Source organism: Vigna unguiculata, chromosome 11 (genome assembly GCF_004118075.2).
Source record: "Vigna unguiculata cultivar IT97K-499-35 chromosome 11, ASM411807v1, whole genome shotgun sequence".
NCBI classification, from domain to species: domain Eukaryota; kingdom Viridiplantae; phylum Streptophyta; class Magnoliopsida; order Fabales; family Fabaceae; genus Vigna; species Vigna unguiculata.
In genome coordinates, this window is record NC_040289.1 from 12,497,578 (window position 1) to 12,569,666 (window position 72,089).

Below are 72,089 nucleotides of genomic sequence, written 5' to 3' on the forward strand. Positions count from 1 at the left end.
TGGAGCTGTGCCGGAGCCGTTGCCCGAGCATTTGCTGGAGTTGTCACCCAAGTGTTTAATCACCACTTGACTCCTAGGAACCAAGATAAGACTGATGCTTCTTCACACACAACTGTGCTGAAAATTTGCTCTCAAATTTCAATGTATCAAAAGTGGTTTTACAAGAGCTAGGCATGGTTTTTTGTAGGATAAACCATCTTTAAATTCCTATTCTAATTACAAAAGAATGAAATGTTAATTCTAAGATAGTATGTGTTGGCTACAACTTAAAAAGGAAAAAGAAGGGAAACTTTCAAAATTTAAATGTGTCCCAAGAAAAATAATGAACTTATCCTACAATTTAATGGTTCCCAAGCATACAAAAATAAAGAAACTAATGAACCATTTATGGGAGTAAAAACATCTTCTCGTCTTGTTCCTAGTTATCATCATTGGAATAACATGTTCTTGCTCATTTTTTGTCTTTATTCCTGCACTCTTCATAGTACAATATCTATATGATACATAAGTTTAGCACAAATTTTTAGATTTTAAATTTTCTACTAAGTGGCATGTTTGGACATCCTTTTTAATTTCAAATTTATTCCCATCCCTTATTTTGATGAATATTAGATTTTTGGGCTTTAAGTGCAACGACAATGTGTTGTCTTGATTTGATTGTAAAGATGATTCATTTATTGGTGTTGAAGCATGTGTTAGAAATTGAAATTTTCTGGATTATTCTTGTTTGCCTTTGATTAAGTTTATATTAAGAGGAATAGATTATACCTTTCTCAGTTTCTTTTGTACCTGTTCTTCAAAAGTTATTAATTCCTTGTTTTCTTTCAAATGTGCTATAAAAGCATTCTTTTCTATTACTCCATGTAACAAATGACATTGATGAATTTGTTTATTTGAATCTAAGTAACAACATTATTTCTTGTTTTAAGGGAAAGGAATTTATTAGTGTTCGCATCTTATTGGTGTTAATATTGAATACTAATGATGCTTTTATTATAGGAATCAACCAAAATACTGTCTGATGAAAATGGTTATGTTCATATGAGAAAATTGCAAAAAATGCTGCGGAGGAGGCAACAGCATATGACATCTCAAATTTCACTGCTCTATCCTGTGAAGATCTTGGTTGGACCAGCACAAAAGCAAGAGCTCGAGGCATATCCTTCGAGTAACCTAGCAGGTAAGGGTTCTCAATACTTTTGTTTTTTTTGGCATATACATACTGCTTATGGGGTGAAAAAACTGGCTAAGGTCATAAAGAGCAAGAAACTTGCAATTATAACTATTGAAACTCAAGGTATTGGATGGTGCAATCGCTAATCCTTATTTTCTTATTGGTTGGATAGAGTTCTTCCATAAGTTAGGTTATTGTGTTGAAAGGGTGTCTTTCATTCTATACTTCACTTAGATGATGTGTCTTTAGAAAGTGGATTTAGGTTTAACTCAAGCCTAAAATGTTGGCTTGCATGGCAAGATTTACACCCATTTATATACTCTTATTTGGTCATTTTATAGTTGATGTGAGATTTTCAACACAATCCTTCACGTCAATGACTAGACATCTCAAGCATGTGAATAAATGTTTATATGCGTGATTTGTTAGCGAGTTTAATTAGGCCTAACAAACTTTGTTAGGATAGACTCTAATATCATCCAAAAAAGTGCATTTTAAATGTAATTCAACCTCACAAAATCGACCTCAAATGTGATGTTCACATTCCTTTATATACTATTGTTGGAAGTCTCTCATCGACTAGAGATAAGGCAATTTCATAGTATATAAGTGAGGTGCAAACCTCACCTTATAAGCCGATTTTGTAGGGTTGAGTCATGCTTAAAATACACTTCTAACATGGTATCAAAGCCATTGTTTAAAAAAAAGTCTATCCTAGCGAGATTTCTTGGACATTCTGTTCTACCCGCTATTGGTCCACTAACGGGCCACCCATTAATTTCTTATCCCACGCACGAGATGAATATACCTCGGTGTGAGGGGGTGTGTTGGAAGTAGCACATCAACTAGAGATAAGGCCAGTTCATAATATATAAGTGAGGTGCAAACCTCACCTTACAAGACGGTTTTGTGAGGTGGAGTTAGGCTTAAAGCCCACTTCTAACATGGTATCAGAGCCATTGTTTAAAAAAAAAAGCTTAAACTAGTGAGATTTCTTGGACATTCTATTCCACCCGCTATCGGGCCGCCAACGGACCACCCATTAATTTCTAGTCCCACGCACGAGATGTATATACCTCGGCGTGAGGGGATGTGTTGGAAGTCTCTCATCGATTAGAGATAAGACAATTTCATAGTATATAAGTGAGGTGCAAACCTCACCTTACAAGCCGGTTTTGTAAGGTTGAGTCCTGCTTAAAATACATTTCTAACATGGTATCAAAGCCATTGTTTAAAAAAAGTCTATCCTAGCGAGATTTCTTGGATATTCTATTCTACCCGCTATCGGTCCACTAACGGACCACCATTAATTTCTTGTCTCACGCACGAGATGAATATACCTCGGTGTGAGGGGGTGTGTTGGAAGTCCCACATCAACTAGAGATAAGGCCAATTCATAATATATAAGTGAGGTGCAAACCTCACCTTACAAGACGATTTTGTGTGGTGGAGTTAGGCTTAAAGCCCACTTCTAACATGGTATCAGAGCCATTGTTTAAAAAAAAAGCTTATCCTAGTGAGATTTCTTGGACATTCTATTCCACCCGCTATCGGGCCGCCAACGGACCACCCATTAATTTCTAGTCCCACGCACGAGATGTATATACCTCGGTGTGAGGGGATGTGTTGGAAGTCCCACATCGACTAGAGATAAGACAATTTTATAGTATATAAGTGCGGTGCAAACCTCACCTTATAAGTCGGTTTTGTGAGGTTGAATTAGGCTTAAAATCCACTTCTAACATGGTATCAGAGCTATGCTTGGTAGGATTATTTCTTAGTATGCTTTATGGTTGCATGGTAGGATTTTTCTTAGTATGCTCTATGGTTGCAGTGTAGTCTGATCTTCCATATCAGAAAAGATTAATTCCTTGTTGTCGGGATTTTTTCTTAGTATGCTCTGTGGTTACAGTGTAGTCTGATCTTCCACATCAGAAAAGATTAATTTCTTGTTGTTAGAGAATCATCCTTGGTTGTTGAAGTTGCAACGAGAAATTTTATGGAAGGATCATTGTCGGTGTTGTGTTGATGCGGTGAATCTGCAGCTGGGTATGTGGTGGTGCAAGGACTGTGAGTCGTGCTGGATCTGCAGTGGAGTTCGTGTGTGACAAGATGCTGCTGGATCTGCGGAGGACATTGCAATTGGTGCTCGCATGGCCCGATGAGTGATGTACGATGGAGATCTGATTTGAGTCACAGTTTGCAGCATTTGCGTGGAAGAAGTGCTATACGGTTTACAGATCTGCTTTGACAAGAGTCAATGGAGCTGTTACGCCAGTAGGTGTTGCATCATCGGCAAGGGAGTCAAATGACATGGTTGCTGCGAAGTGCAAATGTTGGACTTGTGGCTTTTCGCAATGTTCTGTGGTTTTGTGTCATTGATTGTAACATGGTTCTGCCAGACAAAAGGTGTATGGTGTTTATGCGCGAGCATTGGCTAATATTGATGCGAGGTGTGTCGTGATTATACACGGGCATTGGTTAGGATTGATGCAGGGTGCATGGAAATTCTTGGGATGACTATTCGGAGTGAAAATTCTTAGGATGGTTTGATTCCAAGTAGAAATTCTTGGGATGGTTTGATTCCAAGTGAAAATTCTTCGAATGGTTTAATTCCAAGTGGAAGTTCTTGGGATGGTTTGATTTCGAGTGGAAATTTTTGGAATGGTTTGATTCCAAGTGGAAATTATTGGGATGGTTTGATTCCAAGTGGAAATTCTTGGGATGGTTTGATTCAAAGTGAAAATTCTTGGGATAGTTTGATTCCAAGTGAAAATTCTTGGGACAACTTGATTCCACGTGATACCCCTTATGGTGGAGTATGATTGCTGGTATAGACAGTGAAGATGTGTTTATTTTAATCAGGGTGGAAAATGTTGGAATGATGAAAATAACATGTCTTGAAAAGTCCCAAATCACCTAGGACAACCAATGAAGTGGGTGTTAGTGATTATATAATGGGTTCTAAGTCCATGATGTTTCTTGCCCCGAGTCAAAGACACTTCAAGCTTATATTTGACTTTTCTTATTTGTTAATACTCTTGTAATAAAATCGTTGTGAGGTTTGGGTTAAATTATTACTTTGGAGAGTGTGGGTGTACTCGGGGCCAAAGGGCATTTGTGTGTTGCTTATGTGTTTCCTTGTGTTTATTTTATTTCTCTATTAATAAAGTGATTCTCGGGGGGTTTCCCAACAGTGGTATAATTTGGTTATATCTCTAGTCGATATGGAATGTCTAACATTAGTTTGTTTCGAATCAAAATGAAGCAATTGACAAGGAAATATGTAGCAAATGCCAACCAATAAGTCTATTGTTAGGATAAGCATTAAATATAGTTAGGAAGTAGTTGTATTGGGAAAGTTCAACGACATTTTAATCCTTTGGGCTAAGACGCAATGAAGCAGACCACTCTGTTTTCTACTAACATACCACTCTTGGATAATGTGTGTACTTAATAGTATAGGTTGATGATATAGTTATCATAGGAAATGATGTCAAAATCTCTCGGTTAAAGGATCATCTATTCAATCATTTCCTGTGACAACAAAAGAGCAAGAAGGATTTTAGGAAAACAAATGACTATATAATATTGGTGATCTTCTTTTTGATGATGAATGGACTGTGGAGGAAAATGAAGCAAATCCAACTTTTGGATGCTTTTGATGAAGATGTCTTAGTAGAAGTTGAAGAAGATGAAGTTGCTAGTGGTGGTGTTGTTGCACATATGGATGATTTGGATGTTCCTTTTATTGTTGATAATGATGAAGGTAATGGAGGAGATGACATTAATGAAAATGAAGATCATGTGGAAGAGGATGACTATTATGCTTTCAATATGGATGATTTCCTTAGATAATTTGTTGGTATTAAACATTTGTGAATTTATTATGGTGAAAAGCATTGAAAAGGATGCATACATCAGAAATTAATGAAAGTAAGGAGGACTTCACTTCAAAATCTCACTAGAAACACCACAAATGAAGGAATTGTTAAGGGAAAATTTGGGAAAGGAAGATGAAGTGGCCAGGTACAACAATATAAGGCTATGGAAGGGGAAGATAGGATGCTAAGGAGCATAGGAGGAAAATCCTGACTCCAAAAGGAAAAGAGACTGAAAAAAGAATTATACTGGATAAATATTGTTTTTTGGAGAAATAAATTTCTGTTGGAAGGATATTTACATCTTTGACCAATACATTTTCTTTCTTTCTACTTTTCTCTCCTAACAAACAATGGAACAAGAGGAAGGAAAATATGCTATTTTTCCCCTTTTCTCTTGAACCAAACAATAAGAAAGAAAACATTTTTCTCTTCATTTTCTATCTTCTGATTTTTTTCTTCCCTTACAAACAAAGTTTCATCCTGTTTTGGTTGAACCAGTTAGTATTCTTTTATCATGATATATGTGATATAACTTGTGAACCACTTCATTGTTGTTCTATATGGTGGTCTAATGTGCAAGGTTTTAGGTCTGTTTAGCTGTCATGTGTTTTTATTTTTCTTTGAAGTTTCACATTCAGTTTGTAACCATTAAATTGACAGATCACTGGCGGAAATACAAACCTTTTGAGCATCCGTCAAGTTAATTATTTTTTGTTTTCATATTACTTTTCTTCATACTGTTAGGTACTTTCATGCTTTATTTTATAATGTGACATGGATGCACTAGAATACCCTAGCTATTCATTGGATATTTACTCTAGATTATCTTAAGTAAATTATCACAATTGTTTTGCTAATATTAACTGCAATTGTAAGTGATACCTTTTCTTATTTTATTGTTAATATTTTCATATATTTCATTATTCAGGGACTTCTGCTGGACTTAAACCAGTTAATGAAGCATCCTTAACGATTCGTGGCCTGCATTTGAATGTGCCATCATTTAGGAAAATGAGCTTTTTCGCTGATAAAAAGGAAATTCAGGTGTCTGCTACTGCCCTAGGATATGTTGCACATGTAAGTATTAGAACCTACTGGGCCTTTTTTTGTCTCAACTTAATGTGCTATTCTATCGTATGCTTTTTGTCATGACATGGTCTACATTTACAAAATTTGTCATGTACAGTTTCTAAATTCTCTTACATATTCTGTTTTTTCATTGCATAAAGTGTTTCCTGTTATAGCATTTCATATGCTAGCTCAAGTCAATAATGATTGTTGACCTAATAGTTATTGAAATGTCTCCTCTCTTTGAATAATTTCTGTTATTGAAATGTACTTTACTAGACTGATTTTCTCGCAGGCTGTTTCACTTATAGCCTCTTACTTGCAAGTTCCTTTGCGATATCCTTTACGGTTGTGTGCTTCTCATTCATATATCATTGATAATGCACCTTCAACAGAGCTAACATCTGAATCTTCACCAAATGCAAACACAAATGCCAAGCATGTGGAATTCCCCCTCTTTTTAGAAGGTCAAGACACAACAAGAGCAGCTTATGCTGTATTCTTACTAAATAAGGTATATATTTCTATTTCTATTTCTATTTGCTTGTAGTAACTCTTAATCTGATTTATTTGTTTTGGTCTTTGACTTTTCTTATTCGTTGATGACTTTATTTCTAGTCTGTAGCATCCGTGTTTTGCATGGTTAGCAATGGAGTTCCATCTGTTTCACTGCAATAGCTTTCTAGCCAGGATTGCGTTGCTTTTTTGGGACTTTTCTTCAACTTGTACATGCTGGTTGATTAAGAAATTATTTGGACTATGAGAGTTAAGCCTACTGTATGCTAAACACATGTTTTGTTCTTCCAAAGTGAGCTTCTTATTTTATAGAGAAATATTGCAATCTCAGTAATAGATAAGAATATCTACTATCAATGTTACGTACACTTTCATTACCAATCATGAATGTGTTGGAACATTAGCCCATTGTTTTTTTCAGTGACTGAAATTACTTTATTCATATTCACTTTAGAAGAGTCATCAAAATGCTATGCTCATTTCACGGCATGAAAGATTAAGAGTTTTGTTTTTGAGTTATTCTTTTACTCAAGACACTTTAGTTCTAACATTTATTTCTGAAGTAACAAGTTTTTCCTCTAACTTCCCCGAACCAAAACCAAACAGATGCTTTACATGCCCTGAAAAATAGCATAAAATGTACCTTAGGACATTCTACATTTAGTTTTTAACTGCAGGACCCTGCGTGTTGGCAGGTAGGTTTGCATCTGTATTATATCTTAAATATGTTGAATATATATAGTCTCGCTTACTTAGTTACTGCCTTTTTTTCTCTTGTTAAATTTCTCTTGAAGTGTGGTTGTCTGACCGAGACTCAATGTAGTACAGACATATACTTCAAAATTAACCTTGACTTACAGCTCCCTTTCCTCGAGCTTTTTTGATTGCAGGATTTAGAACAGCTTTTGAATTTCATTGGTGCAAAGAGTTTGGGACCGCGCCATGTACTTGCTAATTTAAGGGAGCTCTATAGGATTATCCAGGCTTCAGCTTTTATAGACAACTTGATATAGTAGTTTTGTCTCTACTGTAATTTCCTTGTAAATCGATTTTTTTTAATCCTTGCCAGGGTGCAATTTTTTTGGCGCACCTTCCAATGTAAGCGTTGTTATCAAAATGATGGAGCCGAACTTTCGATAATGGATTTGGTATTCTTTAAAAGAGTATACAGTACTGCCAAAAAATTATTGGTATTTAGCATATTATAAATGCCACATACATTCCTGCAGAGATATATTGTATAAGAACTAGTGGAGAATTGCATGCATTTTTCGATTCTTTTAATCCTTTTTTTTAAAAAAACATGAAACAGGTACGATGAAATTCTCTCTTCGGATAAGAAAAGGAGATGCAGTGATTTTTCAAATTTTGATGATTTTATTTGATTTATTCTTTTAGCAGTTGTCGATTGTGTTATTTTAAAAGTAAGGCTTTCCTCGAATGCGTTGCACGTAGAAATAGATTTCACGAACCTGCGCCCTTAAGCTGCATTTCTCAGCATGGCTATACTAAACGATTGGAAAAAAGTATGTATTTTTGTTCATAATGGTAAAATTAGATCCCCATCGTGTTTTGTGAACGTAAGTATTGACAGAAAACTCTATTTTTTCATTTAGTATTGAGTGTCAGATTGATCGTATCGAGAGAAAAGATAATCATTTTAGTTGAAATGCAATGAGATTGTTTCTCTCTTGTTTTTTTCATAGTTCTTCTAAGCATTAAAAGTAATGTCTTAAACATTTTATCTCCCTCTACATTTCTTGTTGGCCTACACCTGGGTCTAAAAGAGAAGTGGGCAAACATGCCTTTGCTTTATCTTCATGTATCCCACTTAGGCAATTGCTTCCTGCATTCCATCAATTTCGAAAAATGACCATTTTATTAAAGGGACTTATGAATTATAAAGCAACTTGAGGCTATCTCTAATGTCTTAAGTAATTTGTTTAAGAAATTTCACTAATTAACAAACATTGATAAGTAATGAGTATCACTTTTTCTGGATTACAAGGGTTTCAACCACTCCAAGTACATGAGTATAAATTTCTTCACACTACATCATGTATCAACCTCTCAAGTATCCTTCTGAATCTTCTCCTACGATCAAGAACTCTCAATTACAATAATAAGCAAATGACACTCTCTCAGTTGGAGTTTAAAACACAACTCACACATTACAACTTTACTTAGTGAAGGATATTACAATATTTCAGCTCTCAACCCAAGTTCTCTAAGACACTATTGATATGACAAATTTACAACACTTTGTTCTTTCTATTTTTATTTTTTCATATCTTTCTCGTATGGCTTAAGCTTCATTATATAGATGTTGCTTTAGCTAGTCGTTGAGATTTTGAATTGTAATTCTTCATTTTAATCTTCTTAATATGGAATTTTTTATCATTTCATTCTTTAGTTTGAATCTTCAACGTAATTCTTTATACTGTCTTGTTAAGGAGAATTTAAGCAACTTAATTTTGTATTTGAATCATTTGAACAATAATATCTTTCATTAAATCAAATAGATCCTTCATTAGATATTTCTTAATATTAATTTAATTGAACGTTTGATTCAAAAACTTTATTTTTTTTCATAATGATAATATTCGTTATAATTCATATGATTGAATCTTTGTTTCAATGCCTTGTATGAATGTGTTAATTCACATGATTAATCAGATATCAAAACCTATTTCAGACCATTAAAGGTCGCCTAACACTTAGGTCATCTAATGACCAGTTGTCTTAGGTCGTCTAGCCCTTTGGGTCATCTAATACCTTGGTCTTCTAATGACTTGAATTGCCTACCTTTGGTTTTCTAATGCTTTAGTCATCTAATACCTTAGTCGTCTAAAATAGTAACTTTGATTGTCCAGAGACTTGAGTCGTCTAATGCATTCACCTAATGATTTTTAATGTTAGATTTGTCTAACACCTTGACTTGTCTAACCTTAGACTCGTCTAATGCTAAAATTTGGCCTTTGCTTTAACTAGACTTATTACTTTCATTGACACATACAATGTACAAATGTTAATCATTTAGCACATGCAGGTAATAATATACATCATATATTTTGACCTTAGAACAACATTGATAAATTTCTCATTCTCCCTATTTCCATTAGAGGCTCTCTCTTAGTCGTTTAATCACAACTTTACTTATAACCAAAGATCTACTCATCAGGTAGAGTGTTTTGTTATCATAGAAACCTTATTGATTAGTGGGGTTCATCTACTTTAACACTTATGCCAACATTCAAATGTTGTGTGACCAATTTTGTTGCATATTTGACACTTAGGGTAGGTTGTATTCAAATAATTTTGATTGTTGTTTAATAAACCTTATTTTTGCCTAAGATTTATGGAAAATTGATTTTCTCATTAATATAGCATAATGCAAAACCAAAGTATCAATCCCAGGAGAGACGAGAAATTTGATTAAATGTAAATGTGCTAATTTGATCTAAATACAGGAAATCTAATATAGTGAATCTAAACTAACTAAAAATATACTAAGAATGTGTAACACCCAATTTTGGGATGTCACAGAAAGTTAGAAAATTATTGTGTTTAGCGGAAAAGGATTATCATTGAAAATGTACTAATAAAAAAACTTTTAATTTGATTTAAATTACATAATTCAAAATGTCAATTTGTCTAGAAAAATATAAATAGCAACTTCAAACAAAAGGAAATTACATAGTCTTCAGTATCTGATTTAAAACAACTAATAAATTATAAGAACTCCCGAATTCATCCCAGCCTCTCGTCAATTTACTCAATGCCAAAATTATCTGCAATATCATCTGCTCCCGTATAACACGCACGTTATACAATCATCGCACATACAAAAAACACACAAACAAACAAATAGGGGTAAGCTAACCATAAACAATGATATATAAAATTATTTCGTAAATAAAACATGACAAATAATACTCAACATCTCATTCAAGTAACACTGAAGCATTATGATTACAATATATCTTTGGTTTGAACACACCACCCCCGAAATTCAAACAATCATACCAAACCAAACATAGCATCACATTCATCTAAAATCTTCAAACATAGTGATCATAATCAAGCTTTGGTTTTCCGCGACCTTTTACCCCACAACAACATCTAGTTTCCTAGAAATAGATGGTTCGACGTGTCCCACTATCGCAGTCAGACTATCTCCCTTATTCCTCAAGGAATTATGAGTAAAAACGTCGATGCACCGCACATCGGGCATTATACTCGCAACAAGTCGAAATAAGGTGAAATATCTTTCCCCTCCCCACTGCTTCACACAGGCGAGAGGGTACAACACTCAAACCAATCCTCTACCACAACTTCACACAGGCGAAGAAGATCCCTTTCCACTGCTTCACACAGGCGAAAGATTCATAACTGGTCTTTAGGTACACAAAACCTCACACAACATTTAATTCCACCAAGAGTCTTTAAGCAAAGCCAAATACTTCCAACATGCAATACATGAGAATTACATATTGCCAAAAACACACCACCACACTATGCATAACAATAGTTCCATAACACATACACACCACCACATCAATGCATGAAATATAGCCAAGAAACCATGCACACCCTGAATTCACATAACCCATGCATTCACGTGAAAGAAAAATAGAAAAGGAAGGACGAGAATATAAAAGATGAAGAAAGAGAAAAGCTATCACTTGTTATTGCATTTAAACGTAAGGAACAAAACGCTGCACTCACGCACACATGCACCAACCAAATATTCCAACAACATCACCTATGCACTGCACCGTGATCCACGAATAATGCCAAAATAAACTTACAATAGTTATATGCTTGAAGGAAAGAGAAACTAGGAAAAAGGAAGTGTATTTACATATGGACCCCACCCATGCATCATCCACACATGCTACACTTGGTAAACAAAACAATGGTTAAACTTGCACTGCATCCATCTTGACATGAAAGACCTAAGAAAAAGGATGAAAGAGAAAAGCTAATCCATGAAAGAAAACTATTGTAGCAACGTGAATGAGAAGAAAAAGAAGCCCATGCCTTTATGTGAAAGATTATAGAAAAGGAAGAAAAAGAAAAGTAATGTGGTTAATTAAAAAAGCAAGCCTTAAGTAACCCATGGGTCCCGTCAATGTGTTGCACTAAAAGATATTGGCTTTTAGAGAAAAAGAAATAAACAACAAACCTGCACCCAAAACGTGGTCAATGAAACAAAGCTAAAGAATGGAATAATAAATGCAAACTTCAAGGAAAACAAGAGAGATTTCATATAAAATGTAGTTGCCCCACAACTGTATGCTAATATGTTTTTGTGAAAAGAAGGAAAAAAATGAAACATTTAATGCAAGGACTGAGAGAAAGAAAATAATTATACATGTGGGCTCCACTAACATGTGAAGTAAAACAATAAAAAAGCAAATACTAACCCTACACCAGCCAAGGCTACAACAACGTAAATTCTGGGAAGATTTCTCACCTACACTACCATCATGAAACTTTGGCAGCACCTATGCTCACTATCAATGACCCTTAGTTCTTTCCATTATTCATGCATGCACCGAACACACCCCTCTACACAACTTTACAAGAGTTTTGAAAGGAGAACAAATACCGTGCACCAATAGAAACAGAGTCACACCTATGAAGTTGCAGACCCGCATGTATGCGAACCCATGCAGCCAAAAGGAACTCACAAAACTCACGCATCTCACACAACAACCCAAACCCCACACTCATGAAATTACCCAAACATAACGCTGCACTGAAGGAATATCTATTTGGAAACATGCACTCATCAAGCAGTATACATGGTGGTAACAAAAACAACACATGAATCATGACTAAACCTTCGTCACTTTGAGGGTATACAAAAAGAATTAAAACAAATGCTGCAGCACCCGCATATTAAAAATATTGAAGCGAAACCTTTGCAACTTTTACAAAAGCAACACAAAAGAATCTTCTTGAATAACATGCATGAAGTAGTGAAGTAACGACACCATAGGAACTTTCTATGTAGATTCTGGGATTCTACCAAATAATCCACATACAAGTGATATACAACCCATTAGAAACCATCATCATTGCATCACATTCGAAACACAAAAACTATGGAAACCATGGACTCTTACAGCACCCACACTCATAGCAATCAAGCATCATTAGTAAAAACATGAATCAACAACAAACGACACAACCACACTCATCACATGCAAGCATCAAACTTCATTCATCAATCAACCAAACAATAATGAAAAGGAGATCAAGGTCTAAATAAAGACAAAAAGGTTGGCTTCCCCTACCTCGTGTAAAAGTTCCTCCAAAATTTACGTCTCTCCCGCAGCCTCACCTTCATGGTTCCTTACTCACCTTTAAACAAACCCTATTAGCCTATATAGGATACTTAACTGCTGTCTTCCTTTAATTATATAACCCTAGTCTCAACTATTATTTACTCCCTAAATCAGTTGAGATTCTCTTCACAAAATAAAATCATATTTATCTTTTGAAAACTATATGGCAGCAACGTTTTAATAGATAAAAAAAAGAAAGAGCTACGTGACTTTAGCAAGCAACCATCGTGAATGAGGAGAGAGAACTATTTGAAATTTAGCGGGCCCCACAACTTAAATGAGAAAGAAAAAGAAACACAATTTAACCATTTTAATGCTACCTAGAATTGAACCCTTGTACATGTTCCCAACAAGCCAATTGCTTTCTCATAACATATTGTGCACGAACAAAATATAAACACATATTGTGCATCCACCATAATTGAATAATAATTAAAATAAACAAAACACAATTCTAATTAATCAATTATCTATTTCATATGTCATAATTTAATAACCTAATTAAATTAAATAAATCAACAATATTAATCAAGCCAATAATTTTTTCCATGTGTTTCCTTTTAGTCTAATTATTTCCCAGGTCTTACAAAATGTAGTGGAGATGATCAATGAATCTATTGTAAAACTTGTATGCAAACCTAGTCTAGAACAATGTAAAGTACATGATTTAACATCCTAAAATGATTTACAATGCATGGAAATGGAATATGAATGCATGAAACATGATAATATATGGTAGGAAACCTATTATAAGCTTTGGAATGCAACAATATAGTGCAAAAATATGAAACATAAAATGCACACAAGGTGTATGACAAATGCTCTAATGAACTACACATGATGAATATGCATTGCAAAGGTGATGGTCTAATCTAAAAATGCAATAGGAACCGAATTATAACAAGAGCAACTCAAAATCACAAGTGAAAATCAAAGTAAATGCAAAAAAATAACTCTAACAACATATATGTAATGATGTGAACCATTTTTATGAAACTTACTATTTATACCCTATGACAATCCTAGTAGAACTCGTGAAACACTAAAATTAAATATGTACATGGATTAAAAATAAGAAACACCAAAATACAAAAACTAAAATAATTTACATGCATGAGAAATTAAATTATCTAGCCAAGTCAAACTAAAAAAACAAGTTTAAAACCTTTGAATCTTATCTTGGTCCAAGGCTCATTGTGTAGACACTTGGAATGATATGGTTACTGTGCACTCTCTGATTTAAGCATGTTTCAATACTTAAAAGCAATGCTAATTGCAAGAACAAAACTCAATTACTTAAATCTCAATATAATGAGCTTAACTTAGTCTAATACAATGAAAGTTGAAAATTGAATCGGTGAAATCACATGGAACAACATCAAGTGTATATGGGTCCAAGCGTAAGGTAATAAAAGTGATGAAGGGGTCATAATCCTCTGAATGACCATCCATAATAGGATATAAGTGTTCTTCAGTCGGGAGCAGAGCACCAACTGTTGTTAAAGAATCTACAATCTTCTTGATTTCAAGAAAATAAACTATTACTGATCGATCTTTCTTGGACTACTCGAGTTGAAGCTTTAGCTTTTTCACTTGAGCTTTTGCGTGGGAGACATATTAGGTGTGAAGAGTCTACCACATTCGAAAGGAGTAGTTATAACGTTGTCGTTGACATGATCAAATTAATACTATTAAACTATAACAACTTCAGTATTGCTAAGGTAGTAGTCAAGAAAATAGAAAGGGTAAAGTAACCCTAAGTCGTCTCCCAACAAACATGAAATTGATTTCTAACAAATTAATTCTTATAAAAACTATACAAAATGGTTAATCAAATAAAATAAGGGATAAAGAAATAAAATTTTAAAAAGATAAAGAAAAACAATGATAAAGAAAAATAGATTGATTCCACTGCATTTTCAAAATAGATTCATCACCGGTTATCTAAAGATTATTTCTCAATTAATTATTGTTGTAGATTTGCAAATTAATCAATGTAAATTCTCAATTAATTTGTTGGCGTTCTCACTATTAACCAAAGTAAATTCTCAATCAAAAGCAAGAACTTTGTAGATTAATCATAGTAAATTTAACCAAAGTACATTGTCAATTAAATATTACTATCCTTAATCATATCCATTCTTTTACCTCTAAAATCAACCAAAAAGCTAATTAACCAAAGTACATTCTTGATTAACTCTAGTTAAGTTTCCACCTCTAATCAAAGTACATTCTCAATCATTGGCAAAAACCCATTCAATCATATGAAAAGTTTCTAAATTTAATCAAAATAAATTCTCAATTAAAATTAAAAACCTTTGAACTCATATGATTGATATGTATATAGATTAAAACATCTCACTAATTAGCTATGATGTGAAAACCATTACTTTTCACGTGATTCAAAGATAAAAGACATAGATGAATGAAAACCTCAACAATAATAAAAAGAACAAAGAAATTATTTCATTCTAACCTCTGAATCCAATTAAGAAATTACAATGAAATCAACCCAAGAAGTTTAGCACTCCATGAAATACAAAATAAAATAAAAATTGAAGAAGAAAGGAGAGAGAAATAAATTTGGCCCCTTTAAGGGTTCCTAAATTTCGAAGTGTCGAGCTTGTCTTTTTTCTACTCCTTTTTGGTCTCTTTATATAGGACTTGGACTACGATTTTCGTTTCTAAAACCTCTCAAATATCTTTTAAAAAAAGATAAATATTTATTATCTTTATAGTAATTTTAAAAATATTTGGAGAGATAGTTAGTTTTAAAAATATTTGACAAATATAGTTGGTTAATAATTTATGATATAATTAAATAAGTTAATTATTTAAAGATATGTAATAAATTATCACCAAATAATATTTGTATTAATTAAACTTTCTTTTTGCCAATTTTTCTTTTGGCATGAATATGAAAGGACAAAGAAACCCTAGCAGCAAGAAGCGCAGCTTAGGGGGCTGGGAAGGCAGTAAATAATGGTCCTTGAATAGCCATTAACACCTAATTCAAAGCCATTTTCCTTTTCCTATTATTAACAAACATTAAGGCTTAGTTAATGGTGTGAGTTTTTGGAGAGGAAAGAGAGAAAACGTGAAGGAGCAAAGGGCAAACGAAATTGGCATTGAGAAAGAGAGTTCTGAAGTAGGTTTTTGAGTGAAAGTTCAGGACACCAAGTGCATTTGAGAGGAGGCACGAATTGGATTGGTGGTGGTGCAAGAAGGGTTCCAATTATTCAAACTGAGCGAGGATTTCCAGGTTAGGGGAATTCCTTTTCGTGTATGCTTGTATTGTGATTTTTTTCGTATTGAAATGTGTAAATATGATGCCCCTACTTAATCACAAATCTGGAAAATCTCCACAAACTGCCTGACAGCTTTGAATATACCGCCAGGCGACGCATGAGAGTTAACCCAATTCTGGGCTTTTATGATGAACCGCCTGGCGGCAAGGGTGACTCCGCCAGGCGACGCGAACACTGCGCAAAAACGATATTTTTCGTACTTTTCGCGCAGCAAGAACCGCCAGGTGTAGGTTTTATACCACTAGGCGCCAAGCTCTTCATTTTTGGGCACTAGGCGCCACAAACTGTTTTGGTTTGCGCAGTTTTCGTAAAACTGCGTTTCCCGATTCGTTAACCGACGATTTAGGTGAAATTTGGACAGATGATTCACAACATGTTGTTATTCACTTTGAACGGTGGAGATTTGCATTCGACAGATTATTATTGTTATCATATTATTATTATTACTTTTACTATTATTATTATTATTAATTTTATTATTATTTTTATAATTATTATTTATTATTATAATTATAATTATTACTATTATTATTATTATAATTATTTTTACTATTATTATTATTTATATATTGTTATTACTAGTTATTATTATTTTTATTATTATTATTATTATTTATATATTATTATTACTAGTTATTATTATTATTATTATTTTTATTTTTATTACTATTATTACTATTATTTCATTTACTATTATTATTATTATTTTTACTATTATTATTATTATGATAATAATAATAATAATTATTTTTATTTTTATTATTATTTATATATTATTATTAGTTATTATTCTTTTCTATTTTTATTATTTTTACTACTATTATTATTATTATTTTATTTACTGTTATTATTAACATTTTGTTATTATTTTATTTTATTACTATTATTATTTATATTATTATTTTTACTATCATTAATATAATGATTATTTATATTATTATTATTATTATTTATATTATTATTATTTATATATTATTATTAGTTATTACTATTATTATTTTTATTATTATTTTATTTTATTTTACAATTATTACTATTATTAATATTTTATTTCATTATTATTATTATTATTCCTATTATTATTATTATTATTATTTTATTTTACTATTATTTTACTATTATTGTTATTATTATATTTTTATTTTATTTATGATTTTATTATCATTATTACTGTTTTATTATTATTGTTTTATTTTGTTATTATTATTATTACTTTGCTACTATTGTTTTAACTTATTAGTATTATTGTTTTATTATTATTGTTTCATTTTATTTTATTTTATTATTGTTTTCATTATTATTATTATTAATGTTGTTTTGTTTTATTGTTATTTTTATTTTTATTATTGTTGTTGTTATTATTAGTTTTATTATTATCATTTATTTTTTTGTTGCCCATGTGATATTTTGGGGCAATAGTTATATATTCTTCCTGCTTTTGTATATTGTTTGGTTGTTCAACATTATGTTGGACTATGATCTAGTCATGTGATTATAACTGGATAAACATATTTCATGTTATGGATTGTATGTATAGTGTTTGAGGTTCTTTGGAACTTGCTTCAAAGTGCCAAAAACCAGTAGTAGTGACGCTATTGGTGTGGCGCCTGGCTTGGGGTGTGCTGCATGGCGGCTTGGGGTGCGCTGCCAGGTGATAAAGGAAAACCAGAGAAGCTTGAAACGCATGGCGCCTGGCAGAAAATGTGATCTCGCCAATCGAAAAAGATCTGGTAGAGGCTTTGGAAAGCACGTGGCGCTTGGCGGTGAGGAGTGTCCTACCAGGCGATAACTACAGGAATGGGCCTTAGAGGCGCGCTTGCGTCTGGCGGTACGTGTCCCCCCGCCAAGCGGTCTGGAAGTGGGCAGCGCTTGGCGGTACGTGTCCCCCGCCAGGTGATTTTGCTGTTGCAACTTTGGGTTGCTGGTTCTGCAGGCGTGATCTACAAGGCTTTTAGTGATGCTTCAAAGGTGGGTTTGTTGGTGTTCCTTGAGTTGAGCTTGGAACGTATCCCTTAAGTTGAGCTCGGGATAGGGGTTAAGCACGTGGCATTCCTCGAGTTGAGCTCGGAATGGCATCCCTCGAGTTGAGCTCGGGATGGCGGATGAACACGAGGAACCCTTGAGTTGAGCTCGGGTTGACGAGTGTTGTCGGTGTGAGTGTGTTGGTTGTGGCCAGTACGGATGGGTCTAGATAGATTGCCCTCCTTAGTAGTTGACTGACGAGTTTGGTAGTCTTGGGACGTTGCGAACTATGTTCGTATTTAGGAACTCCACCTGGTGTTACGGTGTATGATCCGTAACATGGTTTCCCGCACGTGCTCTATCGGTTGTGGCCGATAGGTATGACAACAATTAAACTTGAAGTAATCACTAGAAGATATAGAACCCGATTCACATGGTTGTGGCCATGTGGTATGGCATTAATGAAAGGAACTTTCCTTGGTGTGAATGATGTGTTATATATGTATATGAGTGTCTTATATATATATATATGTGAATACATAAATATGTGGTTTATTCTGTTAGCTCACCCTATCTGCTTGTATTTGGCGATGATCGTGTACGCGGTACACGGGAGCATATGATGTTGTAGGTGGATTCGGTGAGGCTTGGCGACGGAGCGGGGATAGCTTGGGAGTTATTATGAATTATGGCTTTGAAATAAATTGTAAACACTATGGATGTTTTATATTATTTTGAGTTTTATAAATTATGGAATTTTAGACTATTCATAGATTTAATAAAGTTTTAAATTTCTCGCGTTTTTGGGAAACAATGCTTTAATAAATGAAGTTAACGTAATATTTCTTTACTTTTTATTTAAAATTCGTAATATCCTGACGGGATGTTACAAGCGTCACGAACTGCCTGGCAGACAATGAATTTCCGCCAGGCAACGCAAAGCTGTTCTATTTTTTTTTTTTTTGTAGTTTGGCGCATGAGTCATCGTGATTTCTGGAAACTTGTTTATGTACGTTGTGTGTGATGATTTATGCTTTAATCTGAATGGGATTGAGTGTATAATGAAACTTTGGACCAAGGGTGCATGGGTGATCATGGGATTATGAGAAAGGTTGAATGAGGAATATTAGGAAATTGATTCCAGCGTCCAAGAGTTATTTAAGTTTGGCATTATTCATGCATGTGTATTTCTAGGAATGCGTATGAATTCTGATTAGTGTATGAAGAGACGAGATGACGGAGGAGCGAAGGGGACTCACGCAAGGAAGAAAAGGGGAATTCTCCCAAAATTTGATACGTCGTCTGGCGGTGCATGATCTGCCACCATGATATACCTAGAATTTCCAACTTGGCAGTGGGCAGCACTAGATATCGTGGTTTTGGGGTCTGGTCCTGAAGTGAAAGTTGGAGGGATGAGAGTTTTGTGTAGAAATTGATAGTGTATGAAGAATGTTCATATGAGGCATTGGATTTGATGGTGATTTACATATAATTGATTGAGCATTATACAATGAAGGAACACTTGGTGAGTTAAAGTCATTAAATCGAGGAATTTGCAATTGGAATTTTAAGTACTTGAATTATAAGAGGGTGAGAGCTTGCCAAGGGTTCGACACTAGGGAACGAGAGTGTGATAATACCTTGGGAGGTATTTTGGAAAGTGCAAGATTGTCTTCTTTGGGTTCTAACACCAGTGGAGTTTCGCTACTGGTATAGCGCCTGGCGACACTGGAGTGGCCGCTAGGCGGTAGGATGTCAGAGGTGCTTTCTGCAACAGGCTGCGCCTAGCGGCAAGGTGTGCTCCGCCAGGCAATAGACCCTGCAATAGTGGGTTTGTGAGAGGCCTAGAACTTGGCGGTGAGGGTGTCCCGTCAGGCTGTATGCACGTTCATTTTGCTTGGTGGTGCTTATGTTGCGCCAAGCGATAGTGTTTCAGTGTTGGCTCGCGTGTGTTGTTCGTACGCATTGATGCGGATTTGGATTAGGAGATGTTGTGCCATGAGCGGGTAGGTTCATGGATGGTGGTGAACACGTGATGATATGAGCAGGGAGGTTCATATCCAGTTACTCTTGTGTAGGGATACGAGCGGGTAGGTTCGTATGTTCTGTGCTCAGACTTGAGAGATGTTGCGTACAGGGAGGTACGTAGCGGGTGGATCACGGGTGTTGGACTACGGGCGGGCAGGTCCGTAGAGCAGGACTACGAGCGGGGAGGTTCGTAGAGCAGGACTACGAGCGGGGATGTTCGTAGAGGCAAGACCACGAGCGGGCAGGTTCGTGTGAGCATCATAAATTTTGAATCCAAGGCTAACTATTTGTGTTATTTGAAGGTTGAAAAGCCTTGAGGCATTAAGGTCTTGGCAAAGAACTAACTAGACTAAATTAGTTGGGTAATTGATATTTTTAAGGTATGTGTTATTTAATTATGAGTTCACCCTTTCTGTTTGTGTTTGGCGATGATCGTGTGATTCGTTACACAGGAGCAGATGATATTACAAGTGATGTTGGCGATGCATAGAGACAGAGAGAGGGCTAGCTTGGGGACTTGAGCTAGGAAATAAATTATGTTTTCTTCTATTTTGTCGGATTTTGGAAATTGTAATAAGATTATTACTTTAGCTTTAATCGAATTTTGGTGCATTGAATAATGAATTAAATTTTCCCACGTTTGAAAATAATAAATTTTGTCGTTTGATCTTCATTTCTTATGTATTTATTTTAATTAAGTAATTTCCAGTAGGGACGTTACAGTGTAGATGCGTGAAGCTTGGTTCACGTTTTCCATATCTGATTTGGACTACATAGATTGTTGCAGCATGATTTCCCTATGTCAATCTCGTTTTCGCGTGCTGGTCTAGGTGCTCCTGCAGGTTTTGCGTTTTCTACTCCGACGAAGGTGTGCGTGTCGCGATGGTGGAGTAGAGAGCAGTGTTGCTGGCTATTGCAAATCCGATGGTGGCCGGCTCACGAACTACTGCGTTTTTTTCAGATGCAATTTCGTGAGTTGTGGTTGCTGTTGAAGGTTCATCAATGGAGGTCGACGACAATTATCATGGTGGTTGTTCCTGAAACTGGATCTGCGTTTTTAAGTGTTGCACTGGTGTTTCATGAAACTGCATCCATGGTTGTTGCGATGGAAAAGATAATGCATTCGCTGCTGCAATGGCTGCTCTGGCAACGTGGTGTGTCGTGAACGCGAAGGGAAGTTCAAAATGCATATGCGTAGAGGCATTGTTGGTCACGGTGGTGGATGTCAGTGTGGTTGAAGGTGGCTCCATGGTGCAAAAGGAGAAATTAGGGTTTCTCATAGGAAAGATGAAGATCATGACGTGGCACCATTTGGTTGGCTGAATTTTGAGTTGCTGGATCATGACACGTGTCAACATGTGGTTGGATAGATTTGGAAGGTGAGGATTGCCACATGGCATGATCTGGTTGAATGGAGTTTAAGTGGTAGGGGGTGCAGAACATGTTTTTAGGTGATCCACTTGAAAAAGGGAAGTGTATAATGTATGAGGTGCAAAAGTGATTTTTCCAGAACTTGATGATTTTCAGCTGCATCAACAAACGTTAAAATATCCAAAAATAATTTATGCAGCTAAAAATCACTTTTTAAGACATTTTTATCACACAAGTTCAAATAGCCTAATTATCAGAATTATCATTTAAATCACTCTTTAAGCACACAAATTTAATTAAATATCCAGAATTAAACATTAAATGAGGGCAAAAATACACACTAATCATAACCACACACTTATCCTTTTGCACTCTTGGGCAAAATTGAGCAATTTCAAAGCTTGTTCTTGGGTATTTTATTTCACATCAACACTGGTTCAAAGGAATGAACCTTACTTGAGACAAATCAATATTCTAGAAATTAGTTACCATGTATAAACAAATGGAAAGATTCTATTTTTTACACATGAGGTAATCTTTTGAATTCACAAGACAATAAATTATGAAAGAAATCACTCTAGTTAAATGTGTATTTTCTCACCAAAAATTGCTCAAGTGTTTTGGCTTGTGTTTTCACTCAAAATACTCATGCAAGTAAGCACCCATAATATTTAACAAGACTCTAGTATTCACAAACTTTCAGAAAATATGCATTCAAAGATCATGAGTGCTTTTCACAGGTTATAATAGGGCCTATAACATCCCTAATGAATATTACTTAATTAAATAATTAAGAATAGAAAAGTGAATCTCAAAAGTCGCAATAATTTTATTCCCAAACGTGGGAAAATTTAAAATGTGTAAACACGCGCCAAAATTTATAAAATATAAATAACAAAAGTATTACAACATCCAAAATTCTTATTCATAAATGAAAATATAACAAAATCTCTAGCTCTAATCCCAGCTAGCCCTCACTTCGTCGTCTGGTCATCCTCAGCATCACCTATTTCAACATCTGCTCCCGTGCAATGAATCACACGATCATCGCCATACACAAACAGAAAAGGGTGAGCTGATAAAAATAAAAAATAACATATATAATAACACAAGATAAGTAATACACCCATCTTATCCAATCTAAGTAGTTCTTGGCTAAGAGCTTAAAACCCAAGGATTTTCAACATTTAATAATCACACAAATAGTTAGCCTTGGACTCGGGAATATGATGCTCACACGAACCTGCCCACTCGCCTCTACGAATGTAACATCCCTAAGGAATATTACTAATTTTTTAATTAAATAAAATAGGAAATAAAAATAAATACCTCACTTAACATAATGTCATTTCCCAAAAAAACACGAGAAATTTAAAACTTTAATACCCATATAATAAAAATAGGAGTCCATAATTTATAAACGGAAATAATAGTCAAATGGCTCCAAAAGGGTTACATAATTATCTCAAAACCTAAATAATAAAAGATATACAAAAATCCCATGCTATCCCTCGCTACGAGTCTAAGCATCTCCTGGCCCACCTGTCAAATCATCTGCTCCCAGATAACGAGTTATCTGATCATCGCCACACACACACAGAAAGGGTGAGTTATGCACAATATATAAAAAGATACATGAAATAAATATGCCACCCATCCCAAAAATAACAAAACTAAATATTTTATTGTTTTCAAATTACCCAACCATGATCTCATAGTCCCTCATGAGTCATATACATGAACTAGGTCTTGGGACTTCACTGTGCTCCCACGAAACTAACCCATTCGTGGTCCAACCCTATGAGCCCATCCTGCTCATAGTCCTGCCCTACAGACTCCTCGTTTGTAGTAAAACATCCAAGTCTTCTCAACTTGGACTCTGGCACGCACGCAATCACCATACTATGGACTCCTCACCCAACAGTAGCCGACGAGAACATAATAGTTTCTTGCCTATTGTGCGCCCAATGCATGTAATCACCATACTAAGGACTCCTCGCCCATTAGTAGCCGACGGGAACTCAACCAGTTCCATGCCCATCATGCGTCCAACCATCAAGCACATCCCAGACCCCTATTGGACTTAGTCGTTCAAGCCCAAACACCACACCACATGCATATACTTCCTATACTTAGGAAAAAGTAGCCAAACCAACACACGCAAGCACACACAAACATGGCAATTCGCATAAACTCGCTTAAGCCAGGGACTCTCGCCCAAGCTAAGCTCTTAGCCTTGCTTAGGCTAGTTCACCTCACCTGAGCAAGCTTAAAACAGTGGCATCATCACGTTATCTCGCCTGGGCGAGCCATACCATCGCTCAAAATAACACACGCCTCGCCTAAACGAGGATTCAATCAAACAAACATCAAATTCTCATTGCAACCTCACTTAGGCGAGCCATTCTCGCCTAAGCGAGCATGCCTGTCGCTCAGAACCCCAAAACCTCTTGCCTGGGCGAGAAATCGCACTCAGAAAATCCAGGATTCCTCGCGACCTCGCCTAGGTGAGCCATTCTCGCCTAAGCGAGACTAGGTGTCGCTCAACCCTGAACCAGGTCGCCTTAGCGAGCAGCGCGAACCAAACCAGAAACGAGTTTCTACAACTCTCGCTTAGACGAGATAGACTCGCTTGGGTGAGACCTGCAGAGTCCCTCTCTGTCACACACACAATTTACCCAAAACAATGCCAAACCAAACCCAAAAATATACCACAATAACATTCAATCGGTACCAACGCAATGTAATGGCAAGCAGAACTCAGAATCATGCTTTCTAAACATATGGACAACCAAAATTCGAGTATACAATCATCAATTAATCTGCAATATCAAAACCCTCATCCCAAAACATATAATGTATAACATAATTGTGCACTCAACCTCAAACCACTCTAATTCTTAATCGCTGCACATAATACACGAATTACATGCCCACAGAAACCAATTGAAATAGCATTGGTCCAAAACCATAACACAACTCAGTCAATTTAAACATACAAGGACAACTCCCCTAACCTGAATGCTTGATTGAAATTGGGAAGAAAATGGGATTCCTTGGTTCACCAATGATTTGCCTCGGACTCTCTCTCAATTCAACCCCTTGCACACCCAAAAACCTCACTCTCACCCTCAATTTCGTGCTCCTCTCTATAGGTGAACTAACCAAACTGCAGAAACCCTATTCCCCCTTATAAGTGCCTTAAAGTGGGTTAATGAAAAAAAAAAAATGAAATTGGCTTTAGTGTGGCTTAATTGCTATTCAAGTCCCTTAGTTGGTGATTTTTCAACACCTAATGGTTACCCTTCTGCTAGGTTTTCTTTGCGTCTTCACATTCAAACCACAACTAATATTTAATTGCAAAAATAAGGCTTACTTTATGTCCATCAAAGTTTGAACCCGTGACCTTCCACTCAAAAGAATAAAGCATAACCACTATGCCAAATCACATTTTGTGATAACCATTAAAATCTTATGATTATACTATCACTCACCATTCACAATTACATTACCAAAACAAAATAATAATAAACCAAACAACACATAATTGGCATACATAGGACTCGAACCCAAGTCCTCTCACATAATCAAAGTACTCTCAACCATTTGAGCTAGTACTTTTCCACGTCACATCAAACAATAATTAATGTCAGAAAGGCTCTTTCTACTCGCATTTATTAATTAATTAATTATTTAATTAATTAATTTTCACGGGTCTTACATTACCCTCACCTTTAAAAGTTTTCGTCCTCGAAAATAAGACTTACCAACAAATAGGTGAGGATAAGACTTCCTCGTGAGATCCTCCATCTCCCAAGTCATCTCTTGGGTTGCCTCATCCCAGAGAACCTTCACTGTCCGAATCTCCTTCTCTCTGAGTTGTTTAACTTGAGAATCTATAATTCTCACCGGTCCAACTCCTAATGTCAGATTCTCACACACCTGAATATCATCCTGCTCCAGCACATGAGTAGGATCCGCCACATACTTCCTCAGCTGTGATACGTGGAAGACATTGTGTAGGTTTGTCAAGTGAGGTGACAATGCAATGTCGTACGCCACCGGTCCAATTCGCCTCAATCTGATACGGCCCGATGAATCAAGGAGTCAACTTCCTTGACTTCAATGCTCTCCCAATACTTACTGTAGGTGTAACCCTGAAGCACACATGGTCACCACCATGTATTACTCTTACTTTCTCAGTAGTCTGTTGTAAGAATTCTAGACCAAGTACCACAGACTCTCCATCTTGCTGCCAACACAAAGGTGTCCTACACCTTCTGCCATACAAGGCCTCGTAAGGGGCCATTCCAATACTGGAATAGTAGCTGTTATTATAAGTGAACTCCACCAGCGGTAGCACATCACTCCACGTCCCGAGGTGATCTAGGACACACATTCTCAATAAGTCCTCCAGAGACTGTATGGTCCTCTTAGACTGGCCATCAATTTGAGGATGATATGCCTAGCTCATTCTCAATTGAGTGCCCAAGGTGTTCTGCAGCGACTACCAGAATCTCGATGTGAACCTCAGATCTCTATCTGAGATAATACTAGTAGGCACACCATGTAACCTGACTATCTCTCGTACATACAACTCTGCCAGTTTATCTAGAGACATCTTCTGATTGATTGGTAGAAAGTGGGTGCACTTTGTCAATCTATCCACTATTACCCAAATAGAATCATACCCCCTCACCGACCTCAACAGGTGTGTAACAAAGCCCATGGAAATGTTGTCCCATTTCCACTGAGGAATCTCAAGAGGCTCCAACGTACCACCTGGCCTCTAATGCTCGATCTTTGCTTTTTGGCACACTAAGCAAGATGTTACATAATCGGCCACATCAGTCTTCATGCCAGTCCACCAGAAAGTCGCCTTCAAGTCCTTGTACATCTTAGTCATACTTGGATGTATGCTAAGACGACTCTTATGCCCTTCATCTAAGAGCATTTTCCTCAAAACCCTACTGCGGGGTACACACACCCTTTCTCTGAAACGCATAATACCATCTCTGATCAGCTCTAACTCCTTAATCATCATGGCCGACACATGAGCTCTCTTCCTACTTAGAGCGTCTGCTACGACATTAGCCTTACCAGGATGGTATAACAGCTCAAAGTCGTAATCCTTCAGGTATTCCATCCAGCGCCTCTGCCTCATATTCAACTCCTTCTGATCAAACAAGTATTTTAAACTCTTGTGATCAATAAATACCTGAAACTGTGCCCCATACAAATAGTGTCTCCATGTTTTGAGAGCAAAAACTATCGCAGCCAATTCCAGGTCATGTGTAGGATAGTTCTTCTCGTGTACCTTCAGTTGGCGAGATGCATAAGCAATAGGTCGTTTCTCCTGCATCCACACATAACCTAAACACTGGTATGAAGCATCACAGTACACTTCAAACGTCTTGTTTGTGTCAGGAATAGCTAGTATAGGTGCAGTGGTCAATCTCCTCTTCATGTCCTCAAGCCAGACTTCACACTTGTCTGTCCAAGAAAAAGGCTGGTCCTTCCTAGTGAGTTGAGTCAATGGACTCACCATCTTAGAGAACCCTTCCACGAAATGCTTGTAATAACCTTTCAGACCCAAGAAACTTCTCACCTCGGTTACTGTGTGCGGTCTCTCCCACTTCACCACTGTCTCAATCTTCGTTGGGTCCACCGCTATTCCTTGGGCTGAGATTACATGGCCCAAGAACTGTACCTCATCCAGCCAAAACTCACACTTTGACAGCTTCCCATACAGTTTATGCTCTCTGAGAATTCCCAGCACTACTCTCAAATGCTTTGCGTGTTCATCCCGACTCTCAGAGTATATCAATATGTCATCAATAAACACGACAACAAACTAATCCAGGTACGGTCGAAATATTCTGTTCATGTAGTCCATGAAAATAGTATGAGCATTTGTCACCCCGAACGACATCACTACATACTCGTAATGCCCGTAGCGTGACCTAAACGCCGTCTTTTGCACATCCTCCGGTTTGACTATGATCTGATGATATCCAGACCTCAAGTCAATCTTAGAGAACACTGCGGCTCCCCTCAGCTGATCCAATAGATCGTCTATCCTCGACAGTGGATACTTATTCTTTATGGTCAGCTTATTCAATTGGCGGTAATCGACACATAACCTCGAACTACCGTCCTTTTTCTTTACTAAGAGTACCGGTGCTCCCCAAGGTGATGCGCTCAGCTAGATGAACTTCTTCTCAAGTAAGTCTTCTATTTGCTTCTTCAACTCAGCCAACTCCGCTGGTGCCATTCTGTAGGGCGCCATGGATACTAGGCCAACTCCAGGGATAAGATCAATTGTGAAATCTACATCCCTGCTCGGTGGTAACTCTGGTATTTCATCTGGAAACACATCCGCATACTCTTCCACTACTGGAATCACACTAATATTCTCAACAGTGCTATTCTTCTCTATATGAGCCGAGATTAGCTCTGGCTTCCACTTCATTTATCGCTTTCTGAGTCGAGATTAGCTCCAATCCCTCACATTTTGGGAATACCAAATTGCGCCGTCCATAATCAATTATAATGTGATTGTTAGACAACCAGTCCATCCCCAAGATTACATCCAGACCCTCAAAAGTCAAGCACACCAAGTTCACCTTGAATCTACGACCTGCCACTTCCATTGAACACCCAACACAGACTGAACTGGTAGCCACTTGACCTGAGGAGGGAGTTGAAACAAGAAACTCACACCCCAAATTGCGTTTCACCAAATTCAATCTCCCCACACACGCATTAGCAATGAAAGAATGTGTTGCTTCAGAATCGAACAACACCAAGACTAACTGACCTAACAATAAACATGGCTCGAGGATGAGATTACCTGATTGAGTAGCCTCTGTGGAGGTCAAGCAAAGACCCTGCCAGTCGCTCTAGCTCTCTCTGCTAGCAATGCTGCGGGCTTCTTCACACCCAAATTTTTCTTTTCTGGGCAATTATTGGCGAAGTGTCCCAGTTTGTCGCATATAAAGCACTTGCGACGGTTGCCTAACCCTCCTATTCCACCTGCCAGCTGAGGACAATTCCTCTTCAGATGAGGTTCGCCACATTGGTAGCAAGAGGGGCCCTGGGATGCCTGTGGACGGCTATAAAGCTTTTTCATCTACCTAGCTTCAGCGACATTTTTCTGATGTCTACTCACAACGGGACCAGGGCCCTTCTCTAGGTGCTCCGCACTCTTGGCCTGTTCCACCAAGATTGGAAATCTTTTCTCTCTCAAAGGTGTTACCACCCTCTTCAGCTCATGTCTGAGTCCTCACTCAAACTTTAAACATCCCCAATCCTCAGTGATGTCCTGTGAGTAATACCTGGCCAGGTGCTCAAATTTATTGACATACTCTTGCATTGTCATGTCCCCTTGCTGCAATGCAAGGAATTTAGCCTCTTTGTCCTGTCTAGTTGTATCGGGGAAGTATTTCTCCAGGAAGCAAAGTGTATAAGTAATGAATGGGGTGCAAAAGTGATTTTTCCAGAACTTGATGATTTTAGCCTTATTTAAAGGTGGTTTGTAACTTCAATCAATTTATTTTTCCACCTTAAATGAGATTAATCTTAACTTTAGCTGCATCAACATACGTTAAAATATCCAAAAATAATTTATGCAGCCAAAAATCACATTTTAAGACATTTTTATCACACAAGTTCAAATAGCCTAATTATCAGAGTTATCATTTAAATCACTCTTTAAGCACACAAATTTAATTAAATACCCAGAATTGAACATTAAATGAGGGCAAAAGTACGCACTCATCAAGGAGTCTAACCCTATCATTTTGGTGAGAAGTAGTGTGGTCATATAGGTAATGTGCTTAGAAAAAATATGAGGAAATTGCTATCTTTATAAAAAAAAACAAATGAAAATTCATTAGATTTACTTATAAGAAATTCTAGAAAGTCATTTGATAAAACTTGAATTGGATTTAAAGGAACGAATACTAATAAAACAAATACACATGACTTCAAAGCATCTAGTAGTGATCATAATAGTCAAAACAAGAAGAAAGTATTTTATACTAAACCTAACCACAAGACCTAATGAAATCTAGGTACCAAAGTCTAAAATAGTGTTTTGTTGTAGATACCTTAAATCCTATAAAGAACACTCTAGTCATGACTCTTGGAAAGTGGATGCTTAAAAGTCACAATAACCAAAAAGTTTACATACCTAGCTAGACCTTCATAACAAGAAAAAAAAGGATATATGTGGAAGAAATCATATTGTAAGAATGACTTCTCATGGACGGGTAAGTTCGAAACCTCAATCAATTGTTAAATCAAAGGTTAAATATGTTTTTGGTCCCTCAACTATAACAAAAAATTGCAATTGGTCCCTCCTCAAAACTTTGATTTTTTTGTTCCTTTATTTTCTAAAGCAATGGATTTAGTCCCTCTTATCCAATGGCGTTAAATTTTGTCTCATGTGGCAAACGAAATTCACGTAGGCATCTACACGGCATACACATGTAATAACATGTGTCTTCCCTTGTACATATTAAACATAGGACATGGCCTTTACAACAATTGTCCAAAACTCACACCATAAATATCTTACTTGTTTTATATAAAGAATATGCCTTACCCACCACCTTTTGTCTACCCTAAACATATCTATCTTGTTTCACCTTCTCAACCTCTCTCACGTCACAAGTGTAGATATTGAACCAAAAATTGGTAGCCCACTAAAACTTAAAGAGTTTGAGAAGGTGGTAGGTAAGTGATAACAACAAGTGCAATATTAGACACAAACTCATAGGATGATGACTTGACTGTATAAAGGGTAGTAGCTAACACAAAAGGAGTAGTACTATAATTACGTGTTATAAAAGTAAATGATAAAGGATTTCAAAAAGCTTGGATTGGTGTAAGAGTGGGACTTTAGTTAAAATACCAACTAATATTTTTGACATAATTGGGTGTGTTAGGAAAAATACCAACACAAGAAAATTTGAGTTCATTAAAGAGAATATCCTTAGAAATACATATTTTTTCACTATATGGTAGACACTTGTAACCATTGTGTAATTGAGAATATCCTAAGAAAAGACATTTCTTACATTTAAAATCAAGTTTATGGGATGATAAGGTCTTAAAAAAGTGGGAAGCAAACACAATCGAAGGTTTTTAAAAGTAGAAATATGAATCTTTATTAAAAAGAACATAATAAGGAATAAAAAAATTTACAAAAAGTTATAGGAAAAGAAGCATGATGCAGTAAAGTGAGATCCAAATCAATAATGTGCCTATGTTTCATTTCAAGACACCATTTTAAGAATGTGTTTGAAGAAAAAGGAGTTTGTATTTATAACACGACGAGCTAAAAAATTTGTTAAGGGTCAATATTTTTAAACCTAGTTAGATTGAACATTTTCTCTATATTTTAAGCTACTCAATTATTAATTTAAAATTTTGAATTATAGTTGATGTTTCATATTTGGATTTTAATGGAAAAAATCAACATATATTTGGAATATGCATAAACATAATACTTGTATCCTACATGAGAACTAAGATGAGCAAGTCCCCAAAATTCGTTAAAAACAACTTATTTTGAGAATATACAAACTCTAAGGATTGAGAAAGCAATTTATGTGATTTTCCAAGGCAATAGGACGAGCAAAAGTAAGAATAAAGTTTATTGGATGGAGAAATTTTGAAATGTTTCTTTACAATTTACATTACATGACTATTTGGATGAGTAAGTCTATTGTGCCGCATGTGGACATTATAGAAGACAAATTGTGATGTGGAGCCTAGGTGGAGGAGAGAGGAAAGCAAAAAGCATCAAGCAAAAAGCAAAAGGAGATTTACTTTATTGAAATTAGGGTTAACAATGCTAAACAAATAGCAAGGTGTGAAAAAAGAACCAATAGACTTAAAGAATGAGTGCAATTGAGAAAAATGATTGTGAAGCTAAAAATTATTGAATGAATAAAGTCCAACACCAACAATTCCTTGAAGAACTTTATGTCTCCTAGGATTTGACAAAAATACTTGTCATAATGAAATTCAAAGAAATTTAATTCATCTTTAACAAATTGACTAATACTTAACAAATTTTTAGTAATAGAAGGAACATGTAACAAATTGTTTAGTTCAAGAGTAATATGTTAATCATAAGGTGACACAAAAAAAGAGAAACCAACACTATGAATACTTAAACTTGCACCATTGCCAATGAAAATTTGATTTGTAACATTGAAATATTGAAATTTTTTAATATTTGAATGTTCACCAATAACATGAAAGTTAACACAAAAGTTTGGTATTCAAGAGGTATTAGCATTTCCTTGAGAATTAGACATCATTAGCATTGCATAAGTGATTATTGTTACTAGGCTTATTATTAGGATTTACCCAAGTATTTGATGTTTTATATGAGCCAACTAAGTAAGGAATGTATTGTTGAGTAGCAACTTCGATGAAGTACAAGGGTTTAGAAATCGATAGAAAATATCAAATTTGAAATAACAAACATTGGCTATGTTTGAACATATACATATTTGACATTGAAAATTGGGAAATTTACCACCACACAACATCTACCAATATTTTCAAGACAAGAACAAATATTTGTACAAGAGCCTCCACAATTACTACCACCACCACGACTATACAAGGCTAGTATAGTTCAATGATGGTGAGACAAAACATTATGTCTCCTAGACACAACCACTTTTCATGACAGTATAGAATAATTTGAATTTTAGCAATTAATGGCATGTGTTTCTTACTTTCAATAATCAATACACTGGAGCATAATTGGAGGGAAGTCCTCCAAAAATAGCATAAACATGTTCTTCATGATGCACAAAAACACCAAAATTAGTGAGTTCATGAATGTAACTTATATTCTTAAGAAGATAATTTTCAATTGTTTTGGAATCAAGTACAATAACATGTATCGCAACACAATTGTTGTGCATGAGATTCAGTTTGAAGACTAAAGTATACATCAATTTTCTCCCAAACCTTATATGAGTGATTAGAGCCAAGAACATGGTCTTCAAAATTAACATTGTCAATAATACAACCATGTCGAGTAAGATATTGAGGTGGAACCATTGGATTTACAATAAATTGTTATAATTGATGAGATTTGATTATTTGTTCATCATGTCACCAATAAAAATAATCTGAGTCACCAAATTGTTTAACAATTGAGGTTGGAAAAGACTACAAAGCAAAAGCCATAAAAACAAAGATGTCGCAAAGTGTAATTTAACAAACTTAAACCTAAATGAACAATTTGTAATTGTGAAGCACACAAAGTGAAAAGACGAAAAAATATACACAAACAAAGACGACAAAGATTATAGCAGAATCACGAAGAAAGCGATCGAAGACAACTAGTAGAGAAATTGAATTCAATTGAAGAATGAATTGATTTTATTATCATGTCTCACAATAGGAATACACAGTTGTATTTATTGGTCCCACTTACAACAAAAGCTATTATAAATAGTTAACAGCTACAAAGGTCTAACAGTTGAACAAACTGATTACTAACAATTTTACAAACTAACTTGTTTCTGTGGATGGCAAAACAGGCCAGTCCGACCTATTTTGATCCGGCCCGATCAACTAATGGCCTGACCCATCAGTGACCCGTAAAAAATGAATTGGGCCAGGATGGCCAATCAAACAAAAACATGTCAATAATGATAATCGATCTCATACAATACAAACTAATGGACTAGACCAGATCAACCTCTCACCTTCTTTTATTCTTTTTAGTTTTTTTTCTAATTTTTTAAATTTATTTTCAAATTTTTTAATTTTTTAATTTTTAAAATTTGTTAATGTATACATATAAATAAATATTAAAAACATATTTAATCATATAAAATATTTTATAATCTTTTAATTGATTAATTAATGTTTTTAATTAGATAAATTAAAATAATTATTACATTCACATATTAAATTATTCTATTATAACTAATAATTGAAACTTAATAAAAGTCAAGACAATTTACATACACCTTCATTTTTTAGGACATCTATGAGAGAGTCATCAAACTTCAAAGTACACAATTTCTTGAATGAAGTAATTGACCTTATGATGCTCTATCTTAATGAACTTGAAGTGAGATCATTAAATAAGCTGATAAAAATAATACAAATTTTGTACAAACGAAAGTACACAACGGTGATATTAGATGTGGTATGCTGTACATCTTGTTTTACACTTCATAAATCACTGCAAAATGTTTTTCTACATGTTTACAAATTACATGGCTTGTACAGTTTTATACCCTTGCAACACGAGGGTTTATATTTAATCTTCATATTTCATGAATATACAATTGAGTCTATCTTTGTATCTATCACCTTCCATTTCAATATATCAATTTTCTTCGGTCAAGGTTGAATGCATAAAAGGATGTACGAACGGCAATTGAAACACAACAAGGGAACCTACTCGGGTAGAAGGGGCAATCTATCCAGAGTGTTGAATGAGCCATTCACTTGGCCATTGGAGGAAAATTCATTTAATTCACTATCGAACTCAAAAGTTTCACTACTTTTTACTTCATCAGTTTCATAATGGGATGGAAGTATGCGTAGATGTACACCTGACTCTCCACTGATTTTCCTTATTTCTAGTTGGTATTTACGAACAAGTTCTAGCTGCTGAGATATTATGTGAGATGATCTTGGTAGTAGATCCACAGGTTCTCCCTTCAGAATAACCGTATGCTCTATAGCCATTCGTGCCTCCTGAAATATGCAGAAAGAGATTGTGCCAACCATTATTAAGTAACTTTAACTGACGTGTGTATATATTGAATTTCAGTTGCAAAATATGGCACACTGTTTCATACCAGCTCAAGAATACAGCAAACGTTGAGTATGGAATCCATTTCTACTTCATTCAGTTCATAATATCAGTAATCAATCATCAAATATTGATTGACAGTAGATAGAATCGGGTCTCTTTGGATAAAGTTAGCCCTCATAAGTAAATAAAATCTTAGTTTTACTTAAAACCTAACTCAATCCTATTAAATTAACTCATCAAGTAAGGACTACCAATCTGAATAACCTTTATCTAAGTCATATATATGTCTTGCTACTGCGGGACCATTCCACTGTCAACAGAGTTAATTACGTGATTGGCAAATTATCTCGTCATCAAAACCAGCCAAATGTATACTAATTTTATATTGTAAATGTTATTCTCTTTTATTAGGATACATTGTGGAGTAATTGTATATCTAGCAGTTTAGATATTTTAATGGACAACATATATGTATGTATTCAATTTATATGAGAGAATTCTCCAAGAGGAGAACACATAATTTTACCCACACATTTTCTAGAGTCTAACATGGTATTGGACTGGATTACGATCCTATCTTGATATTATCTCAATTTCACGAACCTCGAACATGACATTGCATTGTTGCAACAAGACTGTCTGTCCATCTCAGAATTTTATTCCCAATTTATAAATCTTTGGTCAGAATTTGAAGGTGTTCGTTCCAATCTCATGAATCGAGATCTGGTTCCTGTTTTTGGATACATGCTTAATGAGTTGCTTCGTGAAGAACAACGACTCCTCACACAATCAACCATGGACCATCAACAATCAACACATGCTCCCGTGACTTACGCTGCTAAAGTCCAACCACGAAATCGTGACTTGAGTGTTGTCCAATATTTTTGTTGCAAAAAGTTTGGTCATTATGCTTCCAATTGTGTTCACAAATTACTGCAAAAAAGATCGGCACATTCTTAAAGATTGTCCCACAAGGCCGTCCAAGAAATCTGCCACTGCTTTGACTATCTTTGTTGGTACTTTGATTCTAAATCCTTCTGCCTCTAATCAACCCTTGACCCCTGAGATGGTTCAGCAAATGATCATTTTGGCATCTTCTGCTTTGGGCATTTCAAGTAAAAAAATTTCCATCTCTCCCCTCTGGTACTTTGATTCTGGTGCCTCAAACCATATGACCAACAATCCCCACCTCCTTACTAATTCCACCAAATATTCTGGAAACCTCATGATTCATACTGATGAAAATCATTTGTCTATAACAAATATTGGTGACATTTCTTCGTCTCTCACCGATGTCTTTGTCTCTCTTGGCCTCACTACTAATCTCATTTCTATTGGTCAATTAGTTGACAATAATTGTCATGTCGAATTCTCACACTCTGGTTGTCTTGTGCAGGATCAACGATCAGGGAAAATGATTGCGAAGGGGCCTAAAGTTGGACGTCTTTTTCCTCTTCATTTACCTTTGTCCTCCATTCATAGCTTACCTTTTATTTCTTGTAATTTCTTGTAATTCTGCTCATTTATATTACCATTTGTGGCATAAGCGTCTTGGACATCCAAATTCATATGTCCTTCATGCTATGCTTAAATCTGGTTTTCTTGGCAATAAAAATTCTCCACCTCTTCATGTTGTTCAATGTGATTGCATTTCTTGTAAGCTTGGCAAAAGTAAAATTTTATCATTTCCAAAACATAAATCCATAGTCATGTATGAAGATAGCCCCTGTTCCGTCTCATGCTAAGTACAAATACTGTCACTTTTATTGACGATTATAGTCGTTTCACATGGGTTTATTTCTTGCGGTCTAAACATGAAGTTTTCTCTACATTCAAACTTTTTCATGCTTATGTTCAGACCCAACTTACTTCCAAAATTAAAATTTTGCAATTTGATAATGGGGAAGTATACATCTCATTTGTTTCAGGAATTCCTTCAATCTAATGGTATCATATCTCAACGGTCTTGTCCTTCAACTCCCAACAGAATGGGGTAGCTGAACGGAAAAATCGTCATTTACTAGATGTTGTTCGTACTCTTTTATAGGAATCTTATGTGCCATCTAGGTTTTGGTGTGAAGCTCTATCCACTATGGTTCACCTCATCAATCGTTTGCCATCACCATCATTACATAATGATTCTCCTTTCACTCGGCTGTTTGGCGATCCACTTGACTATTCCACTCTTCGTACCTTTGGTTGCGTGTGTTATGTCCATCTTCCTTCACACGAAGGTCATAAACTCACTGCTCAATATGTTGAATGTGTTTTTCCTTGCTATTCTTCTCAGCAAAAGGGTTTTCTATGTTATGATCTCCATCTTGATAGGATTCACATCTCTAAAAATGTCATTTTGTTAGAAAATAAATATCATTTTGCCACTCACCATGACTCTCCTCGTTCTCCAATTTTTGTTTTGCCAATGTTTTCTAATTCTTTTGCAGAAAAACCTCTCTTGGTTTATCAAAGACGGTGTAAGACCACTCACCATCAGTCTACACCATCTCTTGGACCCCCTCAAAATCATTCCTGGGTAGCTGATCCTCTCCCAACAGACCCAACACCTTTACGTTGTAGCACCCACGTTCATAAACCACCTGAAAAGTATAGTTTATCCTTAACCGCAACTTTGTCCTCTGTTTCTATTCCTTCATCTTATAAGCAGGCAATGGAGCATGAATGTTGGCAGCGGACTATTGAAGCAGAACTCTTGGCACTTGAAAAAAATCAAACATGGGATGTTGTGCCATGTCCTCCCTCTGTTAAACCTTTGGGCAGCAAATTTGTGTTTTCCATTAAACTTCGTTTCGATGGATCAATTGATCGTCACAAAGCTCAGTTGGTTGTGTTGGGAAATAAACAAGAGTATGGACTTGACGATGATGAGACCTTCGCACCGGTAGCCAAGATGACCAATGTTCGCACTATTGTAGCACTAGTTGTGTCTCAATCTTGATCCTTACATCAAATGGACATCAAAAACACTTTTCTTCCTGGAGACCTCAAGGAAGAAGTTTACATCAAACTTCCTACCTACTGGTATGCTTGCACCACTTAATACTGTTTGTAGACTAAAACACTCTTTATATGGTTTGAAACAGTCACCACAAGTATGGTTTGAAAAGTTTAGATCCACACTACTTGGTTTCTCCTTCACCCAAAGTCAATATGATTCATCTCTTTTTCTACAAAGGACTTCTAAATGACTTGTCATACTCCTTGCTTATGTGGATGATATCGTGGTGACCGGTTTTGATGAAGAGGATATTTCTCAACTTAAAACATTGTTGCATTCAACTTTCCACATGAAAGACCTTGGCCGACTCAACTACTTCTTGGGTTTAGAGGTGCATTATGCACCCACTAGCATATTTGTAAATCAACACAAATATATTGATGATTTGATTGCGCTAGCCAGCCTGACTAAATCCACATTTAGACGAGATGAAGGTGACCTTCTTGAAGATCCTACTTTTTATCGCAAGTTGGTTGGTAGTCTTATATACCTAAGTTAACCATCACTCCTTCAAATATTTCTTTTGCTGTTAACACAGTGAATAAGTTCATGCAATCTCCTAGACATTACCACCTCTCTGCAGTGCACCGAATTATCCGTTATCTCCTTGGCACTTCTCATCGTGGTTTATTTTTTCCCACTGGTTCACCTGTGACTCTCCAAGCTTACAGCAATGTTGATTGGGCTGGATGTCCAGATACGAGGCAATCTACTACTGGTTGGTGTATGTTTCTAAGCAATGCTTCCATTTCATGGAAATGTAAGAAACAAGATTTTGTCTCGATACTGAAGTTGAGTATCGTGTCATGTCTGCTGCATGCTTTGAAATAATTTGGCTTCGTGGTCTTCTCACTAAGCTTGGATTCTCTCCATCCCAACCGACACCATTACATGCTGACAACACAAGTGCCATCCAAATTGCAGCCAATCCAGTTTACCATGAACGCACAAAGCACATAGAATTTGATTGCTGCTCCATCAGGGATGCCTATGATCGCCGAATTATCACACTTCCTCATGTTTCAACCTCTATTTAGATTGCAGACATCCTCACCAAATCATTGACTCGACAACATCATAATTTCCTAGTTGGCAAATTGAAGTTGGTCGACTTATAGGTATCAAATTGAGGGGGGATGTCAACGAAGTTAATTACGTGATTGGCAAATTATCTCGTCATCAAAACCAGCAAAATCTATGCTAATTTTGTATTGTAAATATTATTCTTTTATTAGGATACATTGTATATCTGGCAGTTTAGATATTTTAATGGGCAGCAAATATGTATGTATTCAATATATATATATATATATATATATATATATGAGAGAATTCTCCAAGAGGAGAACACAGGTTTACCCACACATTTTCTAGAGTCTAACATTCACCACCCTAGAGGCTACAATACAAGCCATGCACAAAGAAAACGCAACAAAAACAGTTTATAAGTGACTCTAAGACAACTTTCCAACACTCTCATGTCCAAGGGCTCGGCCTAGAACATGGCAATGCAAATATACAGATAATAGATCTGAGATGAGCATTGATACCACAAAAAATTATGTTATGAATTAACTCAACTCCATCAAATCAGCTTAAAAAGTGAAATCTATCAAAACTTTATTTGTCATATCACTAACGATAGTTAGACTAATCCGTCACCCATGAAATTAAAATTAAGATAGTCTCCAAATAGTTGTCAACTAAGGCAAGATAGGAGTGTACACAAAAAGGCGACTTTCCAATAGAAAATAAAAAGAAAATGAAATAAATTTATAATAAGCTTGTGTACAAGTAAAAAAGTAAGTTTTTGCAGAAGTCAAACAAGCTTTTAAGAAGTTCATCTGAAATTTTCTATACATTAGCTTATGCATATACTAATTTTAAATATAAACAAATTGATTTTATTTTCTTCTTAGTGTTTCTAGAGAAGTTTATTAGAACAACACTCAGTGAGATTTTTCTCCTCACCTTGTCAATCAACACAATTAAGAAAAGCACCACCACCATGCAGCAAGGTTAGTTCTATATTTACCATCACTCTAGCTCTCTCCTATGCAAAGAAGGTTGGCTCAAATCCAATAGTGGATAAAAAATATTACTTGCAATGGATATGGTGGTTTTGTCAATCAAATGATTATGGGTCCCGTAAAGATAACGAGCAGAAAGACTTTACGGAGAAAAATGTGAATTCTTTAGTATTCAACTACCCCATATCGCTATACAACTCTAACCAATTCCATACCACTATATATAACTACATATTTGTTATAACCTGTAACTAGAACTTGAAAGATCTTTAGAAATTATTTCTTTTTAATTGAATAAGATATTGCACTAATTAATGCTTTCTGTTTTATATTTTTAATAATTTTAATAACAAAATAATATTTTTGTTTTACTAATTGCTAAAAGAAACGGCACATCAAATTATTCATTTAACTAAAATGATGATATTGGTACCATTGGATGTGGGCTTTAGATAAAAAGTACCAGTACTACCTATGTAGGAATGCTTGGCTACGGGTCTTCTCTAAAACTGGGGTATGGTAAAGAAAAGTCTGCTATACTACCTAAATCTTAGTCATTATCATCCACTCATTCCTACTCCTTCGCCACAATTACATTGATCACGCTGCATCTGTTGTTTCAACCTACGTCAATTTTCTTAATTCTGTTTCCAAATTAAAGTCACCTAAATTGCAACTCAGGCCATTAAGGGCATCCTCATCATCATTTTAGGAACACATTTCACTGCTTCAAACAATTTCCGCAACTACATTTCAATGCTAATTTTAAACAATTAATACTTAATTTGGATATCCACTGCATTTCTTGTAAGAAACACCACAAATTTAGTAATGAAGTTACAAATAAACAAGCAAAGATACCACAGAAAAGCAATAATGAAAATATATTATGCTGAGACCAGAATCCAAACAGCTAAATGACTATTTCTGAATTCATTTCCATATGTCTAGGGCTAAATATAGGACTTGAGCTATCTATGTCTTACACAACTAGTGATTTTAACCATGAATTGATAGCCTCAAATAAAAGAAAAAAAAAAGGGAAAAGGAAAGATGTTAAAACTACAACATTTAAATTACCTCCAAAGCATCAATCATCTCTGATGATTTTATCTTGTCTGTTACTTCAAAGTCCTTTACACCATCTTCATAATCACTTACTAATGCCCGTATAGCTTTTGTTACATGATCCAAAGAACTTGTCTAGAAGGGAAAAATAATATTTTTTTAGAAAAAGTGTATGACAGAGTATAGATGTAAACGTAATGTTAGAAATCATTACCTTTGTTACATAAATGGGAATATCATGAGATCTAGCAGCAGCCTGGATCCCTGGATTCTTTTTAAGCTTTGATTGCAAGGCAAGCAAAGCATTTGCTTCACTAATATTATCAGTTAATTGAATGCCCCCATCATTGATTTTCAACTGCTTAATCCCTTGAATAACAGTTGCGTCTAAAATCTAGAATTACTGACCAGTCTGTAAGTTAACCAGATGATAAAATATAAAAACAAAAAAGAATTATTAATTACTCTGCTAGACCAACAATGCTTTAAACTCCATACTCCCTACGTTTGCAGGAGTTACTCTTGACTCACAATAAAATGGGTTTATCTAATTGTCAACACTGTCAACATCAAATCAGAAGTGAAAGGCACCAGAATACACTAAATGGGAGAAAGAAATTTAAGGAAATTCAAGCTCAAATTTTATTTGGATAAAAAAACTGCATACCTGTTAGAGTAGTTAGTTTTAGAGTGAGTTAACTAACTCTAAATAATGTTTGTTGGGGCTGATGAGGTGGTTATGAATTAAGTTGTAAAATTCTCTTTGTATCTCATTATCTATCAACAAAGATTTGGATTCAGGAGAAAACATTTTTGACAAGCTAAAATAGTATGTTGTTGGGAGATTTTAGAGATCTTTATGTAATCATATTATTCTATGGTTAGAGTTCTCTATATGTAGAGGCTGGTGTATTGTTTCAGTGAATCAATTCAATAAAATCTTTTCTCTCAGTTTAATCTTTTTCAAGTTGATATCAAAGTCCTCGACTCAAGGGCTCTACTTTCGCATTTCTTCATAGCCATCTTAGTTGTGGTTCGTATTTTTAGGGTTGCTTAAAGTGCATCTATTTTCTTTGATTATTGGGGTCGCCTGAAATGCACCCAACTTGTCTTTCACAACCACCAACTATGTCACGCCTTTTCCACTACCATTGCGATTGTTGAATGTTAAGGGATTTTGTGTCCTTGTACGAATGGGTTAACCTTTTTCGTAACAATGGTATCAGAGCCTTGCAACGAACCCAATGTCTCGAGTTTGGACCTCGGGGAGGAAACTACTCCAACAAAGGGGGAGTTCCGAATTCACCAGGCTGTCAGGTGCTAGCCTCTGAAGGAGGGGTAGTTGTTAAGGGATTTTGTGTTCTTGTACGAACGGGTTAACCTTTTCGTAACATTGAACCTCCAATTAGATTAGCGATCACACGAAGGTATTCACCGTACTCCGATTTGTCGATTGAGTCATCTGCCATCGGCATAGCCATGAAACTACACAGGCATCTTCTTTCTCTATTAGTGGGATTCACCCAACACGTGTTTTTGCCTCCACTTGCTTCATCGTAGTTGCCCTGAGGTGGCAATCATGGTAGTTAGAATCGTTAGAATCGTACGATTCGTATCGCGATATGGTTCGAAATTTTGGTCCAACGAAACGTATCAGTAGATGAATCGTTTTCTGACTTGAATCGTGTTCTGAATCGGATGAATCGTGTAGGAATCGTATGATTCCCGATTCAGTTTCGTTTCAGCCGATTCTGCCCACGCTTACACTTCCCCAAAATATTTCTCAAAATACACATCTCACGAGACACACTACCTACACGCTACTCAGACCTGCTACTCACACCGGATGAGCTTCACGCAACATGCAATACACATCGAAAATGAAAAAACCCAAACTGAAGAGTCACATTTGGAAGGATATTTGGTTATAAATTAAGAAGGGAAAGAAATATGAGATGCATAAGAAGGTGGAGAAGAGGCATAAAGTGCAAGAGAAAAGAAGAAGCATAAAAAACCTGACTGCCCGTGAAGAAGAAAGCACCGCGTGAAGAAGAAAGCATCCTGAAAGCATTTGGAACAGGTTTGCTGAAGTGTTTTTTGCTCAAATGTTTTTTGCCTAAATGTTTTTTGCCCAAATGTTTTCAAATGTTTTCTGCCACTGGCTTTTTCATATATTCCTTTTTATGAATTTTCTAGATTTTTAATTTTAATAATATTTAATTTACTGTAAAAGTAAATGTACATCACATCAACCTTTTATTTCACTTTTACGGAAACCTTCACACGTGATCTTTCTTTACGTTTTTATTTTTTGTTTAAATTCCATCTTTTTAGCATAAAGATCAGAATCTACGTTTCTTTTTCAAATAAAATATGTTTTATACTTTAAAATAATTTAGCATAATTTACGTTTCTTTTTCATAGTTTACTAAAACATAATTAATCTTTAAAATAAAGTATATGTTTTATGCTTTATATTTTGATAGTTCTTTTTATATTTTTTTTATTCTGAATGTTAATTTAAATTTTTTTATTCTGAATGTTAATTTATATTTTTTTATTCTGAATGTTAATTTATATTTTTTTATTATGAATGTTAATTTATATTTTTTTAAGAAATGTTGGTTTGAATTTATTCTTATTTGTAGAATTAAAAAGAGTATGTCTCAAACAAAGAGAAAGAAAGAAATAGATATTACATGGAATCATTGTGACACTGTTCCTCCTCATAGACTTTTAGTCAAGTGCAAATATTGTTCACATACTTGTTGGGGTGGTGTAGCAAGAATGAAATATCATCTTGCTGGAACAAAGGAGAATGTCATTGCTTGTACATCTGTTCCTAATGATGTTAGAGAAATGTTTTTGAAGTTGTTAGAAGATAAAGAAAAAATAAAAGAAGCAAATCGGGTAGACTGTTTTGAAGAAACAGATATTCAATGTAGTAAGAAGGGGAAACAAGGAGTTGCAAAACAGTCAACCATAAATGAAATGTTTAAAGATAGAGAGTTGGTGATTCAAGATATTTGCAACTGCATATATGGGAATGCTTTGCCATTTAATTTGGCAAGAAGCTCCTTATTTACCCAAATGTTGAAATCTGTTGGGGAATATGGAAAGGGTTTAAAGCCTCCAACTTATCATGAAGTTAGAGTATCTTATCTGAAATATAAGGTTGAATGGGAAAAATGGGGATGTACTTTGATGTGTGATGGTTGGACAGATGGAAAAGGGAGGTCTCTTACCAACTTTTTAGTTAATAGTCCAAGCGGAACAGTGTTCTTAAAATCTATTGATACAAGTAATGTGATCCAAGATGCTAAACAAATGTTTGAATTGTTAGATTCTGTGATTGAAGAAATTGGGGAGGATAATGTCGTGCAAGTTGTGACAGATGGTGCTTCTAATTTTGTGGCAGCAGGAAAGATGTTAGAAGAGAAGAGAACTAAACTATTTTGGTCTCCGTGTGCAGCTCATTGTCTTGACTTAATTCTTGAAGACATTGGTGAACTTCTAGTATTTTAGAATACGATTGCAAATGCAAAAAAAAGTCACAACTTTCATTTATAGACACACATGGGTTCTAAATTTATATAGAAAATATTCTAAAGGAAAAGAATTAGCTCGACCAGCAGTCACAAGATTTGCAACTGCTTTTCTAACCCTTCAGTGTATAGCACAACAGAAAAATGCTCTTCGAGGTATGTTTGTTTCAGAAGCATGGACAACTAGTAAACATGCTAGTAAGACTGAACGTAAACAAGTAGTGAGCATTGTTTTATCTGATGTTAGATTTTGGAAATCTATCCAATATTGCCTGAAGTGTGTCACTCCACTTGTAAAAATACTAAGGCTTGTGGATGGAGACTCAAAACCTGCAATGCCATATATTTATGAAGCTATAGATAGAGCTAAAGAGTAAATAGCTGCAAATTTCAAGAATGAAGAATCTCGTTATAAAAAGGTGTGGAAAATAATTGATACTCGTTGGAATTTGCAGTTACATAGACCTCTTCATGCTACTACTTACTACCTTAATCCTAAGTAAGTAACTAACACTATACTTTCTTAGATTACAATTTCATAACTATAACACTATACTTCTTTTTTATATTAGATTTCATTATGACAAAAACTTCAATCCGGATGAAGAGGTTTCATATGGTTTGTATGAGACCATAGAAAAAATGATCCCTGATAGAAGGATTAGATTTCAACTTGATCAACTTGATAGATTTAAGAAAGCCCAAGGATTATTTGGAAGAAGCATGGCAATTGACACTAGGGATAAGAAGCAACCTGGTATAAATTTTTTTTTTTTTCAAGATTTTATTAAAAGCATAATTTCACAATTATAAATGTTAGTTTTGACATTGCAGCTCTTTGGTGGGGAAGTTATGGTGTTGAAGGTAAAGAGTTGCAAAATCTAGCAATGAGAATTTTAAGTCTCACTTGTAGTGCTACTGGTTGTGAAAGAAACTGGAGCATATTTGATCAAGTCCATACCAAAAGAAGAAACCGCTTGGAACAACAAAGATTAAATGCTCTTGTCTTTGTTAAATATAATCTTCAACTTGAAATGAGACAAAAGGTTAGAGAAGAGAAAGGAGATACATATGATCCTACATGTCTATCTGATATTGAATCAGATGATGAGTGGATTACTGAAAAAGAGGATCCTTGTCTACCAAACAATGTTTCATGGATGGATATACATGAATCTTTTACTCCTGAAGAGGGAGCTCGAAGCAAGAAAAGGAAGAGGGGTCCAAGAAACTTAAACATAAAGGAAAAATCTACTACACCAGCAAATGATGATGGAATTGAAGGGATGGTTGAAGAAGTTGAGGAAGAGGATGAAGAAGATGAAGATGAGTTGCCATAGAATGTTATATTAGATGAAGAAGATGATCTAAGTGACATTGATCTTGGAGATGATGAATGAAAGAATAAAATTAAGATGTAACATTTAAATTGGAGATCTTGATTTAATTATAATATATGATATTTTTAATGTTTTTTATTTATCATGTATCTTACGATTCAAAGTAAGATTCGATTCACGATTCAAAAAAATTCAAAAAACGATTCACGATACGAATCTCGATTCGATAACCATGATGCTAACTACAAAAATCGGTAGAGATTATATGTTGTACTCCAGTGCAGTGAAATTTGAGAAGACTACAAATATTTATTCCATGTCATAGGACATAGTCTACATCTAAAACCAATTCAGGAAAAATGTTTTTAAAGAGTAAAAGGTTTTTTGTTCTAATCAATCGATTAAGAGTTTGAATAATCAATTAAATTGTTCATGAGAGGTTCAAAAACAATATAATTAATTATCAGTTTTGATATCCAATTAAACTAGAAAACATTTTTAAGTGTTTTCAATTTTCTCAGTAAATTCTTGTATCATTGCTTTCCAATTCTTGTATCAATCTTGGTTCTCAATTTCATTGCATCTTGGTTTTCTAACTAAAAGTGTTTCACAAAGAATTTCAAGAAAGGGAATCTTTTTGAAAGAAGTTTCAAAACCAATTCACCTCTCCTCTAGGTTTAACTTAGCTATCTTGTTACATTCCTCGTTAACAAAGAGAACAAAACCAAGAACGTAGGCTAGAGACCCTGTGCAATATTATTTCAGCAAATTCGCAGATCCTGGACATGAACAATCACATACAAAGAAAGACACTTCATTTTACACAGGATTTTCACTGTTCCAACAGTAAAATATCATCTATACAAAAGGACCCCAAACACTCCCCAAAATATCTTATTATGCAACATCTTCATTTCCGCTAAACATCTCACTATGCAACACCAAAGTTTCCCCATTGTCATTGATGCAGTTAGAGTTTTTGCATCAATTCAACAAGAATTGAAGGATGAGAATTGGGTTCAAGGCATAAATGAAGAGATGAATGCCTAAGAAAAGAACCAAACATGGATGATTTTGACAAGCAACAGATAAAAGGTAGTAGGATGCAGGTGGGTTTTATAACGTAAAGTATAAATTTGATGGCACATTGGATTGTTACAAAGCAACATTAGTTGCTAAAGAATATACTAGGACTTATGGTGTTGATTATAGGAGACATTCACTCCAAGGGCAAAGGTAAATACTCTTAGAATCATTCTCTCACTAGCAACTTTTTTTGGTTAGAAATAGCAACAATTTTATATTTAAAATATTTTCTACATGGACATCTAGAGGAAGAAGTCAACATAGAGATTCCTCTAGGTTTGACGTCTCTTGAGAAAGAGAATAAACTATGCTAAATTGAAGAAAACCTTGTACGGACTTAGATAGTAGCTTTGTGCTTGGTTTGGTAAACTCACTTAGATTATGATCTCCATAGGGTATAGACAAAGTCAAGGTGGCCATACTTTGTTCACCAAGCATTCCCTAGAAGGTTAACTTGTGCGAATTGTAATGGCTGAGAATTATTTTGAACCATCTTAAAGTGAAAAATGAAGAGTCTCTGACTCTTTATTGTGGTAATAAATCAACTATTAACATTGTTCACAATAAGTTCAAAATGATAAGACTAGGCACATAGAGATAGACCAACACTTTATTAAAGAAAAACTAGATGGTGGCCTTATCGTTGCTTTATATGTCTCATTCGGGATTTAATTAGCATATTTGTTCACAAAAAGTCTTCCTATTGAACAATCACCCCTTCATTAGCTTGAGGAGGAGTGTTGATTCAAGAGAAAATATTTTTGCTAAGCTACAATAGGATATTGACATATTGTAATTAATTACAAGGGTACTATTGGAGGATTCTAAAAATCTCTTTGGAATCTTTACTTTAGGGTTAGAGTGAGGCTAATGTACTTTTCATTGAATCAATTCAATAAAATCTTTTCTCTCATACAGCTTAATCCTTTTCATGTATTACTGTATCAAAACATATAATAACATCAAGAGAATTAAGAAGCACACAACAAGTAAGCAAACATAACAGGAGTAAACTTTGTGTTAATATCAACATTTACTCCATGCATTTGTTTGTGGTAGGGTTTTGGCTATTGGATAAGAATGTCTTACCCCGTAACAAAACAGGCTAAGTGGCGATTTATGTTCCCAGGAATCTTCTACCAAGTCAACCGGCAACTTGAAAAGTAATTCATTTTGGCTGGTTTGATCATCAGCTCCCTCCGTAATTTCTTCAAACATAATTTCACCATTTTTTTGAAGAGAACTGTCACTAACAGGTCCATTGTCTAAAATCTCTTCCTGCTCTTGAGACTTCATCTTCCGTATTTCTACATTTGGAAAACGACCTACACCAACAAATCAAAGAGAAAAAATTCATGTGCCAATGCACTACAACAGTTTAATCTTACAGTGTGGCAGCTTACCAGAAAGAATAGCATCTACAGTTGCTTCAAGGCTACGGTGAATACGCAATTCTGTCTTTGAAATAATCTCCACTCCACAACTAAATGTAGATGGGCCTTTCCTCTCCAATACAGTCTTCTGAACACCCCTGCGACTGGCCTCTTCATCCCCTAGCGTCACGCTCTAAAACATGATAATATAACTTCAGTAACCAAAAGGAATAATTATGCCCATAATTTAGATGCTCCAGGTGATTGTAAATTCAATTATTAAAACATGAAGCAGAGAAAAAACATATATTTTTTACCATGCTACATCACACTTTTTGAACTAGTGCAATAAGTTTGTAACTGCTAAGAGACATAATATAAAAGTACACCATGTGTCTTTCACCTAACAATCCAAATCTTTGGAACAATTGGATAATAATTGGCGTCTCCGTTACAGTGTTTTCAAGCCATCGAAAGCAATATATTTCAGACTCAAGTATGTTACAATGTAATTCCCTATCACACTCACATTGATATTGATGTATAAAGCTGACAACTCTGGGTTTAAGTCATACAGTCAACACCATGTCACTTTCATTCTTGTGCCACTAATCCATTTCAGATTACAAAACACATTACAGATCACACATTGGCAGAAGTTAAAATACCAAGTGTGTTTTGATTAACTTAACTTTAGGAAAAAAAATTTCTAAAAGCTTCGTGCTAAAGCTTTAAAATTGTTCTGAAAACTCATTGCAAAATAGGAGCTAAATCTAATTCAATTACGAAATAGAAGAAATCAACTTGCCATCCTGCTTAAGATGTAGGTATACTCACCTGTATCCCTCCAACAAGCATCTCTAATGAAGGATTCATTATCAGATTCTCAATTGTGATTCCATGAGCAGTGGCAACAAGCTGAATCCCACGTTGTGCAATTGTGCTCGCAGCCATTGCTTCAAGTTTTGTACCAATCTCATCAATTACAATAACTTGTGGCATGTGATTTTCAACTGCTTCTATCAGTACCTGAATAATTACACAATAACCATAGAAATGTGGTCAGATTATACTACGAAACATCCCTTGCAGAACCAAAAAGAACCTCCTTTTAGGATCTAACGGATATAAGAAGGAAAGTAAAATGCAAGGAATGGAATGAACAGCACCCCGAAGAACTATCACTTCAAACAATCATTCTCTGCTTGTTTGCTTCCCATAAACAGCATACATTCTGCTCTATATTTCACAGCGTGAAAAGCTTACTGCATTTTTGTAACAGGTGAAAAATTATTCAAGTACAAAGCAAATTGGAATAGTTACTAATTCTGGAGTCGTTCCTATCAAGTTTTTAAACTAGAACCTTAACCAGCCAAGTAAAAGAATTAAGCTGATTTCTCAAAAGTACTTCTCGAGGATAGACCTCAACAGAAAACTGAGTAATGATGACAGCAAGTAATTGAGTTCCATAGTTCCTCTAAAATTATTGACTCTAGAGATATAATAATATGGAGAAAATAAAATTGTTTAAAGCACCACCAGAACTGGAAGCACCCTTGTTTCAAAAAAGAGAGGGTGGGCTGTTCACATTTCATTAGATGGTTAGAGGCAAATTGAAAGCCAAGCTCCCCAAGGGAAAAAGAGAAATATAGCCTATGTAAACCGTACATTGTGGAAGTAGCAGCGAAATTTCAGAGTCGTTCAATCTGATTGATTCATTGTATAATATTTTAAAGAATGTACATAGAAAAAGGTAAAAATAAGTTCGAACTGCTTGCAGAACATTCTCAGTCACCACCGATAATATAGTTACACCTTCAACATAAAGAAACAAGAGGTTTTGCTCCAGCAATTACAGCTAATACCTTATGTTGTGCATCAGAATTAGGAACTTGCATTCGTCGCGCATTGCCTATTCCAGCATGAGGAATATCACCATCACCCCCAATTTCGTTGGAGGTGTCCACAATCATCACCCGTTTCTTGTAATCATTTGCCAGCATCCTAGCAATTTCCCTAAAATGTAGAATAAAGTCGTGTTCAGTTCCCATGGGTAGATGAGTATAATAGTGATAAGGGGAAAATGTGTTTAGTCCATGTACTTTTGATCAAACTTGGTTTCAGTCTGTATACTTTTAAATTAATAAATTAGTCTTCAAACTTTAGAAACACGTGTGAATTTAATCTCTTCTCTAACTTTGTGGCATAAAAAAACTATTACTAAATGTTAAGTTAAGCACATATAAAAACTAATTTCAAATATTTTCAAAAGTTTGAGATTGGGTTTACTAATTTAAAAGTGAAGGTACTAAAATAATGTTTGACAAAAGCTATAAGGACTAAAAACAATGACAATTCATGCTAATGTTCATTGCAAACCTTCCGAGATCAAAATAGGTGATTGGGTACATCTAAAAACATTTGGCCACATAGACAGAGTTCTATGTCTAATAAGCTTTATCCCAAACTTTCAGTACATTACTATGGACCATATTTGGTTCTTAAGCAAGCTGGAGAGGTGAATTTCAAATTACAATTATCACAACAAGCTCGAATTCATCTTGTGTTCTATGCATCTCAACTTAAGGCCATTAGGGTCATTCAATGGAAGTTGTTTTCATCTAGAATTGGAAGGCACTCCAAAAGTGTTCATCCTGGTCTATATTCAAGGAAAACATACTAAAGGATGTTGCAGCAATACAAGTGTTAGTGCAATGGAAGGGAAAAACATCTGAGGGATTAACATGGGAAGTTTTATCTACTATCCAAAACCAATTTCTCGATTTTAACCTTTAGAACAAGGTTATAATTCTGAGGGCAGTTTTGATTGACAGAGACAGATACAACATGATGACAATATCACAGGATTGTTGGTTTGTTATAGGAGGAGGTTTAAAACAATAACTAGAATACATTTGTAAGGTAGTTTCTACAGCTTTGGTTTGCGAATAGTTAGGGACCACTTTTATAAGTTTATGCTAAAAGGGGGGAGTTTTTCAGACAATTTGTTTTCTAAATGGATTAATCCAATGGGAAAGATAATGCTCCTTTGTATATTTTGTTGTATGATTTGTGAAATTAAAGAAGGTCCGATTTACTTTTCTTTGTTTTTTCTAAAAATAGTGTGATTCCTTACACCAATGAAGGTTGCATTTTAGGGTTTACACATCAATTAAGGTTGTCTTTTAGGATTTACACAACAATGAAGGTTGTATAAAAAAATTAGCAATCAGAGGGTCCGAAGGACCAGGAGCTGTGATACCGTGTCAAGTTTAGAAAAAATTAATTTCTCTCTTATTCAGTCTAATTACATACATATTATATATACATAGATTAATTGGAAAATTTTGGAAATAAGTACTGCCCATTCTAGGAAACAAATCCCTACAAAATTAAACCAATATACAAAATTCAAACAATAGGAAACAAATCTAAAACATCCTAAAATATCTCAATAGTATACATCACATAACCAACAAGTTGACATGTCGAAAAAAATCCATATAAGATTGTTCCTTCACCATCTTAGCAAAGTGTTGATCACTTAGATCGTAATTTAAGCCAATGATATGGAAATAGGTTTGAAGTTGGACATGCCAAACTTGTCAAGAACTTTTTCACGTAAGTCTCTTGAGATGCATATATATGCTTTTGATCATGTCATCTAATGATCTCAATCCTTCATTCAGCTCAGTCTTAACCTTATGAATCTCAAATTTACTATTGCTAGCTATAACAATACCATCATAATATAGCAGGAATACTATGAAGTAATCTTCTATTAGAAACTAAAAGTTTTTAAATATAGTGAACGTAGGTTTGGGATTAATCTCCCTTGTGTAGAAAATACACATAGGGGTTGTATTTATAATAAAGAAAATATGGGCTAAGCCCAAAATACATACGAAGAATATAACAATAGAAACTGAAAAATAAGATAGAGATAAGATATTAATTATATCTTAACACTCCCCTTCAAGCTGATGCATACAAATTGTATGTACCAAGCTTGTTACAAATATGACTAATTCTCGATCCTCGTAAAGATTTAGTAAAAAGATCTACTAACTGATCATTTGAGTTAACAAACTCAGTCTTGATGTTTCTAGAGACAATCTTTTCTCAAATGAAATGACAGTAAATCTCAATGTGTTTAGTTCTCTCATGAAACACAGGATTAGAACTGATATGAAGAGCAGTTTGATTGTCACATATAAGTGTCATTTGATTAACATCTCCAGATTGTAACTCTTTGAGCAATTGCTTAAGCCAAACAAGCTCACACGTGATTGAAGCCATGGCTCTATATTCTGCGTCTGCACTAGACCTTCCCACAACACTTTGTTTCTTGCTTTTCCAAGAGATCAAGTTACCTCTAATGGAGACACAATATCCGGATGTAAACCTTCTATCAAAAGGAGATTTGTCCAGTCAACATCTGAATAAAAAACAACTCTTGTATGGTTATTAAAACCATATAATAACCATTTTCCAAGAGATCCTTTAATGTACTTTAATATACGAATGACTGCATTCCAATGACCTTCACATGGAGAATTAAGAAATCGGCTTACCATACTGACTGCAAAAGAAATGTCAAGATGAGTAACTGTAAGATAATTCAATTTCCCAACTAATTTTCTATATTGTTCGGGATCTGACATAGGCTCCCCCTGATTCAATAGAAGTTTAGTATTGGGATCCATAGGTGTGTGTCAACAAATTTTGAACTCATGAACCCATATAAATATCTTGCAAATCGCCATTGAAGAATGTGTTTTTAACATCCAGTTATAAAGAGGCCATTATTGAAGAGTCACCATGTCAATAAATAAACGAACAGAAGCCATCTTCTCCACGGAAGAAAAAGTATCACCATAATCCAACGCAAAGATTTGGGTATAACCTTTGACCACAAGACATGCTTTAAGACGATCAATAGTACCATCAGGTCCAACTTTAATAGCAAAAACCCACTTGCAACCAACAACAGATTTCCCAGACAGTAATGGGACAAGCTCTTAAGTTCCACTATTATGAAGAGCACTTAGTTCATCGAGCATGGCCTGACGCCAACCAAGATAGGCTAAGGCATCATGAACAAATTTTGGAATGGTCACAGAAGAAATAGACGAAAATAAGATAGAGTTAAGATATTAATGATATCTTAACAAAAGTAAACACGTCATATTTACTCACTCAGAGTCATGGTTTCAATGAATTCATCAAACCTCTTGTTCCATTGCCTAGAGGATTGCTTCACACTATACAAAGAATTGTTTAGCTTACATAGTCCTTCTTGTCTTCAATTACAAATCCATTTGTTGTTTCATGTAGATGATCGCTTCTAATTTTCCATGCAGGAAAGCCCTCTTAAACATCCATATGTTCTTGCTCAAGGTTAATCATCTGACATATTTGTGTTTCACCATTAAAGAGGATACATCACGATAATCAATTTCTTCACTCTAGATGAAGCCTCTAGTCACCATTCTTATCTTTAATCTCTTCTTATTAGTACTTGGAATTTCATCATAGCATTTGCAAATGCATTTAGAACTTACCAAAAGAAGTCATGTCTTTAATGGTGTCTAACCATTGAGTCTTCTCCTCATTTGTTAAAGTAGATGATAGCAACTACTAAGGGGAATTCAATAAGCTTTGCATATCCATACCTTTCAGTATCTCTAATTGTTCTCCTCATTCTACCATTGGAAATACACAACTATCATCAACTCTTGCATCTTCATCAACTAACTTTTTTTCAACATGATTGTTGAATTCATCATCCTTTAGTAAGTTAGACACTACTAGTCGCCACCTCAATATTTGCCTTTTCACCATCGTAGCTACTCTCAACACATTCTAAGACTTTTGACTTGTGAAATTTCATCAACAAGTTCAATGAAAAATAAAGAAACTACTACCACTCAAACACCATAAAGACAAGAACAAATATAAAGGATCAAGAAGAAAACAAATCAAACACAAAAAGAATTCAATGTGGTTTGATTATAGCGTTTACAAACTCCAATCTAAATCCATGAGCAAACTTCACAAAAAAAAAAATTCTTCTACCTCTCACGAGTTATAGAAAGAACTTAACAAAGTTTACCACTCAAACATTACTCTCTCAAGAACAACGAAAGTTCACTGACACTCAACAACTCATCTCCAAGCTTTTACATAAGGTGCCTATTTATCCAACACAATAACAACTAACTTCCCATGAATCAGGTTGTGTATCATTCAATAAAATTTGTGGCACATGAAACATGTGCGTCCAGCTTAACCCGAGATGCAAAAACACATTGGACACTCTACATAACAGTAGACATAGCTAGGGTACAAGACGCTCTTCCACTAGACGTGTCTTCAAGAGGAGCTTCACTAGATGACATGCCTTTTCTAGTAGGTGAGAAGCTACTACTGGACACACCTTTCTCAATTGGATGAGATGCTTATACCAAATAACCCACAAAGGGAAAATACACATGTACTGCCAGGCAACCTTACACACTAAGGATAAGATTTTATTCAACCAATTTTTAACAAAATGAGTTATAAGAAAATGATACAACCCTATCTAACAGCATACATATGGCAATCAAGAATAGGAAGAAGTATAATAAATGCAAAATTCTACACTTTCGTGAGGAAACTATTTCATGCATTTTTATCATATGAAGAAAAAGTCACTAACCTAATAATTGTAGTTTTGCCTACTCCTGGAGGTCCAATCAACAACAAAGAAGCCCCATCCTTAATCAAATCTTGCAACAACTTAGCACTCCCTGAAATTGCCCTACCAACTCGACAAGTTAGACCAATAATTGTGCCCTTGCGATTTCTGATAGCACTAATTCGATGCAATGTTCTGCTGATTCCTGCTCGATTATCAACAGCAAAGTCACCAACCTGCAAGATATCCCTCTCATGAATTGACAGTTATAAATAATTATATCTTTCCATGATCAATTTAAGGGTTATGGTTCATGTCCAATCCAAAAACCCCATCTCGTTCGCATTCCACATTTGTGCTTCTAAGCAACAATGGATTATTATATTTTTATACATTGAGCGTTGTCACCACAGCTTGAACTTACGGATTTTCAATCAAATTCCTACATCCTAACTACTCCAAAGGGTACATAAGAGGATTATAACCTAAGTCTACGATAAACTAATTGTTGAGCTATAATTGCATAAGCGCAAGCACTTGCCCATGAACATTTTGCTCATCTTCTTTTCTTGAAGAACATGACAACGCCACTATCTCGTTCTGAGTCAATTTGTGAAGAAAAATATATTTTTTAAGGAGTCGAGTATTACTCGCATAGACATTTTATTCCACAACTATTATCGACTTTTAACTAAGTACTTAAAAGAGAAGAAATTGAAAAGAGTTGAAAGAGGTCACAAATCAAATTTCTCAGATACATAAGCTAATTCTCAGATACACTAGTTAAAATAAAAATTAAGAGTAGTTATATAAGAGTACTGTTACAAATACACAAGCTAATTTTAGCTTAGTGAAAAACTAGCTTCAAATTTGTCATATAGTTTTTTCCCGAAAGTATTTATGGTTAAGCTAAAAACCAGATCCATTTAAAAGAGAAAGGGTAATACTTTAGGGATAACATTAAGTTAATGGTTTATTTATTGTTCCAATACCTGAGCAGTGGCGTGCTCGATATCCTGAACCGTGATAGGATACTCCGATATTACGAAATCACCGGAGGGAAACCTCGCGAGCGGTTTCCGGCCCAAATCCATCACAACCTCAATCAGCTGCGGCAGCTCCGCGTGGTCGCTCACGCGACGCCGCATCTCCTCCGGCAGCAGCGCGAGCAGCCGCCCCAGCTCCACGTCCGGCTCATCCTCCGGGAAAACCGAACCGGACAAGACTGGGAAACTGGCGCGCAGACCGGGGCCGATACGGGGCCGAGGGACAGAGGGAACGACGGGCGGGTAGAATGGTTTCGGCGAAATCGGGTTGGGAAGGGGCGGTTGCTGGGAAAGGTGATGGCAGCAACGAAGCTGAAGCGGAAGAGTGAACCCTAGCATCAGTTTTGGCGGGAACCGTAGAGTGGTGTTGTGCTGCGGTGGCGATTTCTGAGAGAAAGTGTTTTGTAATTTCCGTTTCTCGTGAGGATGAGGCAATATTTTTCCCGGGGTTTGTGGAACAGAGGTGGAGGATTTCAGTTGCGACCGGGACGCAACGTGTTTAATTTTGCTTTTTCCTTTTGGTTAGTTTTTTCTGTTTGAAAGCAATGCGTAATGGGCAATGGACGATTTTTTTTTTTTTTCAAATAAAAATAACATTTTAATCACTATCTAGGCAGAATATACTCTCATTTATCCTATTTCACTACATAATTTGGATCTTATCCTCTTCCAATATAAGTTTTGTTTAAACATTTTAACCATTTATTATCTTATTGGATTAGACACTTCTGTGTTTTGTTGAACAATTAGATTTCATAATAAATATAGTATATAAGATTCTGATTATGAATAGAAGAGATGATTATACTAAAACTAAAGAGAGAAAAAAGAAAGAGAAAAACTAAAGCAAAAAATTAAATCTATATAAAGTAATCTTATTCGATAAAAATATTACAAGAATATGAGTAATACTTTTAAGAAGACTATAGAAAAACGTCTGAAGTAAAGTCCAACCTGAATGAGAAGAAGCATTTTTGCTATCGAACTTTTAGTTTGTGACATAAAATTTGGTAGGCAATCCAGTCAAGTGATTCCAAGTCCCAAGTCACTTGGAGCATGTCACATGAAGGCTATGCTACGTTAGGTCTAGACTTGGGACATCCATTCCTTGCATTTGGAGTCCCATATCCCCTAAGACATGAAAAGAAAGGGGCTTATGCATCTATTAGTAAGACTCATTGTCCTCTTATACAATCACAATTGCTTGAAATGAGAATTGATATGATATTTTGTTAATTCTCATTAAATAAGATTAGTTTTCTCCTAGTTCTTTATCAATGAACCTTTCTTGGAAGAACTTTTGAGTTTCTAATTAGAAACTTGGAGAGTTAAACAAATCTGTCTTGCATTATATGGAGGAGAAGTTGTTTTTCCATCACAATATCTCTATACTTGTAGTTTCATCTTTGTTCTATATCTATTCAAAAGAATTTCATTATAATACCCTTTACTTTGTGAAATTAGAACTCTATTTAGGACAATATCTTTTTTGTCCACTCTATAATAATTATTGTTACGAGTTTTTTTACCATATTATTTGTAGTCAGAGTGACAGTTAGAATAGTTGAGTACTTAGTATCATGATTAAAATGAAATAGTAAAAAATAGCTTACTAGGCTTGTAGCCCGAAGTGAAATTGAAAATATTTTCTTTATAAATTGTTTGATTATAGTTATAAATTACTTCATTATTTCGTCTTGTTACACTCGTGTTAATATATTATTAGTCAATAGATCGTTTAATACTTTGTGAGAAAAGTTTCTAGGATTTGCGTTACCCTTTCTAGAATATACTTGTTACTTCATTGGTATTAAAATTAACCTTTTAAGGTTAGTTCATGACAAGACAAGAGGAAAGTATTCAATAAGACTTTGGAAAATGAAGAATAAGATGTGAACATACCACTTTTGTTCAAAGTTGTCAAGTTCAACTACTAAAAATATAAAATGATGTCAGTTTTTGTAATTTTGCCAAATTGGCATTTAATATTGTTAAGAATGGAAATTATATTTCACGTGATAATGAACATAAGCCTTTACTTAAATATGAATTGACTCTTATATTTCACGTGATAAAAACACTCTTATGTGCATCCTCTCAAAAGAATGATATGCTAAAGTACATGTTGGTTTCTTTCTTTACCTTCAGCAAGTGCATTGAGTTAGTTATAGTACCAAACAAGTATTGTATTCATAAGGACTTATGTAAGGATTCAAATAAATCTAATGTATTATAATTTTCTATGAGATTTGCTATAAAATAGTGTTGATGATGTTTGTTGGAAATAATTTAAGTAAAGCTAAGACAAGATTGAAAGTAACTAATACATGAACACATATAAAGATTAGGTTTAACGTATCTTCTTCAACTATACTTTTATTGGTTCAATATATATTAGTATAGTTGTTTAGTGTCATTAAAAGTTTTTAAATCATTCTATATCAATCCCTTGAATTTAGAACCTAAGGATCTTAATCACAATGTTGATTCCTCAATCATTGACCAATGAATCCTTACTTCAAGTGCAAGACTTTTAACTCATATAAAGTATTTAAATATATTCATAGCATTCAAATGCATTAGACGACTTGGTTGGACCTTACATCCAAGACTAGTTTCTCAACTAAATCTAAATCAGTTATGTAAGATGAGTGATTAATTCATCCAAACATTAAAGCATAAATTAAATCATTAATACATGAATAATATAAATGTCATATATAAAATAATAGCAATACAAAGAGTTAGAGTGGATTACATCCAACCTCAATATAAGAGAGTTTTAGTCATTCATGTTGATGATTCTATCTACAAGCATATGGAGTTGATATCCCTCTCACATAACACTCTTAAAATGTCACAATGAATATAAAGATAATATCATGATAAGGTTTAAGAGAATAACTCCCTAATACTGAGTATCACTCTCTTTTTATAGAAAATAAAGATTGATACTTAGTTCTAGTCATCAGTGTTCAACAATAGAGGTTTCCTCTTCTACAGGATTGTCTTATGACTCAAGCTTTTGCTTTCGTATCCTAACCTTGAGGTTTCCTTCCTAAAAAAAGTTTACTCTGGGCTCAGCTCGTCCTTAAAGTTGTAAATAATGTTAATTAAAATTGTCATAATACTTTTAATTGAAAAAAAAATCACTATAAATTGTGGTGCATCTAGATGTCATTATTCTCGCTATCATATGATGTTTGTAATTGTAATTATTCTAATAAATTTTGAAATTTTATAAGTGATTGTCCATTGTCATAATTTAAATATTATAATATTTATAATTATCCACCAACATTTATAATATCGTAATTCAATAAAATCTTTTTCATAATGACAAAATATATATAACAAACTATAAAAATGCATAAAGTAAATTAACCAAATTTTTTTTTCATTGTTTGGTTTAATATAAAAATGGTATACTCAACATTTATATTAATATACCGTAAAATTAATATATATATATATATATATATATATATATATATATATAAAAGACATAACATTCTAAAAGTTTTGATATCATAATACATTTTTCTTAAATTTACTATCACTTTTCTTATTTGTCTTGCTTTCTCGGCTTGATCCTCCTATATTATTTGTGACTAATGCATCATTTCCAACATTTGGTGTTTGTAATAAGTAATGAATATAATTTTTACATATGATCTAATTATTATGTAATGTTTTCTTTCTATGAGTCACTTGTAATTTCTAAGAGTCTATCTTAAAATGATATTATCTTGAACAAAAAGAAAAATCATAAGCAAGAACATATATAAGTAATAGATCTTAAAACATGCACTAAAAAAAACACTTGTAAATCAAGCATCAATTATTTCTTCCTCCAAGGTAATGGTCTTCCCTATTGGTTTTAGAACAAATTTGTGTACTCTTGGAATGAGGTTTTGGTAAAGAGAGACACATCCCATGATGCATTTTAATGCCTACAATTGTAGTAAAAACTAGTGTTATTGAATTTCGGCCATGGCAGCGTGATGGCGGAAATTGGTAGTGGTTTCCCAGCCTACTACCACAACAAGGCGGAGACGAATCGGGTTTTCCATGGCAGTCCATGACGATCATTTTTGGCATGGTAGGTGGAGATGGTAGAATGGTCATGGTGGAAGGCAGAAATAAGGGATAACAAAAAATCCTAATTGCATCCTTCGATTTACGAGAGTTTAAAAAAGGGCCCGACCCACTAAAACTTTGTTTAATCTAACCTTACATACTCCTATTCTCTTATTTTATTATTTTATCCTAGGTTACTACAATAGTAAATTTCCTTTAACTTAAAACATATTCTTTTACCCTAAGTTACTACGATAGTAAATATCATTTAACCTTTCCCTTCCCAACGTTACTACATCTAGCTAGTATCAACTCTTGTAACTGCCAGCAAACGCCGCTAGCAGTTGTTAGTCGCTAGTCATCGCCATTTTTTTTTTTTCATTTTGTTTTCTACTTCTCTATTTTTTACTATAATTATTTTTAAAAAACATACATATTTTCCAGCAAAAATAATGGTCAATGATCAAAATATTTGAATATCATTACTTTTGCATTAAAATTATATGTGGGGTATTATATTTTCTTTATCACAATATTTCTGGCATAATCCCTTATGATTTCCATTATAACTTTATAAAGGTTTTTTAGGTTGCCAATATGTACCATTATCTGATATCAATAACATTGGTAAAAGCAACATAAAATATCACTTCCATACATCAAATAAAATAATCATGGAAAAGAATAAAATATTGTACTCAATAGACCTTCAAATAATACTAAGTGTTGACAAAGTAGGTAATTAGTTCCAATATATTCATATACAATGAAGTACTCATATTCCACAATGCATATACACCCTATATTTAAGTTAGAAACACAGTAAAATGTGAATTTATACATGATTTCATAATTTAATTACATTCACAAGATATCTTATGATTTAGGTGATTGTTGAAATCTATTTAGTGGCATCATGTTATTGAAATAGCAATTTTCCCCCAAATGTAGTATAGCGAAACAACGTGGAAGTCAATCCAAGGAGATGGTGAATTTAAGCATGAGTTTGAACTATCCTAGTTTATAGAAATGCAATGAATGTTTAGGAGAATGAAAGACTAAAAGAACCTATATGTTAAATGCTAAATCAGTGTAAAATATGCAAATTCATGCAACAAATATCGATGCCATGTTGGGATTGTGCAAAGTCAATGTTTTTAAAAGTGTTCGATAAAAGTCCTCGTCGAACTCAAAATGAACCTATATGTTAAATGACAAATCAGTGTAAAATATGCAAATTCATGCAATAAATATCGATACCATGTTGGGATTGTGCAAAGTCAATGTTCTTAAAAGTGTTCGATAAAAGTCCTCATTGAACTCAAAATGAAGATTTTAATACTCTGATGCATGCAACAAGTATATTTTACATTCCTAATAGGAGATATGCAACTAAGATGTATAAAAGGATGCAAGAAAATAAAATCGCACATGAAAACCTAAGTTGGCAAATTTCACTACACCAAAAATGGAGTTTAATGCAACTTCTATGTTTTTACTAAAATGCTTGTGCAAATGCAACACACACGTATGTAGTGGTAGAATCGAATTATAATTATGAAAATGAATTACATATGCAAGCTAATCAAGCTAACCATGAACATAATGGATAATCACGTGTGAAACTAGAATTGCAAGCAATCAACACATAATGAACTATGCTTTACCAAATAAGATGCCAATGAATGTATATGAAACTAGAATTGCAAGCAATGAACACATAAATGAACTATACTTCATAAATTTTGGCAAACCTTCTATTTCATATTCTACTTGCTATTTTGGCTCTAGGGCATCCAATCATATGACCAACACCATTAATACTCTTACAAATCTCACAAACTACTTTTCTCACATTTATCCTTCTAGTTTGCTTTTCCTTTGTCTTAAAAAAATTATGGACTCATGTTTATTTCCTTGTTTTGTAGGATTGTTCTTGGATACTCCCCTTTTCATATTGAGACCCTTTTTGGAGAAGAAGAGCTTTGAAACTTATAGGCCTAACACCTTGTCTTCTTATATATTCATTTTCTCATGTTGCCACCTTTTTGAAATAGATGAGCTTTGAACTCAAGACCCATCTTGAGGTTGACCTAGGAGTCAAGATAGGTGATTTATGACCTTCTAGAACATGGAAAGGTGCACCCTTAGTGTCCAAGGCTAGTGTAACCTTAGGTTTTGTAATGATTTGTAATTACCTCTGGGTCCTTCACCTATGCCTATATAAGGGAACCTCTCCACCACTTGTAAAAGATTGCATGTTTTAGAGTAATATACACATTTTGTTCAACCGTGAGTGTGAGTTCTCTCTTGAGTGTTCTTAGTTCTTAGTCTTATCTTAAACATTGATTCAAGTAATCACAACCACCATTTATCTTGGTTTGGTCCATCCCAAAGTGGTATGCCTCATTTCCCTTCACTACCCCTTCTCTTCTCTTCATATTTGACTTTTTTCATGCTTTTATTAGTTCTTGTTTCCTTTTACGCTTTCACACCACTTCATTGCCCTTTCTTGCCATCTTCCATTTTGTTAATTGAATCCTATTCTTCCTTCTTTTTAGCTTTTGTGAAGTGAACCTTCACACTTAGATAACTATAGTGATTATCTTCATGTCTAGTGGGAATCTTACTTGAGTTTTCTTAATCACATAATCACAAATACCTTATATGTTAATTGTAACATTAATCCTTATCACTACTAGTCATAGTCTTTTCTTCTCTACTAGTGCATCTCACACCTTAAAGCCTACGTTGATATTTATTAAGTTAGGATGCCCCAACACAAGAAGGTCTACTACTATTGTGTACATGGTTTTAAGTGATTCTACGATCTCTTGGAAGTGCATGAAGCAAGACTAAGTCTATAAATCTTCTACTAAATGTACAATGTCTACAACATGTTTCGTGATTATTTGGTTATTTGGATTTCTTTCAGAATTTGGTTTCTTACAAACAAGACTAACTCCACTTCATGATGACACCAAAAGTGTTAAACGAATTGCAAAAAAATTTATATACCATAAAAGAACCAAGCACATAAAGGTATATTGTCACTCAATCAAAAAAAGCTTATGATTGTCAAATTATCACTTTGCCTCATGTCCTATATCAATTCAACTTATTGACCTATTCATTTGATCTTTCTATTATGTTTGCTCATGGAATATTACAATTCCTTATAAAGCTTTGAATTTTAAAAAGAAAAAAAAAATATATTTCTCAAGAGAGGGATTAGCTTAAACACTAAAATTAACCAAACTCACAATCATTGATGAAAGAGTTTAGGGCTTAGAGAACACATCTCTTAAAAACACAAAAGATGAAAGACACTCATTTTGACTCACACAAAGGATGAGCAATTTTTCCTAACAACAACAACAACAACAACATTCAATCCCCAAGAAACCACTTGGTGAAAATTATTGCTCTACCCACACTAGGTTTTCAAAGTCATTTTTCCACAAGCACAGAGAGTTTCTCTCACAGTCATAACTATAACCCTCTGAATGAAAATGTTGATTTGGAAATAGGTTTTGTGAAACATATATAAACTTACTCTTTCGAAAATTAGGTCAAGAACTTGAAGAGTCAAGTCACAATTGCTGCTAATAATCACTTCTTTCAAGAGATAATCAATTATCATAAAAAGTTTTTCTAAACACATTTTCTCATTATGATAATCGATTATAAGAAGTGAACAATTGATTATTCCGTTACCATTTCTGAGAATCTTGAACTCATTTGGATAATCGATTATCATCGGTATTAATCGATTATAACAAAGTTAAACAAAAACTTTCCAGAGTTGATCACTGTGCATATTGCTTTGTGACTCTCTATGCTAAGTCTTTTACATAAGTTTTTCACTAATATATGACTTATTACAAAGGCTTAACCATATTCACAACATACAATAGAAGTCTTCCAATATTTATTGATATCACTTGAAGCTCCTTTGACTTTTGTCATCATCAAAATCTTCTTTTGAAGAATGATCTCATTTTTCTTCTTTTGCCAACACAAAGTTGAATCTCTTTCTTGGTACCTACAAGTCCCTAAATCCAAACAAAACAATGTATTCATAAAAGAAAACATAAATGTTAGGGCTTTAAGAATGTTTTGGTTAATTTTTTCTCAATGTTAATAAGAAAAATATACTACAAGAAAATAGTTAAATAGTAATCAAGTTTGGAAATTAAAAATAACTAGTCATTATTATATTGACTAATTATTTTTTGCCTCCAAAATTAGTTGTTATTTATTGATTTCTTTGTAGTGAAATGTTAGGACATGAGTCAAAGAAATCAAGGTCATGATGTGTAACAATGTATCTCAAGGGTGGAGACAATTACAAGGAGTAAGGGTCACGAGTTAAAAATGAGTTCTTATGGTAACAAGTTATGGTGTTAAAGTTGGCGGTTAGATTAGCATATTCTCTTAGTTAATATGAACAATTTCAATTTGAAGGTGAGACAAAGTAGGTATTAAGATTTCTTTTTTTCCAAAATTTTATATACATAAAGATACATATTCGTTATCTATATAACATTCATATGTAACAAGTCATTTAACTTTATCTACTAATAGATACGTACACTATAAAAAAACAGCTATTACCGACGGTCAAGATCCATCGATATCAACACAAATCCGTCGGTAATCTGAATTTTCTGACGAATTTCCGACGAACCAAAATCCGTCGGTAAAAGGGGCGTAGCTAATATTTACCGACGAATAACGCCCCTCGGTAATTATTAACGGCCATATCCGTCGGTAATTACCGACGGCCTATATCCGTCGGTAATTACTGACGGCATAATCTGTCTGTAATTACCGACGGATAATGTCGTCTGTAATTACCGACGGACAGCATTCGTCGGACACTTCATGAGTTCATTTTTCGACGGATTTGGCGACGGAATAATCCGTCGATAATTTGATTTGCATTTTGAAGTGCATTTTATTTTCGCACAGCACACAAAATTTATCAGATCTGCAATTTCAGAAATACAACCAGACCTGCCAATCTTATAATTATATCCCTAGCCAATCCAAACAAGTATCTTATATAGACATGACACATATTATGAAAGTTTGCATATGAAAGTGAAATAAAGGTAAACATCTATCTATCACAATCTCATAGGTTATGTTTAGCTAATGTAAAAGCAGACATAATTAACAAACTCAATATAGAAAAAAATCCTAATAATCTACATAATCATCTGAATGATTTTCTTCTGCAGGATCTTTTTGTTGCTCAATTTGTGGCTGGACTGCGGTGGACTGGACTGGAGTGGGTTGGATTAGAGTGGGTTGGACTGGAGTGGACTGTACTGTAGTGGGCTGGACTGTAGTGGGTTGTTGTTGGGGCAGTGTTGGGTCGGACTACTGTTGTTGAAGACGGTTGTGGGCATTAGCAGGTAGAAAGGCCATGACTAGATTTTGGAAGTTTTGAAACTGACTTCTCAAATTTTCATAAGCCTGGTCAAGTTCTTCTAGTTGTTGCGTGAGTCAATTCACGGCCTCCTCAGCATTGCTGGAAGATGGTTGTTGTTTGTGGATACCTCTTCCAGCAGTGAAACCTTTTCCAAGTTCTCTAGTGCCATAAAGTCTTCCTTTATTTTTTTCGCCGACAACATCAACCCAGCACTGTGTCCTAATGACGTCTTCCTTATCAGCATCATCATCATGCTCTGACGCATCAGCATAGGATCCTTGCTCTGATATGACCTGTGAGAGTCTAGTTGAAAATTCTTGTTGTTAAAGGAAATAATAAATAGTAAAAGGATTTCTAAACATGTGTTCTTCGAGACCTTTCATCAACAAATTGGCCAGATCCCTTTCGAAGATGAGTTTGGTAAAATACCTCATCAATATATGCCTCTCGCCCCCAGCTCTTTTGCCTTTAACAAAATAAAGAGTTATATATATACATTGATTTTAAAAGAAGTAAATTATATCATAATATGAAAATAAAAAGAATTACGGTTTATACCATATGAAGGGCATGCTCATGAGTGGTAATGGAACCACCTGTGTGTAGGGTCCCACCCTTTTCTGAAGCTCTATTCCTCCGAGTTGTAATGTGTTTATTGCAATAAGAAGGAGAATTCCAATGTTCTAGCAATCGATTCCAGATATGGTCCCCAATCTAATAAGGTCGCTCTCCTGCAATCCGGGCATCTCTAAACATCTCAGATAGCCTATGAGATGCTCTGTTGTGGAATTTTTTTTTTTAATTTGACCTTCATGCTCAGGTCTCCACTGAACCGACCTCTGTAATAATAAATCAAGTACATATGATCTTGACAACACAATATGCATGGTGTTTAAAGTCAAATAGCAGTTAACATCTATTTTCATTTGAAATACATACATAAATACAGAATGAGAGCACCACGACAGCCAAACAACACCAAACCCCCACGGTGAGAGCGCCTCGACGGCCAGAGTGCCTCAACGGCCGGAGCAGCTCCAAACACAGCACCCTCCTTCCATAGAAACCCATTCTTCGCAGAAACCCCCCACTCACGCGGAAGCCCAATTCGCAATGGGAGGAGGTAGGGATGTCAACGAGGCGGGTAGGTTACGGGTAGTAGCTCCCCCGTACCCTACCCGCTGGATAAATATTCGCTCCGTACCCGTATCCATATCCGTCGGGTATCCGTTATGCGGGTACCCGCCTATTTTTTACATATCTGCGGGTATCCACGGGTACACGCGGGTATTTACAAAAATATTTAAAAATAAATAAATATTTAACCATAATTAGTGTTTGGATCAACAAGTCCCCTTTCTCCGTTTGATTATTGAAAAAATAAATAAATAAAATATCACTAATAATTTATATTGTAGTTTATTTTGGAATGAAATATTAAATAAATTACTAACTTCATCAATGTCCATCTTTTGCAACATTATATAAAGTTTCATGTTGTCAAATTTTAATCTAGAAGAGCCTGAAAACATAAGAAGTTCATTAAAAATTTCTAATAATCACTTAATTAAAATATCTAAGTACAAGTGTTAATTTCATTTCCTTCCATGTTGGTCCATAACCAGTTTTGGAGACACATCAATTCCTCCACAGTATCTGGAAGTAATCTACTCCGTTGTGGGGTAAGAATCTGACCACCATTATTGAATGAAGACTCATAATGTTTTTTACTAATATATATATATATATATATATATATATATATAAGGGTATTTTTCTGAATTAAAGTTTAGCGGGTACGGGTATCCACGGGTACGGATACTATGATATCCGTACCCGCCCCATTAACATGCGGATATCAAAAATATCCGTACCCGCGGGTAGCGGGTATCCATTTTTAATATTCGTTTTCTACCCGTTGCGGGTTTAATCCGCGGATACCTGTGGGTACGGATTTTTTTGACATCCCTAGGAGGAGGCACGCGATAGCGTTACCGGAAGGAGGCTGTCACGACGCCGATTGCGAGTGGCATGGCAGCGGAAGTCGCAGCAGCAACGGGTGGCGACAATGGCGGCGACTACGGTGATGCCCTATGCGGAGAAGAACTGCGTTTTGAAATTGGGGAGGCCTGCGACAGCGCTACTGGAAAGAGGTCGGCACGGCAGCGACTGGGAGTGGCGAGGCAGCGGCAGCAGCAACGGGCCACAACAGGGGCGGGAACAGGGGTGGCGATTTCAGTTTGGAGAAGAAGTGGTGAAGTGGTGAAGTGATGAGTTTCGCGATGGGGGAAAGGGATTTTTTTAAGTTTAATCTGCGAACTTACCGACGGATCAATCCGTCGGCCATCCGTCAGTAATTGTCTCGTCACCTTACCGACGGATAAATCCGTCGCCAAATCTCCCTTGTGGTTTTATCGACGGATATTTTCGTCGCCATATGTTTGTTGTGTTATTATCGACGGATATTTTCGTCAGTATTTTTCCCATTCTAGATCCGTTGCTAAATCCGTCGGTAAATCATAGTTACCGACGGCTATTTATCTGTTGGTATTAGTCCGTCGATAATTAACAGATTTCTTGTAGTGATAAATAATATAAATTTACATACAATTTCTAATTCATAAATAAAAATTAGTAGGTAAATAACAATTTGCATAAGATACAAATTTGTACTTATATATTTTTAAAAAATGGACAATTTCTTTAGTGACTTTTCAAATTTTATTTAAAAATATGTTTTAAGTATGTTTTACTTTTAATTGATACTTTTTTTAATCAACTTTAATTGTTATACTTTCATGTGGTGCATTTTAGTTTTTTTTATCAACATATATGAAGCATTTTAGTTTGGTCCCTTTTACCAATAATATAATGTTTTCTCTCAATTTACTTTTTACTTAATAGGATCTCCATAATATGGTCTTTTTATTAGATTTGTGTTAACATCATTTATAAAGTGATCATTTGATAAGTTAAAATGGACACATGGCATATTATTGAAGACTATACATGAATTGTAGAAAAGCATGTGTCAAACTTGCCCCTTTTATTAATTTTTCAATGTTTGATATCTCCCCCAACATGTACAAATGATGTCTCAACCCTCCTTGCACTACCAACCTATGCTCTGCGTGAGGCCTACGACATATGATCAGTCATAAACACCGCCAGGTGTTTTGGTAAGTACTTGTTGCAGTTGTACTTTAAGGTGATGGAGCTCTCCATAAGGGTGTTAGTGGACTGGCTTCCATCATCGAAGGATGGTGAAGGTGGCAACAAGGAGGAGCTACTTGTTTCAAACTTTCTCATGACGACCATCAAGTGATAGCGAACCAATGGCAGTCGTTAGAGAGCTTCCAAGCATTCTAACAAAGCCAACTTGGGGAACAATGTCGTTTCTGAAGGTGGAGCTAAACTATTGTACCACTATCACACGCCCACCCTCTCTAGACCTCGTCATCCAACCACGACCTCGTCCATTTCTCGTTGCTTCTGCAATTGTATTGATCATTTCCTTTCTCATTCAATTCACTTCTTCAAATTCAATGACATTGCTTAAATAAAATAAAAATATTTTCTTTTATCTTCCACTAGGGATGTCAAAGTGGGCTAGGCCCGATGGGCCAGCCCACCAACCCGTCAGAAAAATAATGGGTCAAGTTATATGTGTTTGAACCCGTCAACCCGATAGAACCTGACCCACCTGACCCACTAGTCCACCGTGTCAAAAGTGGGCCAACATGCTGAACCCATGACCCGTTCTGGGTTTTTATTTCCCCTCACCAACCCGTTTCAACTCTTTATTTTCCTTTTCTTCGTTTCTTTTTTCAATTCAAGCACAACACGAACTTACCCACCTCCATCTTCTTTTATTCGTGAGGCCGCGACAACACCACCTCCACTCATCACTGCAACCTCCTTGCCTCATCGTTAGCATTAGAGACGAAACCTTCTGCACCCACCTCCATCTTCTTCCATGCTTGAGGCCACAACAACACCACCTTCATCGACGTTAATCTAGTCCTTCTTCTCTATTATTGTTTAACCTTTTCCCTCCTCTTCAAATGGATTTTTTCTGGTTGTGGGTGTTTGAGGTGAAGACCATAATGGATTGATGGTTGTTGAAATGTTGGGAGAGAGTTAGGGTTTCTGATTTTTTGTGAATTGCAAATTGGGAATTAGGGTTTTTGATTTGGGAATTGCTTGCAATTGGAGTTTCTGAGTTTGGGAATTACAATTGGGGTTTATGATTTTGTTCATGATTTTGGTAATTACAAATTGAAGATTTTGATTTTGCGGGAATCGAGTTTTTTATTTTATTAAGGATGATTGTGAATTGGCTTTCTTTTTGTTGGTTGTAGCCTATCTCATCTCCAATGAATGATTTCATTGTTTGCGTTCATCTCTTTTCTTTCTTCTAGGTTCAGATTCATAAAATGCTGATTTTTTTTTTTTTGTTTCTCAAGACTATAAAACGCATATGCAAAACATCTCTGTGAAGGAGAAGGGGTGAAGGGGGCAGGTCAGCCCGTTAACCCATCTTTTGGCGGGACAAGTTTAGATTTTGAACCCGTTTTCTAATGGTGGGCTAGCTCGACTTGACCCGATTTCTACGGGTCAAAAATAAGTCGGGCTTAAACGGGTTGGGCCAACCCATTTTGACATTCCTATCTTCCACCACCTTCTTTTCTTCATTTCTCAATTTGGGTGCTTAACTTTCTCCCACTTTTCAGTCTCTTTTTAATTATCATAAAAATAAGAGTTTTTATTTTTAGATTGAATTTTTGGAACATTTGGAGTGACTTTTTTCAGTCATTCTATTTCACTTGTCCACAATTGAAAATGGATGTAACACCCAAACCTTTATTCCTTGTAAAACTTCAATAATTGGACTCAAATTGAGACATTGATAAGAAAGATTGAGAAGAGTAATGGTTAAGAAGCTAAAAAGGAGAATATGAGACACAAGATGAATAGAAGAATGGTACAACACAAATATACAAAAAAAATAAGAAAAAAGAAAATTAACAAACTTCATAAAAGAAACAAAATAACGTGAGTTCATCTAGAATGTGTCATGTGTTCATTTCAACTTGCAAATCATACAAATCATGATGGACGTCTTTGGTAGAGAATTAGAAGGAGATCCATGGAGAATGCTTAGGATGAGTGGATATGTAGTGGAAATGGAGAATGAGATGAAGCTTGCTCTCGAAAATGGAGGTTTAGTGAAGATGAAAATTAAAATTGGTGCTATGGTATGGAAGGTGGCTAGAGGAGACGAAGGAGAATAATAACCATGTGTGCTCTCAAATTAATAGAAGAGTGGAATGATCTCAACACTAGCATCTATTAGCAATTCAAGAGTAATCATTACAAGAGTGGAATGTCCCCATTTATAAGCAACATGGTCGGCCAAATGAAATGTAGATGCAACAAAGATGTAATGAAAATGTAGCTTGGAGGAGAAGCTTGATTGGAGGCCATGTGATGTAGGAGATGAGCCTTGATGACGCCAAGTGACATGTTACACTCTCCTTGCCAATGTCACACGCTCCATGCCACCATCATAGTCTCCTTTCTTTGCTCATGCTTAGCTTGCTTGCCTCCAAATGTAGAGAAATGCCAAGGATTCTCTGCCAAAAGAGTAAATTGGGCTTGAACCAATTGATCCAAAGTGTTCTAACTTATTTTATTGAAAGCAAAACCTAAACAATGACCCAATTTAAATGTAAACTACTTCCTTCATGCATTAACTCATATTTTAAACATTTCTTTAGCCCATGTGAATAAAGTGAAAAGCCCATGATTGATTTGATCATCTTGTGAGAGGTTCATGTGAATCTTCTTCATCATATTTCTAGTGATTGGGCCTTGATGTGAATTTGGACTTGTTGATGCACTTGAACTTGGGCTTGTTGGGGTCACATCAATTCATCACCCTCCTTACAACATTAATATAAAAATTGAAAAATATAACATTAAGTCTTTTAAAAATATATATATAACATTGAGTCAATGATAAATTAAAAAATATAAAATAATTACTATAAATATAGGATAAAAAAAATTAAATATAATATTAAACATAAAATATATCTTAAAATATTTTGAACTAAATTAACTAAATTAACATATACTTAAATCTATGTATCTTTTCATTCCGTTTACCAATGTAATAGTTAAAATATCTTTCAAATATGATATTTAAATGAGATCATAAATAATGAAGATAGTGCATAGGTTAAGGAAACGTGAGAAAAAAGAAAACAAGAAACTATGACTTATATATATAAAAAAGTAACAACAAATCAAATAAATGTTTGTTTTAAAGGAAAAATGAAAGAAAAGATAAAAAAATTAACATTTTAAAAAACTAACGTTAAGTATATAAAATATGTCAACTTTTACTACTTAAAAGTTTATATACTTTTTAACTGAACTTAGTTGTGCATCGAAAATTAAACTTTGTTGTGTTCAGATTAGTTGTACGTACATTATTAGTACAACTACTATGGCCAGTTGCATAAGCATAAACATCTCTGTATGTATCCACCCAATCTATGAATCAGACGGCGCATATGGGCCCATTTCTGCTACCCATGATCTGACACGTCAGAGCCTACTTTCCATTATTATTATTATTAGAAACATGGAGTATAACATACGTCAATAAATTAATATTATTTTTTATTGATTCATATTTACGATCACACACAATTATTGTTCATTATAAAGTGTGCCCTCTCTGCTCTGTGCTCACCCTTACGCGAACTCCCAAATGAAGCTGCCGGAGGACGGCGGAGGGTGACCTAATCCTTTTGTCACGCGTTCCCTTGATACACGTGCCTACTTGTCTTTTTTGTTTGTTAAATAAAGTTTATTGTAAATAATAAAAATAAAGT

General features: G+C 35.0%; 2 protein-coding genes across 9 annotated transcripts in view; one reads left to right on the top strand and one right to left on the bottom strand.

The window, feature by feature from the left end:
• LOC114170751 (UV radiation resistance associated protein) overlaps positions 1-7,909 on the top strand; it is a 15,389-nt gene extending 7,480 nt beyond the window's left edge. Inside the window, exons 3-6 of one of the 3 annotated variants that reach the window (XM_028056305.1) lie at positions 1,000-1,180; positions 5,987-6,135; positions 6,422-6,640; positions 7,503-7,541. In XM_028056305.1, coding sequence (XP_027912106.1) covers positions 1,000-1,180; positions 5,987-6,135; positions 6,422-6,640; positions 7,503-7,526 — 573 coding nt within the window. In that variant the 3' untranslated portion in view covers positions 7,527-7,541. The other 2 variants (XM_028056304.1, XM_028056303.1) reach the window with 2 other exon arrangements.
• Positions 7,910-33,819: 25,910 nt separating this feature from the next.
• On the bottom strand, positions 33,820-56,189 carry LOC114170712 (uncharacterized protein ycf45). Of its 6 annotated transcripts, XR_003601128.1 has the most exons (10): positions 55,611-56,189; positions 54,640-54,854; positions 49,802-49,952; positions 48,774-48,965; positions 47,967-48,129; positions 47,653-47,888; positions 42,608-42,653; positions 40,807-41,004; positions 40,605-40,727; positions 34,304-34,417 (listed from the first exon to the last, which is right to left on the bottom strand). XR_003601128.1 is itself a non-coding variant. In XM_028056252.1 (9 exons), exons 1-9 carry the CDS (start codon positions 56,001-56,003, stop codon positions 34,115-34,117), a joined length of 1,956 nt encoding a protein of 651 aa, XP_027912053.1. In that variant the 5' UTR covers positions 56,004-56,184; the 3' UTR covers positions 33,820-34,114. The 6 variants fall into 6 exon arrangements, 5 of the variants coding, with proteins under 5 accessions (XP_027912053.1, XP_027912054.1, XP_027912057.1 ...); XM_028056252.1 differs by lacking the exon at positions 42,608-42,653 and having other exon boundaries at positions 33,820-34,417; positions 40,807-40,986; positions 55,611-56,184; XM_028056253.1 differs by lacking the exons at positions 40,605-40,727; positions 40,807-41,004; positions 42,608-42,653 and having other exon boundaries at positions 33,820-34,417; positions 55,611-56,188.
• Between the last annotated feature and the right edge of the window lie 15,900 nt (positions 56,190-72,089).

Bases quoted from the DNA above. Each gene is read 5' to 3' on its own strand.
- LOC114170712 (XM_028056252.1), bottom strand. From the start codon at position 56,003: ATGCTAGGGTTCACTCTTCCGCTTCAGCTTCGTTGCTGCCATCACCTT. The intron at 49,953-54,639 runs GTTAGTGACTTT...TCTACATTTTAG, and splicing joins GGCAAAACTACAATTATTAG to GGAAATTGCTAGGATGCTGG. The intron at 48,130-48,773 runs GTGAGTATACCT...ATCATGTTTTAG, and splicing joins TGCTTGTTGGAGGGATACAG to AGCGTGACGCTAGGGGATGA.